Source organism: Bicyclus anynana, chromosome 26 (assembly GCF_947172395.1).
Source record: "Bicyclus anynana chromosome 26, ilBicAnyn1.1, whole genome shotgun sequence".
NCBI classification, from domain to species: domain Eukaryota; kingdom Metazoa; phylum Arthropoda; class Insecta; order Lepidoptera; family Nymphalidae; genus Bicyclus; species Bicyclus anynana.
This window is the reverse complement of record NC_069108.1, coordinates 4,582,171-4,653,021: the sequence shown is the minus strand read 5'-3', so window position 1 is coordinate 4,653,021 and position 70,851 is coordinate 4,582,171. Positions and strand designations below refer to the sequence as shown.

The 70,851-nt window shown below is 38.2% G+C and overlaps 10 protein-coding genes across 18 annotated transcripts in view; 4 read left to right on the top strand and 6 right to left on the bottom strand.

Moving 5' to 3' along the window:
* The window catches only part of LOC112054371 (EP300-interacting inhibitor of differentiation 3), a 33,906-nt gene extending 14,770 nt beyond the window's left edge, over positions 1–19,136 (top strand). For 2 of the 7 annotated variants that reach the window (XR_008252142.1, XR_008252146.1), the window contains 2 exons: positions 1–1,947; positions 4,758–6,351. The exon at positions 1–1,947 is cut by the window's left edge and continues 76 nt beyond it. Coding sequence is in view for 1 of the 7 variants with exons in the window: in XM_052889481.1 (XP_052745441.1) it covers positions 16,909–17,340; positions 18,104–18,922 (1,251 nt within the window). In the remaining 6 variants the exon portion in view is untranslated. Of the gene's footprint in view, positions 1,948–4,757; positions 6,352–15,767; positions 17,341–18,103 lie in introns of those variants that run through there. The other 5 variants (XR_008252144.1, XR_008252143.1, XR_008252145.1 and 2 more) reach the window with 5 other exon arrangements.
* Positions 17,355–19,623, bottom strand: LOC128199519 (leukocyte receptor cluster member 8 homolog). 2 transcript variants are annotated; one of them, XM_052889491.1, is made up of 3 exons: positions 19,125–19,623; positions 18,931–19,034; positions 17,355–18,070 (listed from the first exon to the last, which is right to left on the bottom strand). In XM_052889491.1, exons 1-3 carry the CDS (start codon positions 19,354–19,356, stop codon positions 17,453–17,455), a joined length of 954 nt encoding a protein of 317 aa, XP_052745451.1. In that variant the 5' UTR covers positions 19,357–19,623; the 3' UTR covers positions 17,355–17,452. The 2 variants fall into 2 exon arrangements, with proteins under 2 accessions (XP_052745451.1, XP_052745450.1); XM_052889490.1 differs by having other exon boundaries at positions 18,931–19,623.
* Positions 19,624–34,406: 14,783 nt separating this feature from the next.
* Positions 34,407–36,802, bottom strand: LOC128198016 (uncharacterized). The gene is made up of 2 exons (XM_052889867.1): positions 36,157–36,802; positions 34,407–35,191 (listed from the first exon to the last, which is right to left on the bottom strand). Exons 1-2 carry the CDS (start codon positions 36,350–36,352, stop codon positions 34,431–34,433), a joined length of 957 nt encoding a protein of 318 aa, XP_052745827.1. The 5' UTR covers positions 36,353–36,802; the 3' UTR covers positions 34,407–34,430.
* A 1,896-nt stretch (positions 36,803–38,698) lies between these two features.
* LOC128199520 (uncharacterized) lies at positions 38,699–42,486 on the bottom strand. The gene is made up of 2 exons (XM_052889493.1): positions 40,687–42,486; positions 38,699–39,642 (listed from the first exon to the last, which is right to left on the bottom strand). Exons 1-2 carry the CDS (start codon positions 40,794–40,796, stop codon positions 38,736–38,738), a joined length of 1,017 nt encoding a protein of 338 aa, XP_052745453.1. The 5' UTR covers positions 40,797–42,486; the 3' UTR covers positions 38,699–38,735.
* A 1,724-nt stretch (positions 42,487–44,210) lies between these two features.
* LOC128199523 (uncharacterized) lies at positions 44,211–54,353 on the top strand. The gene is made up of 2 exons (XM_052889497.1): positions 44,211–44,502; positions 45,753–54,353. The coding sequence occupies exons 1-2, from the start codon at positions 44,331–44,333 to the stop codon at positions 46,445–46,447; spliced, it is 867 nt and encodes a 288-aa protein (XP_052745457.1). The 5' UTR covers positions 44,211–44,330; the 3' UTR covers positions 46,448–54,353.
* LOC112049627 (uncharacterized) lies at positions 44,526–46,751 on the bottom strand. The gene is made up of 2 exons (XM_052889488.1): positions 46,462–46,751; positions 44,526–45,620 (listed from the first exon to the last, which is right to left on the bottom strand). The coding sequence occupies exons 1-2, from the start codon at positions 46,749–46,751 to the stop codon at positions 44,738–44,740; spliced, it is 1,173 nt and encodes a 390-aa protein (XP_052745448.1). The 3' UTR covers positions 44,526–44,737.
* On the bottom strand, positions 46,767–47,231 carry LOC128199629 (uncharacterized). The gene has a single exon (XM_052889866.1). The coding sequence runs from the start codon at positions 47,229–47,231 to the stop codon at positions 46,767–46,769; it is 465 nt and encodes a 154-aa protein (XP_052745826.1).
* On the top strand, positions 47,039–54,353 carry LOC128199516 (uncharacterized). Of its 2 annotated transcripts, none has more exons than XM_052889479.1 (2): positions 47,039–49,738; positions 50,141–54,353. In XM_052889479.1, the coding sequence occupies exon 2, from the start codon at positions 52,110–52,112 to the stop codon at positions 53,433–53,435; it is 1,326 nt and encodes a 441-aa protein (XP_052745439.1). In that variant the 5' UTR covers positions 47,039–49,738; positions 50,141–52,109; the 3' UTR covers positions 53,436–54,353. The 2 variants fall into 2 exon arrangements, with proteins under 2 accessions (XP_052745439.1, XP_052745438.1); XM_052889478.1 differs by having other exon boundaries at positions 47,039–50,312; positions 50,523–54,353.
* A 9,840-nt stretch (positions 54,354–64,193) lies between these two features.
* Positions 64,194–67,750, top strand: LOC128199518 (uncharacterized). The gene is made up of 2 exons (XM_052889489.1): positions 64,194–65,896; positions 66,766–67,750. The coding sequence occupies exons 1-2, from the start codon at positions 65,733–65,735 to the stop codon at positions 67,673–67,675; spliced, it is 1,074 nt and encodes a 357-aa protein (XP_052745449.1). The 5' UTR covers positions 64,194–65,732; the 3' UTR covers positions 67,676–67,750.
* On the bottom strand, positions 65,916–67,976 carry LOC128199522 (uncharacterized). Its single transcript, XM_052889495.1, has 2 exons — positions 67,746–67,976; positions 65,916–66,736 (listed from the first exon to the last, which is right to left on the bottom strand). Exons 1-2 carry the CDS (start codon positions 67,927–67,929, stop codon positions 66,000–66,002), a joined length of 921 nt encoding a protein of 306 aa, XP_052745455.1. The 5' UTR covers positions 67,930–67,976; the 3' UTR covers positions 65,916–65,999.
* Between the last annotated feature and the right edge of the window lie 2,875 nt (positions 67,977–70,851).

Below are 70,851 nucleotides of genomic sequence, written 5' to 3'. Positions count from 1 at the left end.
TTTAAGATCATCTGCATAAAGAAGAAAGTTACTATATTTGAAGCATTTATGAATATCGTTTATGAATAAACCTATTTACCCGAATGTATCATAAAAATCAAAATATACTAACCTAGTCATCATCCTCATCATGTTATAAGTTACGCAAACCCGAAACCGAAAGTTAGTGCAATATTACAGTACGGTTCAATCACTAGTCGACGCGACGCCCCGCGGTTTTACCCGTAGTTTCCATTCCCGTGAGAATATGAGAATAAAATATAGCCTATGACATTTAAATAATGTATCTTTCCAATGGTGAAAGAATTTTGTAAATCGGTTCTGTAGATTCAGAGATCCCAATTTCCCAAATAATACCATAAACTTTAGGCCTAGTTTGGACCATTTTAGTATTCTCTATATATATAAAAAATATTGATATTTATACCTATATATTATTATTATACTGGCTTCTAAGTCTATTTTATAAAGGCTCAAAAATCAAAAACTCACAGCCCTAAAGCCAGTTTTGACATATAAAAAATATTCTCTATTCCTTAGTCTACGTTAAAAGTTGGCTATGGCTTTGGTAGTTTGGTTTAGGAATGGGCAAGTAAATAAAATATATCGTATCGATATTTTTCAAACGTATCGATACATATTTTCTAAAAATATTGATATTTATACCTATATATTAAGCACTGGCTTCTAAGACATTCAGTCTTCGCTGCACAGATCACAAACGATTAGACTATAGATAATTTTCATTAGTACATAATAGTTCCATGACAATTTTTAACCGACTTCCAAAAAGGAGGAGGTTCTACGTTCGGCTGTATTTATGTTTTTTTTTCATGTATGTTCAGCGACAATTCCGCCATTTATGGACCGATTTTAAAAATTCTTTTTTGTTTTGAAGGGTTTGTTTCCAGGGTGGTCCCATTTTTTTTATGTCAGGATTTGATGATGGCATTCTGGAGAAATTGAGGGGAACTTTTAAAAATCGTAGAGACGCCTAGTGCTTTTGTTTGTGTTTCCATAAGGTATTTTAAACCACTACAGTTTTATGAAGGTCTGGAGTTGATCTGATGATGGAGTCGAAACACAGACGTTGGAACTCGTCAACGATTTACAGCAGTTACCTTTTGTTTGGGCTTGATTAATTTGTATTAAAACTTTCCACCTAGATGGGTTGTGACTGTATTAAGGGTCTGGTTATGCAGATGAAGGAGAGTTAAAGGAACTTCACGAAGGTTCACAGTAGCTACCTTGTGTTTGGACTTGATTAATATTATATTGATGAGAACTTTCCATCCATATGGATTGTGACTGCATAGGGGGTCTGATGATGAAGACGGAGGAGAGTTAAGACCACTTCTCATTAGTTATGATACCTTTCACGTTTTTCTGGATATTCATATTACGTGTGAATAAAGGGGGAGTGAAATTTTGTATATACAAAAAATAACATCTTGCCATGTGCTACCTTCTGATAAGTTTGAAGGCGGTGCCAATCCAGTTTCATGTTTTAATTATAGCCGTTTCTGAAAGAACCACAGAAATTTTGTAATTTATACGGCTCGATACTAGAAAATAAGTATCGAAAATCGATATATCGAAAAAAAAATCTGCGTTATATATCGATTATTATATTTTTTTTGCCCAAGCCTAGTTTGGTTTGACTTTCATTTGACATTGAATTGACTCGACAGTGACAGACAGACATTGAGTTTGACTGTGACTTGTCAATGTCATGGCTTGGCTTGTTTTGTTTGAAATTTTGAATCTTCTAATTTTGTTTGTCAAAAAAATAAAATGTATTAATTTTGACTTGTGAATTGTGATTATCAGAGTTAATTTATTTAGATTGGATGTGAACTATAAACGTTTATCGATTACGATATCTACTAATAAATCTAATTTATGAAAAAGAAGGAATTAAAATGTAATGTTCAATTTCGTACATTGGTAAGTTAAGCTAATTCATCCATCTTTATGCCGAACTTCTAAATTTATCGATTTTCAAAGGTACACGTAGATTCAAATTAGGTAGGAGCAAAATATGGGGTTTGTATTGTTTATTCGTGTCTGCACAGTCGTCTAAGCACACGAAATGTATCAAAAACATATCAGCGGCTATTAGAAACAACTATTCCGCCATTTTGACACGAAACAGAACTCGAAAACTTATAATTGAGAACTGCCGCACTTCAAAGTTCAAACTAAAATTGTTTCGTTGAGATTGGGTGTAGTGCAATGTAAATTAACTTAATTATTTCTAAATTGTTCAGTAGTAAAACTTTTATTGACGGCGCTTCATTTTTCTGCTGCCAGCAGTGATGTTAAATACTGTTAGATGTGTTACTAGATCATGAAAAATGAGGCGCTCAAAAGAGGAAATTTCCACACCTCCAATGTTAACAAGAAACATTATTTAAACAAATAATACCTAAATATCGTCTTCAATGTCGAGTTGTGTGTTCAGGAAGTGTTAAAACTATATATACCGTAAAACGGTGTTAGTAGGAACAATCTGGACATTCAAATCAATTTTAACAATATAAATTCCAAGATTATGATAAAAGTTGCTGTCATAGGGAGTCTTGTGCTATTTTATCGCTTTATTACTGTTAGAACTTTAAATTATTAGCTCATTAAGAGAAAAAACCAAAAAAGTGGCCAAATTCTATTTGCCTGTAAAACGGGGTCAATAGATACGACATATGGGGTTATAAGTGAAAAATGGCAGGGTTATCAAAATATTTTTGTGATTACGCAGCTATTTAGGTAAGTTTCTAGATAGATAAATAACAAGTTTAAACAGGTAGGTAGTACCCATATATTTAAAGGTGTTACATAAGTAAGTAGATAGGCAATTATAATAAAATGAAATGGCAATTTTCATTGGCCTGAAAAAGGCCACGTCTAACGGTTGGGTGAGGTGGGTCGAATTGGCTGGCAAAAATATAAAACTTATGTTTTCTTCGTGACACAGTTTAATCTTTGTGTCTTTTTAGGAATGAAGAAACAAAATCAGGCCCCGGCATGTTATTTTTGAACCTCTTTTCATTTACACCCAATTTATCTAGGTAAATCTTCACCAACATTCTTAGATCGTATGAATCCAAAGGATAGCCCCATTCAGCACATTTATTCACATACTTAATAAATTCTAACTCTGTTTCTTTTGTCAAAACTGTTTGACCTCTCTGACTTTTCACATGTCTTGTACAGTGCCTGTATAACACCAATCTGTGTATTTTATATTTATTCGCGACAGTGTCAAGTGAAAAACCACCCACAGAATATTCCCTGACGGCTTCTTCAAATATTTTAACGTCGTATTTTAAATATTTCTAGTATGTGGCATGTTGTACGTGGCATGTCATACCTGGTTAAGAATAAAAAAACAAATTATTAAACATGGTACAGATTTCTCTAACATAAAAGTTAATAATTACCTATTAAAAAATAAAAAATAGTTCCTACCTATTAAAATATAAAAAAAAACTTGGATTATAATTAAAGTGGCAACCCTAACAAGACGTTCCTAAAAACCCCTTTCATATTTCTTCCAAACCCTTTCTCATTTCTATCCACCCATTTGTTGTTTCTATTTACCCCCTGGTTGTCTCTGGTTTATATTCACCTCAAAATCAAATAATTGGTACGAGTTTTTGTTTAATTTACCATAATAATCGAATTAATTTAAAAAACTTACCTTTTCAATTTGAACAGGATCAAATTCACTATGAAATCAACTGAGTTTACAGTCAAAAACACGATATATTTAATAATTAGGACGAAGTTAGCAGGAGCACAAATCGTATGCAAAAACCCGTTGCAGTTCAATTGATTTTTTTTCTTATAAAATGTCAATTTCAAATGATAGAAGTGTTGTCAGACCAAAGTCAAATATGTTGCCAATGTAAAAAATACAATAAACTACTACTAGTGTTGTATTCTTTGACTCACAGGCGTTTAGACTTTTTCCCAAGAATATTTCTATTTACCCTGTGAATTCTATTCACCCTGTTTTACGGTATATATATAAATAATAATGGAATTAAAGATAAAATTGTGCATGTGTGCTCTCAGTTTTGTAGCCTATTAATCAGATCACTTTTTGCGGTGATTTTGTAGGGACGTAACCGATCTATATTATAATATTATCTTGGCTTGGCTGCCAGGTATTTTTTTATTTAGAATTGACTGGCTCTTGACTACAGTCATGCCTGGTGGAAAGTAATGATGAGGTCTAGGTTGGAGCTTCCCTTCCTAAGACATTTAGGAAGGGGACATTTACAATTCTTAGTTGGCCTATATAGTATCTACATATAGGAAAGAATATAATTTAGTATATCAAGCCTGATAGCCTAGTGGATATGACCTCTGCCTCCGAATCCGGAGAGCGTAGGTTCGAATCCGGTCTGGGGCATGCACCCTTTTTATTAAATATCACGTGTTTCAAACGGTGAAGGAAAACATTGTAAGGAAACCTGCACACCAGAGAATTTTCTTCTCTGTGCGTGTGAAGTCTGCCAATCTGCATTGGGCCAGCTTGGTGGACTATTGGCCTAGCCCCTCTCATTCTGAGACTCGGGCTCAGCAGTGAGCCGCATGAGGTTGATAATGATGATATCAAGCCTAAATAGATTAGCATGTAAGTAGGTTGGTTACCATATTATGATCTAGCGGACGCCTGTGACCCAACCAGTTTTATACAACCCAATTTTTAATACAATTTTTAAAACTAATTATATTTTTACTTGTTTCAGATATTGTCATATTTTAAGAAGCCAAGACACAATTTCAGATAAGCATAAATAATTTTGCCTGTACAGTGACTTTACTGGTCTAGATAACTGTGTGGATGTGACTTTGATTCCAGTTATAAGACAATGTGCAGTCATAATATGTAATCATGTGCAGGTTAAATTGTAAATGTAAGATAGTGAAAAATTGGCTATACATATTTGTTGTGGGGTTCTTCTAAGACCTACTTAGTTTATTGTAATAATTACCATCAAATAGAGAAGTATGTGTATAATTGTATATTAAATAAATAATGTTTTAATTTAAAATTTTACACCATCTGGTACATCTGTGATTATAATTATCAATTGCTATTCAATCTTATTTCAGGTTTTTATTTGTAAAAGAAATACAACTTGTAATGGCAGCATATGAGGGATTTAACTCCCCTATGTGTGCAGCTGTGTAACTGGAAATAATGAATAAAATATTAAAAATTAAAATATTCCAGGTGTTAGAATATTTCTCTGTTACTTGTAGGTAGCTAAAGTCTAGTTGCTAAGTCCTGTGATATTTGTATGTGGAATAATGGCAAGTCAGTATTCTCAATGGGGATGATGACTAGGTTTGAATATATTGATTTTTATGATATATTCGGGTAAATAGGGTCAATGTTAACTAATTTATACATAAAAAGCAAAGATTGTTTGGATATTTGCAAAATAAATGAGATTATAAAATTTCAAAAACTATTCAAAATATTTTATCGTAATTAGATGAAAATTAATACAGTTTTAGCTTCCTTACGTTAAATGTGACATTTTTTAATATATGAACTATAAGCATAAACGCACAAATAACAAAGATATTAGTATTTTTGTTTGAACGCGCATACAAATCTAACGATCGTTACATTGCCTATGACGTCATTATTTCGAGCCATTTTGTATGGGGCGTTTTTCAGGGATCCGCGGCAGCGCCGCAAATCTGACTCTTTAAATCCCTGTAGCTCCGAAAGTAATGATCGCAGATACCCTGTTCCTTTTACAAAATTGCTTTACTATTAGTATACTATTAATTTATATACAATTTAAAAAACTGTCATCATCCCTATTGTTTATTTTGTACTGTTTGTTGTATCTTTGTACAAAATATTTACAAGATTTCTTGTCCAGCAAAAGAGTTTGGTGAAGAATAAAAATAGCATGAATATTTTAGTATTAAATAATCATGCACTGCAGTTTTATTCTGTAAATGGGTCGCTAAAGTCTAGTCTCCAAGTCTTAACACGTTGACGGACAGTACTCTCTCACATGTTATGGTTGCTGAGACAGTACTATTTTTCATACATTGCCCATAGGCGTAGCGTCACAGCGCAACTATTATAATAACACATGATATGACAGAACGGATATAGACGTGAACGTCATAAGGCGTTCTGTCACTATGGCGATATGTATTTTTGTAGATATATGACAGTACGTTCTGAAGCGTAACCGTCTATATCCGTAGTGTCATATTTGATATGCCCTAAGTAAATGTTTTGTGCACTTACGCCCTCAGGCGTCAATGTCTATGTGATAGTAAAAAATAAAACAAAGCTTTAATCAGTCAAAATTAAGTTTTATTTATTAAAAATATCAAAACAATCACAGTTATTACAATGGCATACAATTTTTATAAACTAAATGTAATTAAATCTTCTCAAAAATCAACATAATTATATTTAAATCAGTCTTACATTTTGTACGTAAGGAACGTGAATCACAATCAGTTTCATAATCTAAAAATCAGTGTAATTATTCATTAATGTCAATACTATTATGGTAAGATTCAAAACATGATGGACACAACGGGGGTTTATCGGGGCATCCTTTACAGCGATAGCTCGTTTCCTTTCGAATATTTTTTTTTTGTACAAACTTTGCACTTTAGGAAAGCAAACTTTTTTGTTGTACCAGGTCTAGATAAAATTTGTTCTGGCCAATGACCAGTGGTATTATTTTCGGTACCAGAAATATTGACTGCCTGTGGAGCAGATGATGTGCTTGGTCGGAATCGTCTGTTATCATAAATGCTGCTTTGATTGACCATGTCTTTTGCTTTCATATTTCGATCATGAATCCCAATCATCACCTTGATCAGTTCTTCTCGATAGTTAATATAATGATACGAAGAGGCGTTGTTTTTCTTATATTTTTTATATAGAAAGTAAGCATTCCATACCGCAATATCTAGCAAGTGAAACAATACCTTTTTGTACCATCTTATAGTTTTTCGGGGGCACGAGTAATAAGATATCATTTGATCGGACCTATCAATGCCAGACATGTACCTGTTATAAAGTTCCACTTCTGCGGGTTTCTGTCTTCTCTTCCCAAATCTGTTACACACTTCCACAATCGAAGGATGTTGGCCAGTGGTAATCATCATTACTGGACGTTTATCTTTCCACTTTGAAACGTAAACTTTATTCTTACGTGCCCATACGTGCTCACCTCTCTTCAGCTTTTTCTTTACAATATATACAGGATTTTCTCTACGATTTGCCCGCAAGGTTCCAGTGCAGTGGGTCTTCAAATCAATCAGTTTCTGTGATAAATTCACAGAATTATAATAGTTATCCATAAAAAGATGATGACCATGTAGCAAATACGGACGCATTAATCGCAATACGAGTTTTTCTGTCTTAGACCCATTTTGACCCAAGTCTTGCTCAGGTGCTTCTTTACCTGAATACATTTTCATATTTAGCACATAGCCATCAGATGTGGTGAGTTCGTAAAATTTGATGCCATAGCGAGCCTTTTTCGACTTGATGTATTGACGAAATTGCAAACGACCTCGAAACAGTAGAAGCGACTCATCCAATGATAGTTCTTTTCCAGCATTGTAAATTTTACGAAAGTTTAGTGTCATCATATCAATAAATTTTACTACCTTATTTTCTCCTTTGGCTTCCAATTCCGATGCATAGAGGCAGCGTAGGATTTGCTCATATCTTCGTCCTGACATTATGAAACTAAATATGGGGTGATAATATAGTGGATCGGATAATGAATAAAGGTTTCTTTGTTTAGGACATTTTATATGACCTTTGAGTAGGCTAAGTCCAAGAAATTTCATAATATCTTCAGAAGTGACTTCACGGTATGCCATTTTGCGGCTATGTCTGGTGTGAGGTCTATTACTATTGCATAAAGCATTCCCATAACTATTAGTGCAGTTTACCAGGTATTCTATATAATTTTGCGGAAATGCAAGGTAGAAAAAATCAAGAACTCCGTTCATGTCATCAACATTTACGGTTATACCACATTGAGAGCTATCAAAATTGAAATCTGGTATTTCGGCAATTGTGTGAGACCATGATTCATCTGCAAGAGGTATATCTGATACCCTAGGACTCGTATTGGTAGGGTTCGGTGGATCAGAGGTGACTTGATCCACATTAGTGTTCTCTTCGTCATTTACAAACACACCAGGTACCAATGGAGCAGGTTCTTGGTTTACAGGGATCTCAGAACTTTGTATAACGTGATTACTAAGTTCATCATGGTCATCTGTATCACTAGATGAAGAGGATGTAGACTCACCAGAGGATACTGCAGCTGTTCTATGTTTTTTGTGTCTCGTTTGTGATGCCTGAGCTTCATCCTCGGAACTCGAAGATACTTCACCAGATGGTTGAAAATCGGCATCGGATCCGAATTCTCCATCATCTTCGAAGGGGTCATGACTCGATTCAGAAGTCAAAACAGCGTCAAATAGGTCCTGAATCCGCTTTTGTTCTTTTTCATATGAATTGCGAGAAAATGCCATCTGCAAAAATATTAGTTTACAATGTGTTACAACTAAATGGTATTGAAAACATACATTAGCAACATAAATCAGTTATTTGCATAAACAAATATACTAGTTTTAGTATTTTGTATTCATAAAACAATAAAATTACGTTGAAAACAAACAATACTTACGTTCGAAAAAATAATTGCGCGCGAAATCACGTAACGACCTGTCGGCGCACCGCCGTGGCGCAGTACTAAACAAAATGTATGAAAACACGACGGCTATGGGCGTAGTGTGTGTAAGGGTGGTGCCAATAAAATTTGGATGTGTGAGTGCAGGTACTTTCTTTGAACAGATTTTTTAACATTGTGTGGTGACAGTACAAAGTCTAAAATATATCTTCGGTGACAGTACAACATGCCCTTCCTTATGATTGCCGGTAAAATTTTACGTCGTATGGCGTACTGTGTTTAAACTAGTCAAAAGATCGAAGTCGAAGGGCGTACTGTCGTATTACTTCTGACTGGCTTGACGCCTACAGGCAGTACTGTCCGTCAACGTGTTAAATAATTGTTACTCAGTATTTAAAAAAAAAATAGCATGAATGTTGTAATATTGATACATATTCATGCTGTTTAATTTTACTTTGTTGATAGGTTGCTAAAGTCTCAATAGTGAGTCCATAGAGGTTGCCAAAGTCTTGGAACAGTTTCTTATTATTTTATATTGGTTTTCTGTCTTCATAAGCCAATTTGATAGATAGTATTTTCTTCTGAAAGAGCTTGGTAGTAATAAAATAATAATTCATACTGTTTTATTCATGTTTTTAAATATTTTTTAAATAGTCATTGGTCACTAAAATCGTTGAGTTCAGCAAATTATTCATGAATAGTATAAGTCTTCTTAATTGAATCTGAATATTTCCTGGGAAAATTAAAAATAGCAGGAATATGTTTATATTGTTAAATATTCATGCTATTTAATTTTGCCTAAAAGTCCAGTCGCTAGGATCTATCTTGAATCTTCAAAAATTCTTGGAGGAATCACGTGATTCATCTATTCACAAAAATTTTCATTAGTTGTCCTGGTAAAAACTTTAAACTTTTCAAGATAGCATGCTTCTATATGTCATTTGGGTGCTGTGCACTTCTCTAAAAATTGGGCAAAATATTGCGTTCTGATATTTTTCTTGACAATATATGGTTTGCAGAGCGTTATTTGTAAAAGGAGCAGTAGCATCTAAAGTCGGTTTTATTGTCGGTTTAATCATAATTTTGTATACATTCCAACGCCAATAGGTAATAAGTTCTGATGGAGCCAAATCTATCAATTTTCTAACAGCCGGATCTTGAGTGGATAACCAATCTTCGATTATTTCACTATTAGGTCTAATTGGTGAATTTTCAAATTCCTCAATCAACCATTCTTTGGAAGGATCGAGATATGAATTCCTAAATTGAGTCAATAATCTCTCTCCTAAACTACAAGGATCGACTAAACAATCCAATTCAGGTACAGCCATAATTCTCTTACTTAATTTTATTTAACTAAAAGGTTGCTAACGTAGCAATGGTGAGTCCAGCAAATATAGCAGGAATGGGGATGATGACTAGGTTTGAATATATTGATTTTTATGATACATTCGGGTAAATAGGGTCAATGTTAACTAATTTATACTTAAAAAGCAAAGATTGTCTGGATATGTGCAAAATAAATGAGATTATAAAATTTCAAAAACTATTAAAATTTTTTTATCGTAATTAGATGAAAATTCATACAGTTTTAGCTTTCTTACATTAAATGTGACATTTTTTAATATATGAACTATAAAGATAAACGCACAAATAACAAAGATATTAGTAATTTTGTTTGAACGCGCATACAAATCTAACGATCATTACATTGCCTATGACGTCATATTGTCGAGCCATTTTGTATGGGGCGTTTTTCAGGGATCCGCGGCAGCGCCACAAATCTGACTCTTTAAATCCCTGTTGCTCCGAAAGTAATGATCGCAGATACCCTGTTTCTTTTACAAAATTGCTTTACTATTAGTATACTCTTAATTTATATACAATTTAAAAAACTGTCATCATCCCTATTGTTTCATTGTTTTATATTAACATGTATTTATTTATTAAAACACAAAGGGTACAATTTAACTAAAATAGGCATACATTGAAATAAATCTAAATCTATAGAATTAAAAGAAATTAAAACTAATACTTACCTAAAAATACTTATCAAAATTGGTAGGGTGCCCATAACGCAGGCAGCATTCTCGCGTTGGAATGCGATGGAAACTCTTTAGTGCCAGAAAGCTGCTTTCCCGAGGGTCGCCTGTTGTGTCCCTGAGGCGTTTGCTGATCTCCTTGTGTAGTCTAGGCTAAAGATGTAAATAAACCGATTTAAATTGTTTTAAATAAAATTCTGCGGTTCTAAACCTTTTTAAACGGTTTCAAACTCGACTACGAAAATAATAATAAATGTGTTTTATACTTCATTGAAGGATAAAGGAAGGGTTTTAAACGGGATTTTTTGTTTTAAATGGAATGGTTTGATTTGTTTTAAACCGGCCTTGCAACTATAGTCTGGGCGCTCCTGCCCCACGGACCTAGTGTCTCGACGCCAAGTGGGGCGAATTCATGCTGGGCACCGAGACAACTGTAATTTGCAAATCCGCCCTGGCACGTCCTCTGGTCGACTGAAATGTGCATGGCACAAGGGACTTACAATTATTGGGTTGTTAACTTATGAATAAGCTAGAAACTAAATATTAATATGGAGAAATCTACAAGTACATAAAATAGTGCAGGAATAGTTTCTTATTGTTTTATATTGGTTTTGTGTCTTCATACACATAGTAAGACGCAGCTAATGCGTCGGCGCACGTGGCGTCCCACACCAGCGCACGACCCATTCTCCAGGGGATTAATGACGTCTGACGTCACGATCTGAGGCTCCAAAACGGCGGGAACGTTAGTACTGAGGAGCGCTTCTAAGGATGTCATTAAGCTCAGAGTGTAAGCGGGCTTCGCAAGATGTACAATTGTGTGTACAAGAGTGTAAGCGGACTTCGCAAGATGTACAAATGCAGCTCCAACCCGGAGAGCCGCTGCTCTCCGGGTTGGAGCTGCGTAGCACCGAATTGCCGCTGCAATTCGGGAAGATTCTGGGTCTTTTAAGAGTGCCAGTATTGAGTGAGGGATATGGATGGAGCCAGTGGCCTGATTCTGGTCTAGAGAATGGAAGGAGCCTCGCCCGGTTGTTGCCAGTCGTTTCCTCAAGGAAAGAATTCAGCGATGAAACTGACGTAATAGTGTCCCAAGCCCTTTGTATTTTTGGTCTGGTTGGGAAATTTTGACTTGGTCCAGTTAGCCAGGCATTCTTAGCCTCACTACCTGCGAGATCGGAAGTACTAAGGATTGAGGCTAAGAATGCTGGCAGAGCAATACTGGAATCTTTGCGAGTACCCAAACCACCTTAAACCTAATCGGTAGGGTGGCTTGGGTGTTTTTTTTTAATTTGTAACAAATCAGCTAAAACTGTTTTAATCACCACCCAAGGTGCCATCATCAAGGTACCATACATTTAATTTGGAATTTAGACTACGAATTTATTTGGAATTATTGAAATTATTGCCAAACTAAATATGGCTGCCAATAAATTCAATAATCCATGTCCATCCATCCAGATAATCCATCAAAACGTAAACCGAGGGGTTCACCTTGTTGACAACCTACTGCCAAAATGATTTCGTTGCTTTTGTATAATAATTTTGAAGGATGGTGATAACACTGCATTTAAAATTTTTAAATTTCAGGAGCCGTAATTTTAATTTCGTTTAGCTATGTAATTTTAGAAGTACCTCGCGTGAATCGCTTATCTAAAATGTGCGTACAGCATGCACAGCTGCGTCACAAACGCCGCGGGTGCCTAAACCGACTTGACTAGGTTCAAATATCATAAACTGTCACATGGAATGGAAAACTATATGGAACTTAAGCTAACTTATCCTTAATAACTATACAAATCATGCCCACGTGGAATGGTGGCAAGAATACTGGCTGCATTTCCGCGCTAGACAGCCAGGCTGGTCCTGATCCAATTTCCAGTAATGGTCTATGGTGGGCATAGGATTTAGACCCATGTACATTATAACACCAAAAAAAGTCTTCATCTCCTATCTCCTCTATTTGCGTTTTTCCATCGTTTCATCCTGCTGAATTGTCCACTACAAATTTGTTTTAGTAAATGAGCATAATTATTAGTGTGATTTATTTCTTCAATCAAGTCATCGGGTACAAAATATTCATAGATTTTAGTTAATGAAACTTGTCCATCGTCAATAATAGCGTCGATATTCTGTACCCCATAATTCCCAGTAAATGTTTCTCTATCTAACAGCAGAACCTCAGATTTCCATTCTGAAACCGGGGCGTCAGGTAAAGATGAAGTTCCTAGAGTCTGTGACGGTGGCAGTACTTCGCTTGAACTATTTGCTATAAAGTTAGCTATTACCTCATTACTCTCGCTGTCTTCATCATCACTACCATCGTCGGGTTGATATTCATCGTCACTACCATCGCTGAATGGCTCTTCGTCAGAATTCTCTAAAAAACCCACTATTTCTTCTGCGGTGTAATTTCGTCTCGACATTTTAGCAAATATGCTGAACAACCAAATGGAATAACCTCAAATAGTAATGGAACTATAAGGCCTATAAGTGTCAAATAATAATTAGTGACGTCTAGTGTCATGAAAGAGCGAATCAAACTCATTTGTCATTCAATTTATTGTCTATAGTAATGTGTGCACCCGTGACTCACTGGACGTGGGAGAGAAAATATTTTATTCCACGCCCATGAGTCATAATGAGTAAAATAAATTGAAAACAATTATTATTTGTATGAATTATTGTTTTTTAAGGCAATGTGAATATTCTTTAATCTAACGGAACAAGAAAAATGTTGGACGTGGGCAGTCAAATTTTTTTTTGTATGAGGACAGTGAAGTTGTTACTAAGGATTTGACACTTGACACATTTAATCAAAATACGACAATATTTAATGTCAAATCCCTAGGAAAACTGTCAGTTTGATAATCTGAACATTTGACATAATATTTTTTATTTATATGATTTTAATAATTTTATTTTAAATCTTGTTTTTTGTTCAAAATTAAATCTTGCCAAAATAAACGTACGTAACGTATTTCGTAATAATAATAAAAAAAACTAAAGGCAGACGTCATATCCACTAGGCTGTCACAGCTCTTATATCAAAATACTCTGTTACTATTCAGTTTCGGGGAATTTATTTAATAAAGGTAGTGTTTCGGCAACGATCATAACGTATCTTTCGCGCTGGTGTCCCTGGCAAGTAGGAACAGGTGGATCTTACGATCTCCAAGTTGTAGCAAATACTTCAATATCTTCAATTTCTGAAGATGATGGTATTATATTTACCGTTCCAATTGAAGGTATTTTACCATTCCAATTGGAGGTATTTTACTATTCCAATTGAAGGTATTTTACCATTCCAATGTAGAATAGTCCTTTCTTACATATTTATATGGCTGTCTTCACAGACGCAAACCTCCAGAGTCTCCGATAATTATACGTCCAGTACCATGCCAAGGCTCAGTAAGTCTTATTGTAGTTCCTGTAACAGCTCCTACTTCTCCCTGCCATTTTTTTTCTGTCATACAGGTCTTTCCTACATTCTGAGTATTCCTAGACCCTTTGCAGCTCAGTCAGTTGACACTGGCTTATAGGGTCAATCAAATTGTTGACATAGTTTGCAAAAGCAGTCAAACCTTGTAACTTGCCCGTCTTTTTACGAGATCTTTTTCTTCCCTCTCCGCCATTTGAGAAGCTAACGATAAGTCTAAACGTCGTAGGCTTGATCGCAGACGCAGGCTCGCCGTTTACTTTACCGCTGCTGTTCTTGGATTGAAATGGAAAACATTCACTTTTATTATAATTATTGCTAGACTGTTTTGATAATTCGTCTTGCGACTTGGCTATAAGTGAAAAATATAATGTTTCAAACTCATGTCTTTCTGTTAACTGCAGTGACATGTCACCAAGCACCCATTCGACAGAATGAGACCCATTGGATGAATATTCTATACACCCAGACACTGAAAAACACCCATGCTCATTACACAAATATTTTCCAGTTGTGGGAATCGTAAATGTGTACTGATCAAATAAAAATCTTTTTTTACGTGATGTGTTGATATTTTCATCATCGACATAGTACAATGATTATAACTTATAGGGTAGGTACTTTTAAAAAATATATTTAATCTCAGAAACCCATTTTAAGATGATGAAAAAGTTAGCGAGTTAATAGAGATCCCTCCGTAACGTTATCAAGACTAACTTCTTTCTAAAGGAATTCCGTTTTAATTCAATAAAATATAATTAAAAATACTAATAATGCACCTCAGATTGGGTAATGATTCTCCTTCGCTTAACAGGTAGACTCGTAGATTTAAATGCCAACAAAGGTATAGCTGCAGGCTATAATAAAAGGTCGCAAGCTAGAGATTTCACAAAAAGGGGAGAATATAGCCCAAAATTTGAATTCGCATGGAGATGTCAGATGGTGGTATAAAAGATTGTAAAGGATGGAGTAAAGTGAGTTAATAAATGTCTACAATATATTAAGATGCTTAACTTGTTTGATAAAACGAAATCTGTCTGAGAGCTCTACAGAGTCATTATCACTTACAAGTCCGCCAACCCATAGCAGAGTGGCTTGCTGGGTCATTGCTTAAAATCAAAACGATGATGTGGTGTATTATAGGTCCCGTGGGTTACCGGTTTTATTAATTCGTTAGCAACTAATTCAGTAGTTTCTCAAAGTATATTGGACTTGCCGATGGTGATATTGGAAGAAGAGCCTGGATCTGGACCATCATCATCTAGATTATCCTAAATCACACCCTTTACCTACATCACCTCCATTACCACTACCTACAACTCCCCCCAGGAGTAGCTCCCAGACCAGTTCCCATTAGCACTCCTAGACGCTCACCACGTCGCCGCAGACGCTGCGTGACCCCATTAACGCAAGATGCGATATCCGACAGAAGGGCAGAAATAGAAGAAGCCAACAGGGATATTTTGATGAAACTTTTAGAAGAAATAAGAGGAATAAAAGAAATGCTTTTGTCAAGGTGACTGTTTATAATTATGTATTTTTATATTAAAACTAGTGGACCCGGTCAAGCTTCGCCTTGACTTATGTGCACTTCTTCCCTATCCCTACTCTACACTACTCTACCCCTACCATACCCTTCCCCTTGACTCTTAAACGTTTGTATGGGAAATAGAAAAGGGTTGTCTTTATGGTTTTCCCGGCAATTATTCTAATTTTTCTCACCTTTTAAACCTTCCCTATACCTCCACGAACATTTCAAGACCAAGATAAGATAAATCCGTTCAGCCGTTTTCGAGTTTTAGCGAGACTAACGAACAGCAATTAATTTTTATATATATAGATGAAGTTTTTTTTTACTACATCACGAATTTTTCACCTTTATAGAAACTGTATGTAAAAATGTATATGTAATTAGGGAAAGAATTGTATTTCCTTCTCATCGCAGGGATATCAATGCACCTAGTAACCTCAGCTATGACTGCATTAACTGTTTGCTGTGCCATTGAATGAGCGGTAATGTCTCCTATTGGCCATTCATATGACCCTGTTGTGTAAAAAGACAATGCAGTCAAAACCTAAAAAAAACACCTTCAGATGTTGTTACAATTTTTCTTAATCGTACACTCTTGGCAGAGTGGTCATGGTTGCTGCGATGAGCGACGCCTTCTGTGCAATGCTCCTCCACTTTTAGCGATTGGCTGCGTTTTGAGTACACTCCGCCAAAGATGACTGTGTAGTAGCCTTAACTAAATCAGTTCAGCGGGTTGGAGATCGGCCTCTGGATCTTTTGCCGTGGACTTGCCCTTGCACTACCAACCGCTCTATTGAATCATGATTTCTGGAGATGTGACCAAAGAACTTCATTACAGTACCTATTTTTAATAATATTTTGTCTCTACATACTTTGTCTGACACAAAAAGCACAAGAACTTAGCCTACTTACGTAAATGAAGTCATTGAATACCAGTATACACTGCACTGGCCGCGTACTGACTGAGCGAGCAGCTTCGCGAGGCAGCCTCGGACGTTTGCCTCGCAACGTTTGCCGCGCGAGGCAGCCTCATTCTGTAATTTAATACACATGAGACTGCCGCGCGCGGCAAAGCCGAGCCAGACCGAGGCTGAGCAAAAGACTCGAACGCTCAGTAGTTACTCACAAGTCGAACAGAAGCCACGCGCGAGTAGCGCATATTCAGTTTAGATTAAGATTATCATGAGGCCGTGCGTTCGGAAGGCTATCGCCACCACTGCCTTTATACTGATTCATCAACTTGTACAAAAAAAGAAAAGAAAAAAATCTAAACATTTTTGGATAAAAACGTTATACAAAAACAGATTTCAAGCTGGAAACAGAATATTTGAAGAGCTGTGCTTTGATGACGCAGAAAGCAATTTCACTAGAATGAATAAAATTGAATTTGAACATCTGTACTCTCTTATAAACGCCAAAATAAGCAAGAAGGACACAAATTTTCGAGAAGCAATAACCGCAAGGGAAAGATTGTTGGTTACGTTAAGATTTTTGGCCACGGGAGATTCTTATACCAGTTTGCAGTATCTGTTTCGTATATCAAAACAAAGAATATCAGTAATCGTTCATGAAGTTTGTGATGCGTTAATCGATGTGCTAAGGGATTATGTTAAGGTAAAATAAAATAATTTTATTCCATTTTTCGTACATTTTTATTAATTATTACAACATGACAAATAGACAAAAAGACAATTAATATGAAACGCTTAATTAAACAAGTACTTATCTAACAATGAGGATGAGGAGGCGGAGGGGGCATCGGTGAGGTAGGAGGGATCGGTGGGGTAGGAGGCATCGGTGAGGTAGGAGGCATCGGTGAGGTAGGAGGCATCTGTGATTGAGGAGGCATCGGTGATTGAGGAGGCATCGGTGAGGAAGAAAGACAAGACGTATTATTGGAACTGTTTAGCCCACTGTATGATTGAGTATAATAACCAGTGTATGATGGGTATGCTCCCATGTCCGCTTCGAAAATAATTTTATTTATAGCATGCTTTACATGTGCTAAAGTAAAAGCGTCATATTTTCGCAACTCATTTGCGACATATTGCCCATAAACATCGTAGGAGTCATGTTTTTCCGAAGCAGCACTATCACTTGCACACTGTTGTAATAGTGTTAAGGCTTCTGATATAGCATTATCAGTTAAATCATTTGGCTCAGTTCTTTTAGTTCTCTTCTTTGCTCTCGTATATTCATTTCTGGTTTCTTTAACTGTATTTTCATTACCGACTTGATTTTGAGTTTCACTTTGACTGCCACTATTTTGAGTTTCATTTTCACTGCCATCATTTCGAGTTTTACTTTGACTTCCATCATTTTGAATTTCACTGTGACATGCATTCTGTAGGGTGAAAAATCATAATTTTAATTACAGATACCATCATCCGAAGAAGAGTGGCTTACTATAGCAAGAGAATTTGAGACAAAATGGAATTTTCCGCATGCTATTGCAGCAATGGATGGGAAACATGTTATATTACAATCGCCTATAAATAGTGGCAATGATTTCGATTGTTACAAATTGTTTCCCAGTATAGTCCTATTTGCTTTAGTTGACGCCAATTATAAATTCCTGTATGTAGATGTTGGTAGCAAAGGTCGTATATCAGATGGCGGTGTGTTTAAAAATACCAATTTATATAAAAAACTTGAAAGAAGGGAACTTAATATTCCTCCGCCAGAAATCTTACAAATACCTTATGAAACTGCAGTGCCGTATTTTATTTTGGCCGATAAAGCATTTGCATTGGATGAGTACACAATGAAACCTTATGAAGGTACTCCAAATCGAGGTTCAATGGAAAGGATCTTTAATTACCGACTGTCCAGAGCAAGGAGAGTTGTGGAAAATGCTTTTGGCATTTTAAGTTCTGTGTTCAGAGTATTGAGGAAGCCCATACTATTGGAACCAGAAAAAGCTACAAAAGTCGTGTTAACTACTATATACTTATATAACTACTTGCGAAGGGATCAAGAGGCCTCTCAAAGGTTTACTGCCCCGGGATCATTTGATGTCGAAGCTGAAGGAACAATAATACCCGGGCGATGGCGGCAGGATACAGAAATGTCATCAATGCTACCTATTCGAGCTATGCCACGGCGAGGGCCAACAGATTTAAAAGAAATACGTTCACATTTAGGGAGACATTTTATTACAAATGGAGCAATTGCTTGGCAGAATAATTATCAGTAAATACTCACGTCTTCAGGTAAAGTATCTTGAGTATTTCCTGGATGGTTTCTATCGCCCAGGAAGCTGAAAGCTTCATAGGCGTACCAATTTGATTTATATATGTCACCACGACCTGTAATAAATAATAAATTAATTAAATTTGTACGACTGACTATAAATATGTAATGACTGTACGAAAACATAATAATAAACATAAACATACCTGATCCTGTGATACGGCTTTTCTTTTCACGTGACCTTTCCCTCCTATAGGATCCTAGCAAAGACTCCATCTTTTTTTTTAAATCCATTATTGGAATGTTCATTTCACGATTTATGTTATTCCACGCATCTTCTCTTAGTCCTCTGTTGGTATAATTAGGACATTGCGCATCCCAAAGTAGTTTATATTCTCCATATAAATGTATTAATTTGAGACACTGTTCTCTATTCATGATAATATAATTATACTTATGTTCTCTATTCCGTATTCGTCGAACAAGCGAGGCAAAACACGACCGTCTTGAGTGCGCGCGGCAAACGTACTGAGGCGCCTTTGAGCATGGACAAAAACCGACAACGTTTGGCTCGGGTCGCGGCACGCTCGGGCGAGGCAGCGCGTGCGTTTGCCTCGGCCGAGGCGCGTCTTGACCGACCGAGGATTTGCCTCGCGCGGCTGCCTCGCGAGGCTGCTCGCTCAGTCAGTACGCGGCTATTTACCTTTGTTACTATCGACAAATCTGTCGATTTTGTCGGTTTTGTAATCATTGGCTGTAATTTGGAAACATATATTTATCACCAATTCCTTATAAAGACGATACATACTGCGGCATATAACAAACGAGTATCTAAAAAGGTTATATTAATTATTATATTGATGGTAAATAGAGTAACGGTTTTTTGATCTAGACAGACAAATATACTTTGCACTTTGTACACATACTCTTAGAACGACTAGCACACGATTCTATTGCAAAATCTAGGAGATGTTATGTTGTCGCCTATTGTAAAAATTGAAAGGTGATCAAAGCCGTCATGTCGTTTTGAAACTGAGGAAGTTGGCTCTGTTTAATTTTTTTGTCTCGTTGTTATGGAACTCTTCATCGCCTTCTGCTATTTCTAATCTAAAATTAAGTAATTCCATACTTTTACTTCGTTGAATATCTGCAGCGATACAAACGCCATGCATTTGCCAATTCAACAAAATGTATAATAACTTTTAGTATCCATTTTCTGGTCTTGATAAAAGGCACGATATTCCATTTGTTGATCTAAAATATTTTCATAAAACTATTGTAGTTACATATAACTTTGGGACATGACGCGTCTACATGACTGTGGTGAGGTGAGGCTACATGTGGTGAACTGAGGGCGTAGTGACAGTTTGAATCTGTTACTGTCACGTAACGTAAACGCGAATTTCTAAGGAATTGAAACAGCGCCATCTAGTGGCACTACTGCACAACTGTTTCAATTCCATATAAATTTGCGTTTACGTCAACGTGATAGTAACAGTATGAAAATATTGAAAACTCCTACTAGACACACTGGAGTCAATTAAACACACGTCTGACTGCGATCGAGTAACTTTATTGACTAACTTGCAAAATGACAATACGTTACGATATATACAATACCCTAGAAAATTCAAGTTCATTGACTATGATGTTTTGTGTTCGTTCATACGAGATGTCAATGGTGTCTGCAATCTCCCTGATGGTCAATCTCCGATTTGCCAATATCAGATCACAGATTTTCCCGATATTTTCTTCAGTCGTAGGCCGGAGCGAGGGTCATCTTCAATACTCTTTCGTCCGTGTTTAAATTTTTTTCACAGTCGTATACAATGGAGCAGACTTCCCCAATGTTGTTGACATATCTTCATAAATCTCTTTTGGAGTTGGTTCATTTTCTCCATTCTTTAAAAACGCTGCACTAACGCTCACGAAATTTTGTCTAATTTAAAAACAGATAATGCTAATGCGAATTTTACATTGTGACAACCAGAGAGTAAGCAGATCGAATGAGATCAGTTACATTTAAATAGTTCACGTATTTATGTTTTAGGTCGCGAATATTTCGATCGACGTAGTATATGTATTCTACCGCTAAACAGCGAGAGAAAATATGGCACGACTCGTTAGGATTATAAGACTCAAAAGGTGATTACAAATATAAGAAAACTAATGTCGAACAAAGGTTATGATTCACAACACTTGTCAGGACAACTTAATTAACAAATCAAACTGTAACCGAAATAAGACCCTCAGAATGGCAGAGAATGACCTTGAGTGGAGTCACGCACTTGTGAACGATGTGCGTAGGGTTCAAGGTACCTTTGACTGTCAACAAACACTCCCCTTTTCCACTCAAGTCACTCTCCTCGCCTATCCCAAGTAACCCATAAAGAATTACACAACAAGAGATGTGGACGGCTCGAACGCCACGAGCACACTGAAGCCAACACGAGATCGAGCGACGTCTACTATTTCCAACACTAAACGGCGATAACATTAGGATGAGCCATTTCGAGCAATAGCTATTATGGCACTAAAATTTGAAAGTTGAGAAGCTATTGAATATTATGTTTATTCTCGTTATTGCCGACGTGGTATAAGTGTGTTACGTTACGTTTCTTAATTCTTTATAGATATTGTAAGCAACAACGTAAGTAGGTTGCGTTTTATCTTCTACATCTGGATTGAAGTCGTATTTCCAAAATATTTTTTTTAGTTCAACTTCGTCCACGTTAAACGTTAAAAACGTCGGTTAAAAGAGCTTTATTAAATATAAAATATAACGGAGAAAGAGTTTCCGAGGTATTTGTAAAAAGCGTAACGGGTAATGATCCTTCGCTTAACGGATGGACTCGTAGGTTTAGTCGGGGGCGTTTCGGGTTCAGACTCCGATCCGTTCGAACTGACGGATTGTTCGGAATAGTTTCTTTTTGAGGCTTCGATGTTTGAATTCCTCGGTCTTGAAATTTGCTACTGCAGTGGGGGTTTCCATCCACAAACAGCAGCGGTAAAAAACTCATTTTATTAAGAGTTTCCATTGTAAAGAGTAAAGATTTCTATATTATAAATTAATCGCAGAAACCGCATTCACACAGACACAGTATGGTGTAAACTGGTGGTTTGATGGGTGTCCACAGCTGGACATAGGCCTCTTGCGTGGACTTCCAAACAAAACGGTCTCGAGTCGCGAGCATCCAGCGGCTCCCTGCAACCCGCTTGATGTCCTCGGTCCACCTAGTGGGGAGTCGACCAACACTGCGCTTTCCGGTGCGGGGTCACCATTCCAGCACCTTGGAACCCCAACGTCTATTGGGTCTTCGAACTCTGTGGCTTGCCCATTGTTCAGCTTCACGACTCGCTGAGCTAGAAGCTCGAGTAGCTGTTGAATATTATGGTTATTCTCGTTATCATAGATATTGTCAACGTGGTATAAGTGCTACGTTTAGTTTCTTAATTCTTGATAGATATTGTAAGCAACGACAACGGACATCGCATGTATATTATGTGTAACGTTGGATACATATTTAATGGATGTACACGTACGATTTTTATCGCACACTCGTAATGTTTCAAACATTTTTTTCTTTTCCATTCTTCGTAAGTAGATTGTGTTTTTTGTTCGATCTCCGGATTGAAGTCGTACTTCCAAAATATTTTTTTCAATTCTGTGGGGGCGATTCCCCCAGAGAATAAATTAATGTAATTTGGGAATATATAGGTGCTGGTTAGAAGAGTAGGTACGAATGTTTCCCCTATTCTTTTGGGCAGGTTTCTATCACCGAAATGAAAGCAATCCGAACAAACCACATACCTCTCGATGATATCCACTTGCCCAGCTGCTGGAGACCAGCTTCCAACAACACGTCGATGAATCGGCGTTCTATGCACACGCACACATACTTGGCCGTGGCCTAGTTCACCGTGTCTTTTTTTACCACAAAGTTGTGATAAAAACGCATTTTACTGCGTAAGTTTTGTGATATAACGAACAGCGCCCGTCTCGAATTAGACGGGCATCGAAATCGGCGACATTGACGCAACGGGCGTTTGTAGGAATGCCGCGAGCTTCTTTCCACATCTTTTTTATGTAAATTTTGCCCTTTGCTTGGGCCAAAAATGGTCACCGGTCAAACCACTGGGCATGTTGTGCCCAGGGCTGGTCCCCCCTCTTCCAGCCTTTTAGCAGCGGGCGTTTGTGGGAATGCCGCGAGCTTCTTTCCACATCTTTTTTATGTAAATTTTGCCCTTTGCTTGGGCCTAAAATGGGCACCGGTCAAACCACTGGGCATGTTGTGCCCAGGGCCCCCTCTTCCAGCCTTTTAGCAGCGGGCGTTTGTGGGAATGCCGCGAGCTTCTTTCCACATCTTTTTTATGTAAATTTTGCCTTTTGCTTGGGCCAAAAATGGGCACCGGTCAAACCACAGGGCATGTTGTGACCAGGGTTGGTCCCCGCTCTTCCAGCCTTTTAGCCCCCCGTTACAATAAAAACATAATACTTCGTCATCTTGACCAGTATAGAAAAACCCTGCCTCAGCAAGCTTTTTCGGCGTCTGGCACATGTTCTGCGGCCAGTCTACGAGGCTCCTGAGGCTCATTTTTAGACTGGTACTGAGAATATTTATGCGGGACCGAGGCGAGTCGACCGATAGCGCACTCGTCGCGCATCGCACGCACAATCTCCCTCCAGCTTTCTTTGCGGTGCATCTGAAAACAATTAAATAAAAATTCAATAAAACCCGGCATTAACGTACCTACACTAGCCGTCGCGAGAGACTAGCGTTTGTGGAAGTTCATGATCCGCGAACATTCACAAAAACAACAACACTGTTTCAGAGTGAAACGTACGTTGAGAGTATTTTGTCGGACGTGGGTGACATTGTCGCATGGGTTCATCGGCTTTTCGCGGATGTTAGAAAAATAAATAAATTATTATATATTCATGATGAACTTCCGCAAAGTAACGCCTGCTTCTATCCAACAACACAACTTACGTAATTAAGTAAAAGTATTGTACCCGCCGGTACACTCTCTATGTCTGGTACGATGGGCTTCGTGCCGAAGAGTGAGTTGAAGACAAACACTTGGAACGTAGATTTTTCTTTATTTCTTTCTTCTTATTCGGAAAACTACAAAAAGTGGGACTAGTATGTCTTCTCTCCGCAAGGCCCGGGAGGAAGCGTGACCAAGGTTGAGCCTTCTGCGCGTGGGATCACACGACAGCTATAAATATAGCTGCGTCCTTGGATATGGCTATTGTTATAACCATTTAAAAATATAGGGCCATAGAGGCTAGAAATAAGTTATTTTAAAAACTCCGCTGGGTTGATCCCGCTTGTGGGAGGCCCTGCGGTGGTGTTTTTGAGGTAACCCCAGGTTTAAGGCAAGGAAGACTCCCGGTTGCTAAGTGAAGTAGATGTTACCTATTTGCAGCTGAGTACAGCCGAAGTCGAGTCTCGGCTTTCCCGAACAGCTGCTAGCACCTCCTGTAGGATCTCGAGCGCTGTGATGACCACTTTGTCGGCAGTCTTTATCGTCGCGGCGCCTCGTTGGGGTGCTTCCGCGCTCGCAGTCTTTGAACGTCAACTCCTCGGCCACCCTGTACATGCGTGCTTGTTTATATAACGCCGGGAATACGGGCTTTAAATCCTCCCATTCCTCTACTCAACTACTGGCTGAATGTAAATCTTTTCATACATTCAGCCAATACTTATGTTTTCAACTGAATAACACATTCCATTGATGATGAATTTTTCGTTAGCTGCGATGTGAGACAATAGGGATGATGACAGTTTTTTAAATTGTATATAAATTAAGAGTATACTAATAGTAAAGCAATTTTGTAAAAGGAACAGGATGTCTGCGATCATTACTTTCGGAGCTACAGGGATTTAAAGAGTCAGATTTGCGGCGCTGCCGCGGATCCCTGAAAAACGCTCCATACAAAATGGCTCGAAAAAATGACGTCATAGGCAATGTAATGATCGTTAGATTTGTATGCGCGTTCAAACAAAATTACTAATATCTTTGTTATTTGTGCGTTTATCTTTATAGTTCATATATTAAAAAATGTCCCATTTAATGTAAGGAAGCTAAAACTGTATAAATTTTTATCTAATTACGATAAAAAAATTTTAATAGTTTTTGAAATTTTATAATCTCATTTATTTTGCAAATATCCAGACAATCTTTGCTTTTTATTTATAAATTAGTTAACATTGACCCTATTTATCCAAATGTATCATAAAAATCAATATATTCCAACCTAGTCATCATCCCCATTAGCCATGGGTATGATTTTGGATAAGGTAACGTAATTCTGGCCTGATGATTCTCTTGTAACAAATTCGAAAGATTGTAACAATGGTATCAACTGTTTCAATATTTTAATTTCTTGTCCAATCACCAATTCAGGACTGTCTATACTATAGACAGTCTCTCTGCACACTACTACTCGATGCTATAGACTCTATAGCATCGAGTAGTAGTGTGCAGAGATGTGATTTATTTGAAATACTTCTATTTGAAATGCAAATACAAAATGCAAAATACCTATTTTGTATTTTGTATTTAAATGCCTTTTAGTAAAAAGCATTTTGTATTTTATTTGAAATACCTTTCGAGATGTATTTTGCATTTTTAAATTTTCATTTCAAAATGCAAAATACTTTGTGATTAAGTTTAGCCAACATTAACAGTCAAACAAAACGAAATGATCGCATGACGCTTGTATTGCCGAATTTGACCAATAGAGGCGCCTGCTAGCCATTTTAGGGTTCCGTAGTCCACAAAGAACCCTTATAGTTTCGTTATGTCCGTCTGTCTGTCCGCGGCTTAGCGCAGTGACTATTATTACTACAAATCTGTAAATTAGCACGAGTATATTAAAATGTAAACAAAGTCATATAATAAAATCATAAAAAATATGTTTTTAGGTTGAAATTATTAATTAAAAATAAATTATGAGTTAATTAAAAAGGTAAAGCTGTAAATAAAATAAGATATCTCAGAGTCTGTTAAAACTAAAAAGCTGAAATTTGTTATGGATATGCATGTATATTAATTACGTCTATTAAGTAGTAAAAAAAATTTGAAAAAAAATGAGGATGATTTTTTTTATATTCTATCACATGGTGTGGGGCACTGTTATCGGTATTTTTGTGCATTGCATAAGGAATTAAACTGCTCATTTAATCTACGGAACTCTACAATGCACGTGGCCCGACACGCGCTTGGCTGGTTTTTTATTTTTTCTTCGTTGGTCAAAATCTTTAGTTTTGACGAGTGACAATGTCACGAAAATGACGAACATTATGACGATTTTGTACGGCTCGGCATTGTGTCTCTATTTCTCATGATAAATACAAATTATTATCTGTGATTTGGTCAAAAGGTATTTTATTTTGAAGAAGTATTTTGAAAATACCTATTTTGCATTTAGCATTTAAAATACAAAACGCAAACCTATTTGGTATTTTGCATTTGAAATAGTAAATCTCAAAAGTACTTTGCATTTTGTATTTAAATGCTTTTTAAAAACCATTTTGTACATCTCTGGTAGTGTGGCAGTGGGCTATGCCCGCCACAGGTAGGTGGTAGGTAGGTGAACAAATAAAACAGTTCAGGGTTCAGATCGTATACTTTTTCAAACGCGCCAACACACCGTTAGGTAACTTATAGTAAGCAGTCACTGGCCTGAACGTAGGTTGTAGACTGGTTCCCGCTCCAGGGTCCTTAAGAATCAAGCCCCGGCGTGCGCTGTGCGTGTGCGTGGGGTAAGGTTGCTCAAATACCCCCTAAGGAAATATCGCTGTAATATAACCTGCATTTAAAATAAAACTAAATGGTATGCGTCTACGAAATCAAGTAGTATGATTAAGTTATAGATTTTAAGTTTTTATTCAAACATTGTTATTAGGCTAAGTTTTTTGATCTGAATAAAGGCAATTATTATTATTATTATATATGTTATTTAATATTGTAACATGATTGTAACCAGTTTTGTGAACCAAAAAAAAATCCTGTTGCTCTATAACCACTCAGCGCTATATCCATACGGACTGATTTAGGGTATGCCTTACCAAGCAGTTCTGCAACGTTAGCTTGTTTTATAACACTACCAGGATGCGAGCGTAGCCACGAAGATGCGGCGTCATTGTAACCAATTTGACGGCCTCCGTGGCGCAGTGGTATGCGCGGTCGATTTACAAAAAGGAGGTCCTGGGTTCGATCCCCGGCTGGGCAGATTGAGATTTTCTTAATTTGCCCAGGTCTGGCTGGTGGGAGGCTTCGGCCGTGGCTAGTTACCACCCTACCGGCAAAGACGTACCGCCAAGCGATTTAGCGTTCCGGTACGATGCCGTGTAGAAACCGAAAGGGGTGTGGATTTTCATCCTCCTCCTAACAAGTTAGCCCGCTTCCATCCTAGACTGCATCATCACTTACCATCAGGTGAGATTGTAGTCAAGGGCTAACTTGTAAAGAATAAAAAAAAAAAAAAAAACAATTTTTAATGATTTAAACCAACAATAACAAACAAAAAAATTTAACAGTGACGTCCAAAGGGTTCCAGGGCACTAACCCACATTTTTTGAACCCATTTGTCAAAATTTCTGGCCGATACACATCCAATAAAAGTTGATTAAGTAAGGCGCAAAAATTACTTTTTGACACTTCACCACCGCTTAATCGATGTTGTAAAGCGAAGCTCCACGAAGCTTTCAGCGTATGAAATACGGAGACGTCCATCGGTTGCTGCCTCAGACTAATTAGATAAAGACCTGCCTCGCAAGACTTTATTTTTCTGTCAAAGGATATGATCAACGATCTTATGCGGTTATAAACACTGTCTCTATAGAATCGATGTTCCATAGTTTACAATCGTGTCCGTCGGTTAAAAACCTCCGTAAAAATACCATTTTGTGTAGTTAAATGGTGTAAAAAACGAACCAAAACTGCTAGTTTAGTATACGATATGTATGAAATCTTAGCTCGTTTTCCTTAGAGAATGGCAGAAAATTTTGTTCGTGAATTTGGGTGTGATACTAGTCCTTATGTATTTAGTCTGAGGTTGCAGCAAATGGGTGGCGTTGGGGTATAAGGCCAAAAACGATGTCATTTTGGCTGCAAAGCTGACTAACCCCCATAGATAGATGGGAGACGTGGCCATCGACAAAAAATTTTTTGCCTGTAAAGTCGGTATACGGGCGAAAGTTTTACGTGACAACGACTTTGAGTGGTAAAATAATTTTAATGTGAATATTCATAATTTGAACCGGTGTGTATGCCTATCTCCCTCACTCTCTCTCTCTCGCTCTTAGGCGGGCTAACTGTGCTCGAGTGGAAGGGACGCGTGCCTTTCACTTTTTATGTCTGTCTCTCTCGCTCTTAGGCGGGCTAACCATGCCCGAGTGGAAGGGACGCGTGCCTCTCGCTCGCCCTCATTGTGAGCGCATAACGTGAGCGGAGCGTAACGCAGTTTCTTGAAGTGTCATCCGGCAAACCAATTTATAAGACGTTGTCACGTCAATAGTACTGGCCACACTATCTTTTCTTTTTCCAGCCATGGAATGAACTGGTTTCCAATGTACTCATAAAAAATTGCGCAGGTCATCCATCCCTGCTCACTTTTTCCTATATTTGATGGGTTATGGTAAAAATGAAACTCACTTCTTTATAAATAAAGACTTATATTCAAATTGGGAGCACGAGTACAAAAAGAAAAGGATTTATTGAACTTAGAGAACGTTCGTTGTGTGTCGCTATGAGTAGGTACGCAGGCAAAATGACAGAGGTCAAGTACGGTTGCACAGAGTAGAACTACACTAGATGTTCTGTCAAATAGTACAGAGTAATGTGTAGACAGAGGCATTGTTTATACATTTCTAACAATATTGACATTTTTATTGACATTTATATTAACATTAATAATTTTCGAACTTTGTTTTATTTTTATTATTTGTAAATTTGTAATTTGTAAATTAATTTGTAAGATCTGTTAACTTTTGCACGCCAACTATGGCAGGATATGTGTTTAAATATAATATAAAAGACCTATGTAAATGTACCATATTCTGGCGAAATAAATTGATTGATTGATTACGTGTATAACGGAAGACTATCAAGGGTGGTGCAAGATCTCCATTAGCATTGCCCGTGAAGAGAACTGTAATGCACTCTTTCTCGTCATTACCAACCGCTTGATAAATATTTTTACAACCGCGTTCAGTCATAACTTTTCCGGCTTGTGGTTGCAAGAAAAATGGTGTCTCATCAGCGTTAAATACGCGTTTGGGGTCATCCAAGACGCTCGCCAATCCGTTTCCCCCTAAATACGTATCAGGCAGGTCATCTTCTCCCGGACAAAAATCCAGGTGGGGGTACGGGCCTCGAGGCTATGCCTCCTTGCCCGGGTAAGGCGCGGGGGATTTTGTTCCGGTCATGTTCTTCCAGCCCCTTTCGAGGCTGAGACCTTTTGGCCTAAGGGTAGTCGACGATGTCAATCATGTGCCCCGCGCGGACTGCAATTACTCGCTATCCTGAGGCGGTGTCAAGTCCGGTATGTGCGTCATCCATCTCGTCGCCATCTTCGTCGCCGTAAGCGTAAATACGTATAAACGTCATTCTAATTAATACAGGTTAACACCACTAGATGGCGCATTCCGTTAATAGTAACTGCAATATACTGTATAGTTAAACTTGCCTAAATAAGAAGATAAACACGTTGAAATAAAAATGTCACGATCACTGTTAGGTTGACTATAAACTGTGGTCCTTGGTGACCTGTATAGCAGTCGCTGAGTTATGTTTACTATATGCAAATTACAATGGGCAGGGGAAATCTAATGGTGTTTGGAATATGAACTAAATTAACTATTTCAGTTGTAAATCATTACTGAACTGAATTATGGATTTTTTTTAAATTTACATTGTGTTTTACACTAAGTGTGCTCTTGAGCATTGAATATCGGCTCCATAGCGTAGAAGGTTGTAGTTTGCTACACAGTCTATTAAAATATGTAAGAAATACACAATTTATATTTTTCTGTGCCACTTCATAAAATCATTTTAACTGTTTAAATATCTTTCTTTTGATAGAGATAAGTTTCCCGCCAATTTATGTCGACTTTTTAAATTTTAAATATGGCCGATTACACTGGCTATTTAGACATAGCATTTGCATTTTTTTTATTAGATTATTTTTTTATAGTATATTTAGATTAATGTTTTTTTAAGTAATTGTAACTACTTAGTGATACTAGCCTACTCGTTATCACATGAAAAAGGTATAGATCCCGAGAGATAGTGTCATTTTTTCTATAATTTAAAATGATATATTCCCATTTTTGGAGAAACAGGTTCAGAAGACTTGACTCTCCATCAAATTTTGGTATTAATTCTACTAATTCTCGGGGCACGATTTCAACTTTTTCCATTTTTATTTCGAGATAAAGAAAAATAAAATAAAATAACACAAAACGATTTTATTTAACACTCGTTTAACTTAGCCTTAACTTTAACTTAACGTTACACTAAGATAATAAAAGAAAATTAACGTAATAAAGAATTTCTTTTCTCTTATTTTTTCTTATATTAAAATAAGTTTAATCTTATTTATCAGTTAATCGATTTAACTTGATATAAGTAATAAATGATCTTTAATTATTACAATAATTAAATTTTAATTAATAAAATTAATAATTAAATAGTTAATTTATTTAACTTGATTTCATTAAAATCTTAATTGATCATTAATCATTACAATAATTTAATACTAAATCTTTCAAAGTTAAAATTTAATCTTTCGATTTAATCATATTAGAAAAAAATAATAAACAAAAGAAAAATAAAAAAAAATCAAAATCTCTACACAGGTGAGGGATGGGACGCACACAGGAAGTGAAAAGTTCTACTCACCCCTTATACGTCTTCATCCTCCCCGTTAAGCAGGTTTCTAGGGTTCTCTCTTCTTTGACTTATTTTTTTGGTTCGTCAGACTTTCGCCGGCCTCGCACAATCGTCTATTTTAGGATATTGCACGGCGTTTACGAAAATCCTACCGACTGCGCCAGTCAAATTTGGAGAAGCGAGTTGTTGAAATAAAGACTTTTCTTCGAAAGAAGATTTAATTAAAATAAGTGCTTCTACAATTGAAGCTTTAATATTAACTTAACTCTAGACTTATTATCATGGGCAGGCGCCAGACCTGCCTTTTGTCCAGACATAACTAGGTAGTGACTATTTATGTAAAAATAATAAATTAAAATAAATTAAAAAGCGCTATTTTTATCACCATCAGCAATGATGTTAAATACTGTTAGATGTGTTACTAGGTCATGAAAAATGAGGCGCTCAAAAGAGGAAATTTCCACATCTCAATGTTAGTTTTGGTCAAAAACGAACGTTATTTTTTTTTATTTTTTACAAGTTAGCCCTTGACTACAATCTCACCTGATGGTAAGTGATGATGCAGTCTAAGATAGAAGCGGTCTAACTTGTTAGGAGGAGGATGAAAATCCACACCCCTTTTCGGTTTCTACACGACATCGTACCGGAACGCTAAATCGCTTGGCGGTACGTCTTTGTCGGTAGGGTGGTAACTAGCCACGGCCGAAGCCTCCCACCAGCCAGACCTGGACCAATTAAGAAAATCTCAATCAGCCCAGCCGGGGATCGAACCCAGGACCTCCGTCTTGTAAATCCACCGCGCATACCACTGCGCCACGGAGACCGTCAAAAATGGATTGGGGAGGCAAAAAGGAAATACCTTTAAGTTATTGAGATGAATAAGCTTCTCCGTATAGGCTAATTGTTTTTACAAGTGCAGTAGATAACATAAGCAATTGCATTATAAAATGGTCTTTGATATATGTTTGAAGTTTTTTTTTAATCTCTATTTTAAGGAGCTGAGTCCATTTTGGACTATGCCGCTCCGTAAAGCCGCCTTTATAACAATACTAATCTTATAATTTAATTAATTTGCTTAATACTTTTTCTATAAAGCTGTTCCAGCGCCCTGGCCTCCTCTGACTGAGGATGTGCCAGTGCACGATTACAGCCGCCAACCTCTTTTAGTGCAGACAATCATAGCAGTACTTCCCGTCGCACTGCCTCTTTTCTAACACACTGCAACAACACGTGGTAGATGTCTTCTGGCCTGTCAAAGTCTGGGCAATTTGGTGACGGAACTTTTCCCATCAATTCAAAAGTGATTACAACAATAAGAAAACTAATGTCGAACAAAGGTTATGATTCACAACATTTCTCAGGACAACTTAATTGACAAATCAAAGTGTAACCAAAATAAGACCCTAGAATGGCAGAGAATGACCTTGAGTGAGGTCACGCACTTGTGAACGATGTGTGTAGGGTTAAAGGCGCTTTTGACAGATATCTAACACTACCCTTTCCACTCATTTCACTCTCCCCACCTATCCCATAACAATTTACACAACAAGTGATGTGGACGGCTCGAACGCCACGAGCACACTGAACCCGTCCGTACCGCAAGTCGTTGCAACGCGGCGATAAAATCAGGAAACCAAACGTGTTAGTTGGAGTCCTTTCGGCTAAGAAAGCAGTTGTTAATCCAGCTACTAATAGGTACTTGTTGGATGGTACGAAACCATATACCTTTATATTTATTTGTAAGTATTAAAGGTTTAAAATAAAAGACTTAAAAGAGTTTATCCTTTTATTATTAGTTAATCATTATGTAACCACACAATAATGCTTAACTTACTTTAATCTAAAAAACCTTTCATGAGTGATCCTTAGTCTGCAAGTAGGTATAAAACTCATGGGTTTCGTCGTACAGTGGAATTCATAATCGTTGTAGGAAAGGGACTCCGTTAGGAGTATTAAGTGTTCTGTGTTGTAATCCCTAAGATGATTCAGATGCTAAGTGTCGAATTCAACCCCTACGCGTTTCATAGACAAAAGAAACCCTCATTCGACAGAAGTTGGCGATGATGTTGAATCACCGTCAAACCAAACAGTCCTCTGGCATTTTTTTTTGTTGTTATTTGTTACTCGCCTAGTGAAAAGGGATTTGGAATGCGATTTAAGTTTTTTGAACAATATAACGACCGGGGGATTTACGGGGCGCTGTGCGGGCTGTCTTCGCCGTGAGCGCGACGGTGCCCGCCTTTTTATTCCGGGCCTCCCGGCGGTAGACCGGGCAGGCCGAGTAGTTTGCCGGGTGGGCTCCGCCGCAGTTTGCGCACGTGGCCGGCTCTTCGCGCGGCCGGGGGCAGTCTCTGGCGCTGTGCTCGTCACCGCATCGAACACAGGCTTGACGGCGGCTGCTTGCAGTTGAAGCTCGCGTGCCGAAAGCTCTGGCATTTGTAGCACTGAGAGGGGCCCTTCTTTCCACTCCACGGCTCTATCTTAATGCCAGTCATGTTGAGCATTTCTGTTATGGCCCAGATCTGCGATGTCGCATGCTGATTCCGTTTCAATACGGCCAGGAAGACGCAGCCCGGTCTGTCTCTCCTGGCGTTGATGGGCCTCGCGAAATCTACCTCAAATCCCCTGTCCTTGAGGTCTTCAGTGATTTCGTTCACTGAGGTGTCCACTTGGAGGCCACGTATTGCCACTTTGAGCCGGCGCTCTGCAGGGAGGCAATACGTGAACCACTGGATTCTCTCCTTTGCCTCTAACGCGGTCAACCCACCTTCTCCCATGGCCATTTCAACCTCTCGGTTATTTGGGCCGAATCGAGGGAGGGCGATACTTGCTCCCGGTACTTGCTCTGTGCGTGTTCTCGGGACGCCTTCTTGACTCCCTACAAGTTATTTCTCTTTTCGTTCCATGTCCCTTTTTCTTCACTCTCCCCCTTCTGGGGCTGGACGACACACGACGTTGAGATCCCTATGCCCGCCGCGGTCCACGCCTGATTCTGCATCACCTTCGACTATTGTGGTCCACGGTCCAGAGCGCTCCGCCTCGCGTGCCACCGATGCGCGAACTCCCGTAGCTTGCCGAAGTTGACCGCCGAGCTAACGAGATCCCGATAGTACACCGGTCCCGCCTCTTCTCTCACGATCCCTTCTAACGGCCCGTTCACACATGGGAGTCCGTTTTACTGGTACATTTTTAACGGATACGTCATAAATTTATGCTCTGTTCACACATAGGCACCGTATAACGTTCAACGGATCCGTCATTACTGGATGCGATGTGTGAACAGAAAACTCGCAGTATACCGCCGCTATTCTACAAGGATGGACGCTGTCGTGTTGTATTGGTACTATCGTCGGAGAAGGAAGATTCGACGTTATTGGCAGCATCCACTTATGGCCCAAAGATCTAAAGAGGGTGCTTACAGTTTACTTATGAGTCAGTTACGAGGTGATGAATCGAAATTTTTCAATTACTTTCGTATGTCGATGTCTACTTTTGATGAACTTCTTAAACTATTGGAAAAGGATTTAAAAAAGCAAGATACTCGTTGGAGGAAAAGTATCTGCCCAGAAGAAAAACTAGCGATATTTTTAAGGTACGTACTTTTATTTTTAAAACTCAGACAGATCTAACGTAGCATCACTGTATACAGATTGTAATGGCGATAGTGCACTATCAGTAGACTGTGGTCTGCTAGCATCACTGTATACAGGTTGTACTGGCGATAGTGCACTATCAGTAGGCTGTGGTCTGCTAAAATAGCCCTGGGATTGATAGTGACTAGCACCAGATGTTTGTGTATAGGCTGACCAGTCATAAGTTGACTGGCCAACTCTTCTACGTTTAATATTTTGTAATAGGTTTAACACCCCTGACTGGAATTCCAAAGTTTGGTCATCATCAAGCAAAGCCAAGGACGGCAAAATACCTTTGAAGAACGATAAATTGCGATCATCCTGCTCAATTTTCTTCGGTTTTATCTGATAGTCAATGTAGGACATCATTTTGGCATCAATTTCATTAAAATTTCTTTTGGCTGGTGCTCTGCGTTTTGGCGGGGGGGCTAGATTTTGTTTGTCCTTTTGACTGTCATTGTCAAGTTGTGTCATTGCAGTAACACTGTCATCTTCGTTTGTAGATTCATTCGATGTCGTGGTGTCATCTTCGATGTGTTCATTAGTTTGTTTAGCAGAGACGCTTTCGTGCGTTTCACCAGCAGCAACTACTTTTTTCAAAAACAGCATCTGATTATGGTATTTGTAGGGCTTCGTGTTTGAGACAGCGGAACCAGACGTCTTGCAATTCTTTTTATCTTTTAGTGTTCTCACCCAGGCATCTCTCATCTGTCTCCACTTTTTCATAACAAGTTTTCCTAAAACAAGTAATAAAACAATTAATTTTATTTTCAGGTATGCAGCATCCGGGTGTTCATTTAAAGATCTTCATTACACCTATCGCGTTGGTGTATCGACTGTTAGCAACATTATTAAAGAAGTTTCAAGATGCATATGGAACAATTTAAGTGTAAAATTTATGCGACTTCCTACATCCGTCGACGAATGGGAACAGATAGCAAGTGGATTTAACAAAAAAGCTAATTTTCCCCACTGTCTCGGAGCTGTCGACGGAAAACATATCCGACTTAAAAAACCACTAAATAGCGGTTCACTGTATATCAATTACAAGGATTTCTTTTCCATCATATTATTAGCGATCGTAGACTCCGACTATCGCTTTGTATACGTTGTACGTAGCTCGGATCTTATGGAAAAGAATGCGATTCATCAATATTCAAGGAGACAACATTTTGGAAAATGATGCTAGACGGCAGTCTACAAATACCAGCACCATGCCCATTAACAAGAGACTCAGAAACGCGAGTTCCTTATGTGGTCATTGGAGACGAAGGTTTCGGATTACACGAAAATTTACTAAGACCGTTTGGCGGGACGCATCTGGACAAAAATAAGCGAATATTCAACTATCGTTTGACTAGAGCTAGGAGATACGTTGAATGTGCCTTCGGTATCTTAGCTAATAAGTGGAGAATATTCCATCGGCCTCTAGACATCGATAAAACAACAGCTGTATGGACTGTTAAGGCATGTACTATTCTACACAACTTTATAAGGGACAAGGAGGGCTCAAACAGTGATAATAACGTATCTGAAGAATTTAGTTTCGAAAACCTACCCCATGAAGTAAGAACACGAGGTGGTAATACTGCTAATTTAGTTCGAACAGAATTCGTGAACTATTTCATGTCCAAAGCTGGATCAGTTCCATGGCAGGATGAAGCTATTTAGAATGTAATTAAATAATAAAACAGACACTTACCGAACTCTTGTCTTTGTCTTTGTTCCATAGCCTCAAAATCCTCCATTAGAATAATGCATATTTCTCGCCAACCTGCAATACTTGCAGTATTGTCTTTGTATTTATCCAGCGTCTTGTCCCAAAGGACTGGCCTATCTTCCACCAAACTAATTAACATTTCCTTGTCTATTAACTTTTCCCACTCCTTGGTTGACATGGTTGATCAGTGATTATAATAATTATTACACACAATGGACGCGCGCGTTCTCTAGGAATGTACAATGGAAAATAGTCAAACAACTCGCATCACTCCCCCTCCTACACCCCGCACACACCGCCCGCCACGCACACAGTATCAATCCGTTAAAATTCTACGTATCCGTATATTTTTACTGTTCCGGCGTCCAGTATTCGATGACAAAACGGAATGTCATTTTTTTACGGAACGATATTTTTTACTGTATACAGAATACTGTGCCATGTGTGAAGTCGCTCATACAACTACATACGCCATCGACGAAAAAAAAACGTACACGATAAACGGAACAGTAAAACGGAGACATGTGTGAACCGGCCGTAACATTGCACTCCGGAGGTCCTCGTACTCAGCACATTCCCACAGGACATGGTAGAGGTCTTCCTCCGCCAGCACACACGCGCAGTCACCAGACTCCCTGAGGCACATGTCACGCAGACGCTTCCGGAAGAAGCCGTGACCCGTCAGTATCTGCGAGGTCTCATAGTCCGGCGCGACCCAGGTCGCCCTGAGTCAGCCAGCCACGTCCGGGAAGAATCGACGAAGTTCGCTAAATTTAGTCTCATTCGCCCATCGCTCCTGCCACAAGCGGGTTATGCCCAACCCGATATCCTGCTTGCGCCGGCTCCACTCCCTTTTGGCCGTGGTACTACGCGCCGCATCCAGCCTGGCAGCACGGATCACCTCGAGGTCTGCCGGCAACACGCCCGCCAGAACGGCGAGCGCGGCGGCGCTGTTCGAGCGGTAGGCCTTGGTCAGAAGGACCAAGGCCGGCCTTTGGGCCCTGATAAGGGTCATCCGAACGGCGTAGAGCGTCGCACTCTCTGCCCAACACGCCGCAGCATACGTGACCGTCGCTACAAAGGTGCCGTAGTAGAGGATCCGCAGCGCAGGGTACCTAACACCCCAAGAGGTGGTAGATACACGCGAAATCTTGCCGAAGCAGTTCGCAGCGCGCTCACCAATCGATCGCGCATGCTCGGCGAAGAATTACCGAGCCGATAGATTGGAGCTCGTTGTTCACTCGGTCCAACAGCTCCAACTTTGAGCAGGTCATTAACGCCCGTTTCTTGGCCCCTTGCTCATCCTCCGAGTCAGAAGTCGGCTGCGACGGAGTTGCAGCGGTGATCTGGCGGCGCTGCATCTGCGGCGCCGGTGGCGGGGGCGCCTGCATACCAGGTCGGCACAAGCGCACCTTTTCAGTCGGCTGGTGATCCCCCGGCGACGTGAGTGGGCGCTTCAGGGCAGCAGTAGGCGGCTGAGGGCGACCCGAAGCAACGGTTGGCGTGATCGCCATGTCATCTTCTGGTCTGAGCGCTGCAAATCCTGAAGGCGGGGTCCGAGAGAGGGCGGCACGCGGGGTAAAGGGAGACCCCGCAGGCCCTCCGCGATCCTCCTCTTCACTATCCATAGCGCGCCTTCGTGCAGAGTCCAAGTGTTAGGCTGCGCAGAGTTCGTGTAACGAAACGGCCGAACCAGACGAAAGTTGGTCCGACTCAGTGTCTACCAGCTGCCAAAGTCAACTTCAACTTTAACGTCACTGTCACTGTCAACGTCAACGTCACCGCGACTGACAATGTCACTGCCAATGTCACTATAACCTAAAAACCACGTGCGAACATGTGCGTCGCACGTGGTGGCCTAAACTAAGCGCGAGCTCCATCGAGCGGCTGCGGGCGGGCGGGAGGGCGAGGCGCGCACTAGGGTTACCTTAGTACGCTTTTGCCCGGCGTCTAGGTCGTCATCCGAATCCTCGGACCGAAGCCTCCGTTGAGGTCTGTCCTCATTGGGCATGATCGCGGGCTGCTTCGGCGGCTTGACTATACCGTAAGGCCGGGTTCCCACTACGCCGGACCGGCAGATCTGCCGCGCCGGTAAATCTGCCGGAAGAGCTAGTGGCTGTACAATTTATATGAAGCTATTCACATTATCCCGGGTCCGGCATTTCTACCGAACGTTTTGTCACTACGAATTGCCGGTAGAACGACCGGGCCCGGAGTAATGTGAACGAGTTTGTGCCGGTATCTGTCCCCCGCTCGCCCCGCTCGTGCTCCCCTCGCCCCGCCCGTGGTCCACTCACGTCATTCGGCTCGCATGTTCTGGTTAAAGTAGACGTTTAGCATGGATATTCAAGCAGAAACTTTAATTACGCTTGTCCAAGAGAGACCTGTTCTGTGGGATAAGACCGAAGACGTTTATAAAGACAAAAACTTAAAGTTAGCAGCATGGCGTGAAGTATGTTTAATACTGAAACCAAACTTCGATGAACTGGATGAAAAAGAAAGAAAACAGTACGGTGAGTTTTTAATGTTTTATTGATAAAATGTAAATGCATTGACAAATTTTATTTTATAGCTGCTGCCTGCCACGGAACGGAACCAATATCTGAAACAAAATAATTAGTAAATAATGTCCGTATAGCGTTGGCATTAGGGCCACCTCGACTCGACACATTTCGATTCATGGGTGTAGTTTCTTGTTCTTGTCTATGTTCTATATTTTGGTAACTTTCAAAATTTATACCATCTTTTTCTCTTACAAAATTATGTAAGACTGCACAAGCTTTAATTACTTGAATTGCTGTGTCTACGTTGAGATCTATAGCTCGATGGATTATTCGCCACTTATTTGCCAGAATACCAAAAGCGCACTCAACATACCTTCTTGCTCGACTTAGTCTATAGTTAAAAATCTTTTTATCAGTATTCAAATGTGTACCTCCATATGGACGTAGGAGATTAGGTGTTAAAGCAAAGCCTTCATCGCCAACAAGTATAAACGGTAATTCTTCGTGCAAGTTTTCATGAAGCGGTCTAGGCTTTGGTACATTTAAAGTACCATCATTGATCTTTTGCCAAAATGTACTATCCTTTAATATACTAGAATCGCATTCCTTGCCAAATGAGCCCACACTAATAAAAATAAATCGGTACTCTGAATCGACAACTGCCATTAATACAAAAGAATAATACTCCTTGTAATTAAAGAACATAGAACCACTCTTGGCTGGTTTCAAAATTCTGATATGTTTGCCATCTACTGCTCCAAGACAGTGAGGAAAGTTGGCTTTTCTTTCGAATCCTGAAGCGATGTCCTCCCATTCTCTCTCAGTATCAGGCAGCTTAAGGAAATCTGTCTTTAGGTTTTCCCAAATGACGTGGGTCATTTCTTTTATTAGTTTACTTATTGTCGAAACGCCTACTCTGTATGAGTAATGTATTTCTTTGAATGAACATCCTGAAGCTAAATATCTGAAAAAAAAAGTATTTTTTGTTAATACATTATTACTTTATACGTCACCAAGAAACAAATTGTATTGTTTTATGATATTTTTTTATTGATTTCAGGAAAACAGGTTTCAACTAAATGGAATAATATACGAGATTCGTGGCTTAAGACAGTAAAGAAACAAAAAGATGAGTCTAAATCTGGATCTTCGACCAAAAAGACACGAAATTATGTATATCACGAGCAATTAATGTTTTTGAAAAAAGTCTCCGAACCTCGACCACCACATGAGTCAGTTTCAAAAAAAGCAAGAACCGAGACTGAAGTAGGCATGGAATCAGATTTTCGTTCACCTTTAATTAAAGATAAAAAAAAATGATAATAAAGAGATAAATGACAGGATGGTAAAGTTTTTGGACTCCAGAATAAACCCAGAAAAGGAAAACCATCATCTATCTTTCTTCAAAGGCATTATACCAATCTTGAACACTTTAACTATCGAAGAGACTTTAGAATTTCAAGCTAGCGTCATGACAATGTTGCAAAAAATTAAAAGTAGGAATTATGAGAGACCAAATTACGGACATTGGCGTGATTCATATAATCAGATAACCGGACCAGATCAGTATTCTGGATACTACACACATAATAGCGTCAATCAACAGCCAATACCTACGCAAGATCAACACTACCCTGGATACTCTACGCAATATAATAGTAGCAACCAACAGGCAACAACATCTATACCATCAACTTCATCTCAGACATCGAATCCGATTCCAGCTTCGCCATCAGCATCTAGTAATCGTTCCATACATTCCCAAGACTCAGATTACTTAGATTTTGAAGGGATTTAAGTTTGAGTACAAATAAATACTTAAATAATTGTTTGCATTTTTAATTCATAATGATTATCAAATACATACACCCTCCCACACACACACATTATATATATTCACATTCATGAAACAAACATACATAGCAAACATTCATTCATTCATACAGTCTTAAGTAGGTACCTACGTCAAAACTATTATTACGCAATCTAGTGCATAAAATAATCTTACCTTAGACATATGGCTAATCTTTGTTCTGGGCAAATACATTCTCTGAAACTTGTATCTCGTACTCTTATGTCTAGTCGTCCCAGTAAATCGTCAAAAGTGGTTGCTGTCATTCGAAAATAATTGAAGAACTTGATTCGTCTCTTCTGAGTTCACCCATTAATGTTTCAAATGTTCCAAGTGAAAATCTTTTCCGTAAAATAGGGTGTACCCAATGTTTTCTTTTATTTTGCCTTCTATTAAGATACCACCACAACACAACAATTTCGTCGTCCATTGTGCGCGCAGGTCCAAATTCAACTGAGGACTGTCCGAATTTCTTCCGGGATCCGATGTAATGTGAACACTCTGTCCGGTGTCCCATATATTCCCAGTCAGATATTGTGTTGGGTAATGTCATAAACTCCCCATGCAAATTGTTCCAAATAGCATTCGTTACTTCCTTAATAATGTTACTGATCGTAGACACTCCGACTCGGTAGGCGTAATGTAAATCCTTGTATGAACACCCAGAAGCCATATATCTGCAAGTAAAGGACATGGCCGAAAAGTGACATTGCGTTTACACGTACTTAGCAAGTGTATTTATATAATAAAAATAGAAAGATGAATTAACACATAATTCTTAACCTCTCTGAACTTCTCAGTTTTTATTTAAAAATAAAAAGATTGCAATATGAATTCGTCCACATCCAAGGCTTCTGTCCAAAGAATACTCGCGCTAATTTTAAGAACTACTGGTCCGATTTGAAAAATTCTTTCAGTGTTAGATAGCCCATTTATCGAGGAAGGTTATGGCATATATATAATCCCCGTATTCTTACGGGAACGGGAACCAGGCGGGTGAAACCGCGCGGCGTCAGCTAATAATCAAAATAAAATCCATACCATGCCTAAATGACTTAGGTGTAGTATCGTGTAAATAACTACATACACATCAATTTTTTTATATGTTTATACGTCTGGTTATATAGAGAGCAACCAACTCATGTTATTAATGAAGCACTATAAAACCTTTTAAAAAAATAATCTGATTTAAACAAGTTCATAGGTATTTTAGCACTGTACCACAGTAGATATACTGTACTGCTAAACATGTAACAATTATTTGTAGGTAGGCGTTATAGATAATAATAAACGAAGATGTACCTACCTTTTTTTTGCCACATAGAGATCTACAGGTAGGTAACGTACTACACCGCTAAATCGCTTGGGGATACGTCTCGTCGTCTCAATAATTAGCCACTACTAATACACCTATCTACCACCAGATCAGAACTTCAGGCCTATTTTGTATATACATTTTAGTGGTTTTAGTAGGTCACATTTTCAGCGTTGGATATTTTTCTCGGTGTACGATTCTGAATAATTCGATAAAAATGTGGCCTACTATTACTTAATCCATGTCAGGTTACCGTAATAATTCTCAACATCTGTATGATATTGTGAAGCGTCATAAGTGCTTTACTATCAGAAGAATTATTTATTTATACTATAAATAAATAATTATTCTTACTTATAAATCTTGCAATACCTAGAGCTCGTCATTATTTGGAAGACGAGCCTACGACGGTCAGCGGTCAGCGAGCCAGCGCGGTTCACCATTTTGCAATGCAACATAGTACATAGAAGCGGACGTTTCGCGCGAAATAAACATGACATGTTTAAGTCTAGTCTGTTGTAATGACAACTTCTGCGAGTTTAATATTTATAGTAATTTAATATACCAATTTTTAGCATCATAAAATACCAAATATCATTTGTGTAAATTGAAATTAGTAACTCATACAAAAATCGGCCATGTCCTTTAATTATATTTTTCAGCTAAATCGATCGTAAAGAAGTGGACTAATATTAGAGACAGCTGGATGAGGAGTATTAATGAGAAAAAGAAATCAAAAAAATCAGGATCGTCTGCGACATGTCCGAGAGCCTACGTTTATCATCGTCAAATGTTGTTCTTAAAAAAAATTGTGTCGCCAGCTGACACACATGATAGTGCAACTATTGTTACACCAAACCCAGCAGACGATAGTACAGCCGCTACAGTTACATCAGATGTTACCCATGACAGTGCGATGGCTCAGGACAATTTATTCGGTGAAGATGTCGCAAATAATCAAGATGCTACAGATGAAAGTCAACAAGAAATTGATAATGAAAATTTAGTAGGTGGTTCAAAAAGAAAAAAAAGCAAACCGTCGAGGCAGAATTTAAACGTGTTTGATAAGAAAATGAGTGAGTTTATAGATTATCAAATGGAATGCAACAAGAAGGAAGAAATGAAAGAAGACCGTAATTTGTTTTTCTTTAAAAGTCTACTTCCATCATTGGCAACGCTAAACGATAATCAAACATTAGAATTTCAATCAGGCGTCTTAAATTTATTGCAAAATATAAAGAACCGAAATGAATGGTCTCCTGCACACTCATCAACATACAACTATCAACCAAATGTGGCACAATCACAAGGCTATTTTACATCGCAGTACCAAGCATCACCAGAGTCTCAAAGTATTCAATCGAATGCTTCTGATTTACCAGACTTTCATAATATGTAGTTGGGAAACTTCAAACTGTGTACCTACCAAGCGATTGTCTATAATGTCTTAATCATATTTTTAATAAATTTAATTATAATAAAATACAGTATTTCAATATTACCTTATACATATCGCTAATTTTTCTTCTGGTCTAATGCTTTTCCTCATATTTGTATCACGCTTTTTCAAATCTTTTTCCACTTTTTTCAAAAGATTATCAAATGTAGGTATAGTCATTCTAAAGTAGTTAAAAAATTTTTGTGGATCATTTCTTAACTGCTGCATTAGAGTTGTAAAGGCACCAACTGTTGATCTTCTTTGTACTATTGGGTTTAACCACAATCTTTTTCTACGACGCTGACGGCGATAATACCAGTATAGTATAGCAAGACTGTTCACGTCCATCGCTTCCAAATCAACGTGAGGAACTGTGCGCGCTCTTGCTAATAAAAGCCGGATGGTGAGTTCACACGAGATCCCGATACGAGGCCGTCGGATACGGCCAAACAAGATGTGCTGTGTGAATACAACATTCGGTTTTTCCAGATCCGATGAAAATAAGATTCGGCAAATCGTGTCTCCGTGTGAACGTACCGTTATGCGTGAGAAGTAATTCTCGAGTTTCTCGATCGATGTCGCCTTCTGTTTCTTCTCTGGTTTTCCCAGAGAGTGATATCAGATTCTCTATAAATCCTTCCCTCTCTCTTTGGAAGGCTGGGGCCATCTCTGGGTTTGGGTGGGTTTGGAAGCATGTTTCTTCGTCCAACTCTTTACGGACATTCACATCCGCGCCGTCGTCTAGGCTAGGCATAGACCGGGCGGGACACGGTTCACTGCCACTTTCACTCGCTAACACTAAGTGGTAGTTCAGACACGGCGGATTCCGCGCGGTTTCAAACAGCGCGGTTGAACCGCGCGGATCCTAATTACATTAGCGCCTTATAAATCGTTCATACCTGTCCGCACGGATTGACAATCCGCGCGGCTCCCGCCACTCAACCGCTAGAAAATGAATTCGCGCGGTCGCCGCTCGGTTTTATTTACTTGACGTACCTAGAGGGCGTTCAGTTGCTCCGCGGAAGCCGCGCGTATCGGACGGTGACAATGGATCGCTTCGACACCGAGCTATTCATCGATGAGGTGGAAAAAAGACCTGCTTTGTGGAACATCCAATGTGCAGAATATTCTAACAAAACGATTAAAAACGGAGCTTGGCAGGAGCTGGTGGAGATTTTTGGAGAAAATGAGGATTCTTTGGAAAAGAAGGTTCTTTTTGGTCAGTAGACATTTAATTATACATTTTACCAGGGTAGTTTACATGTTTTGTAATAGACAGCCCACCCCAAATAACTGAAATGTGTATAACGTTGTTTGGCGGTACGTAACGAGCGCGGGAAAACTATCACGTTACCACAGTAACGTATAGCTATTAACTGTAATATGTACAACCCACCAACGCGACGCGCCATCTTGAGTTTAGTTATTTGGCGCGAACTGTAACAATTTTAATTTCATATTTTCGTGTCTTGCCATTCTACACGACCCTCATTCACAAAGTAATTAGCATATTTGTCTCTAATGTTTAATGATGATGGTGTACCCCTTCCTGCATGTAATGTAATAAGATTACTCATTGGCGCAGTATGTAAAGTATCTTCATACTGTATACCATCTCTAGTTCTAACAAAATTGTGTAGCACGCAACAGGCCTTTATTATGTCTTCGGCAAAGTCTATATTCACGTTTATAGGCCTATGAAAAATGCGCCACTTGTTTGCCAGAATTCCAAAAGTGCATTCAATAAAACGTCGAGCTCTTGATAACCTGTAATTAAATATTTTTTTTTCGTATGATAGCCCTTTACCTGCATAGGGTCGCATTACATTTTCGGATAAACCAAACGCTTCATCGCCAACTATGACGTATGGCAATGGTTTAGGATCTGTTTCAGATATTGGTTTAGGTTTTGGTATGTGTAATGACTTTTCTATTAACCTTTTATAAAATGCTGAATTTTTAAAAATTGCAGAATCACTACTTTTTCCGTAAGATCCGATATCTATGAAAGTAAAACAATAGTTACTATCACAAAGTGCCAACAGTACTATGGAAAAAAAAGTTTTGTAATTATAATACAAAGAACCCGAATCTTTGGGTTTTGTAATCCTTATATGCTTGCCATCTATGGCGCCTATGCAATTGGGAAAATTTGCATATTTTTCAAAATCTTTAGCTATTTTCTTCCATATATCTTCGCTGGGTTCAGGCATGACGTTTTTTGTGACTTTTTCCCACAGAGCTTCACATACTTCACGGACAATTCCTGTGATTGTAGATTTGCCAAGACGAAAGTTGTAATGTAGTTCTCCAAAGGAACAACCAGTACCCAGATATCTGAAAAATAAAATATTAATCTGTATCGTTTTGAAAGTCTGCCGGGTCCGCTAGTTAAAGCATAATGAGTGTCTTGAATTACCTAACCGCTACTGTATTTATATTTGTTAAAGATAGTGATTTCTGTTCCAGGTGTATCATTACAAAAAAAATGGAAGAACATTCGTGATGCTTATAATAAGGAATTCAAGAAAGGCAAATCAATTCCTTCTGGTTCTGGTGCATGTAAAGGTTCAAAATACATGTATTTCGACCGGCTTTCTTTTCTTCAGAAGACGATAGAAAACAAAGAAACTATCACAAACATAGATGAAGCCAAAAATGAAGAAATTCGGAACATTGACCAAAAGCTAGATAATTTTGTAAATGCACGTGAAATACAACCGGTACCCAATAAAAGGAAGAAAACTAAAATTACTTCAGAAGAGCGATTGGCTGACATATTAGAAAATAGTATTGAATCAAGAGATAAAATACAAAGACAAATACAAGAAAGTATGTCAAAGCAAGATGATGATGATAAACTTTTTTGCATGTCATTGTATAAAGAGTTAAAGAAAGTTCCAGAAAATAAACGATTGGCTACTAAAATTGAATTGCTCCAGGTAATACAGAAAGGGCAGAAATTACCATCGCCTATTCATATCACGAGCCAGCAAAACACGCCTAATGCAGTATTTTGGCAAAACCAACAATATTCAAACCCACAAGGATATTTCACTGGATATTCTACAATAGTACCAGGAGAGTCTCCATCGCCTTTATCATGCAATAGCACTGACGATTCACAGTCTTCTATAGTACAAAATATATATTCTGACGTATAAAATAAATATCTTACCTTAATGTGATCACGAGTTTTTCTTCTGGGGACACGCTTGACCTCATATGGGTATCATTAGATTCAATTTGTTTACTCATCATTTCTAATAATTCATCAAATGAATTTATCGACATTCTCAAATAATTGAAGAATTTTGGTTCAAAACTTCTTAATTTTGGATATAAAGTCTGAAACTGACCATGAGTAAACCGATCGCGTAATATTGGATGCACCCAATACTGCCGTTTCTTCTTTCTTTCTTTTTTACGGAGCAACAAGTACACACATATTGCTTCTTCGACTTCCATGATTGGACTGTCACCCTATGCGAATAACGGCACTCCGCATGTACATCCGCGCCTGTCTGAACACTTGCGTTTAGAACCGCGCGATTTGCATCCGCGCGGAATCCGCCATGTCTGAACTACCACTAACTCGCGGTCGGCGGGCGCGAAAGCGGAGCGTGCGCGGCGGTACGACGCGGCGGCGGGCGCAGCTTCCGACGGCGGCGCGGCGGCGGGCATTAGCGCCAGCGGAGGCGCTGTGCGCGGAACACTCGGATTTGAGTTCTCACGAGAGAACGGCGGCACGGGCGCAGGCACAAGCGGGCGGCTTGGCGGCGCGACTTGAGAGGCGTAGCTCGCGCGGGCGAGACGCGGCGTGTTCGCGGAGGAGGACGCGCGGCTCGGAGGCGCGTAGGCGGGCGCGCGGCTCGGTGGCGCGCGGGCCAAGAGGCGGGCGGCACCCGATGTCTCGCCCTGCCGCGTGGACGCAGCGGCGATCAACATTGGTTTCTGAAAGAGCTGCTTTTTTTCCAAATTAAGCACTGGCGGTTTTGTGTTTGGGCAATTTTCAGGTGGTAAATATCGTTTTATTAATTCTACTTGGACATCTTTAGGCAGCTCATTGGTTAAAATGTGCGTCCACCTCGACGCCACATCCTTCTGCAATTTTTCTCCAAAGGAGATTCACGCTCCATACATTTCTGGGCTCTTTTTTGAAGTGCCGGCCAACAAAAAAAAAATGGCCCGACTCGTTAGAATTAGCCATTTGGAGCAATAGCTAATATGGCATAAAAGTTGTAGGAGGGCTCTGAACCAAGTTATACAGGTTCGACGATTCGTTATTTCCATACATTTTGTCGATTTTCAAAAGTGCCCGCCAAGAAAAGAAACTCATACGTATCGTTAGAACTGGCCATTTGGAGCAATAGTTAGTACGGCACAAAGGTTGTATTTCTAGTTTTTTTTTTTTTTTTTAAAGTTGACAAAATGTATGGAAATAACGAATCATCGAACCCGTATAATTTGGTTCAGAGCCACCTGAAAACTTTTATGCCATTGTAACGCCGTAGATTTTTATTTTTAGTGGTTAAAGGGGAATGTCTATTCCCGGCCCAGACCTTTCGTCCCCGCCCCCCACTTTGCATAAAACTAGAAAATACTTGATAATTTTTGTTTAATAATGAATAAATTACTTTATCCATAGCGGTTTGCTATAACTTTCCCCAAAAAATAAGTTTCACAACGATATTTGACAATATTATAGTTGTTGTATGACATTTTTGAAGACACGAACATGAACAGTGTTGCCAGCTAAGTGATTTATTTGGTTTAATCAATATTTTAACCGAATAATAATAATCGATCTTTTTCTACAACAAAATCACCTGGAAAAGCAAAAGTTGTAATAGATTATAATGTTTTTGATAATAATATCTGCCTCACTCTTTAAAAACCATTGCATAGTCGACATTATAAAACGTTTCTTGATATCAAAGTACCTATTATATTTTTCGCAATAACCAACCACTAAGAACTCAACTGATTTTTTTAGTTTAATCGATATTTAAATGGATAATAATAATAATCGAGCATAACATTAGGAACCTAGGATCACTGCGTAGAAACATTACCAACTGCGCCATTTAAATACTATCTATACTAATATTATAAAGCTGGAGAGTTTGTTTGTTTGTTTTTGATTGAACGCGCTAATCTCAGACACTACTGGTCCGATTTGAAAAATTCTTTCAGTGTTAGATAACCCATTTATCGAGGAAGGCTATAAGCTATATATTATCTCCGCATTCCTACGGGAACGGGGATATATATAATATAAGTAGTAGCGCAAGCCCGTAACTTCGGCGCGTGCAATGCGGTTTTTCACGATCGGCCAACGCGCAAGCTACAGCTATACTAAGCTGATATAAATAAGTGGTCAAAGTGGTCTTAATAGTTGATATTCAATCCCTTTCTTCCGATAACTTTTTCCTTTCATCCGATCTAACTAAATCAAATTCTATATATTTCTATGTATGTATAAATAGTATACATATTGTAGATAATATATTATGTTTACATAATACATTGACATAAAATTGCAGGCGTCCGCAATTTTGTCCGGGTGAAAACGCAATATCATGACAAACTACTTGTATAAACCTTCTTCTTGAATCACTTTATTTATTATTGAAAACCAATAAAAAACCATTGCGTCGTGTAAAAGATGGTGAAAACAATGACGTGTTATTCTAGTAATAAAATTATTCAATTAGAAATCGATACGAAGTTATTCGATTTTTCGTGTTTCGTATGGCAACATCGATTTGACTTTTGGACAGATAATCTGTTGATGTCAATAATTGTCAATGTCATTCTCATTTTATTAATTAATTAGATAATGTCATTGAATTAATTTACTGATTTTGTCTGTTTTCTGTTTACCTTCAGTATTTTTTGAACCGAATTATAATTTTTCAAACCACAGCTATAATATAAATAAAACTTGCACGAAGTTAAATTCGAAATTCGAATAATGTTGACCCTGAACCGGAAAAATTGCAAGTTTATTTCAGCTCTCAGATGTAAATACAAGAGGACATTTACGCTGCATTAATCAATGTTAATATCAATATTAAAATTATTATAGTTGGCATCAATTGTCAATAAAATGTCACGAAAATACGAATACATTCTGTTTGAAACATGCTCGTAAACAAGTACACAGCAGGTGCAGGCAGCATAAATAATGTTTGATCCATTTTTAATGTGAAAAACGATTATTATTCATAAGAAATAATATGTATAACTTTAATAATTTTTGTCATGTTATTGTGTCAAGTCACAACAGAGTGTAGTTTCCCATATAAGTGTTGATGTGTCGCTCAGTGTATTTTTATGACTAACCAATATTACTGTATTTAAAAGTACATTTACTGTGTAATTACTGGCATAGAAGGCATAACATCTAGTCAGATGTAGGACAGCACATAGGTTTTCTTGCATTGTTGATGGTTTGTTCAAGCAATATTTAGTGCATAGAAGTATTATAGTATATTTATCCTACTTTCCTGATTAATATTAAATGTGAACTGTGAGTTTGTATGTCAGTTTGATACATTTTCACACCCTAAACCAATTTTAAAACAGTAATAAATTGTGCATACTAGAGAATTATCTTAATTCTCAGCGTGTGTGAAGTCTGCCAATCCGCATTGGGCCAGTGTGGTGGACTATTGGCCTAACCCCTATCATTCTGAGAGGAGACTCGAGCTCAGTAGTGAGCCGAATATAGGTTGATGATGACGACGAATAAATTGTGGAATAACATAACATTATTAAATCCACTAAGTAAACCAATTTTAAAACTCTGATTAAATTATTTGCTGGATTTTAATATTTTATTACTATTTCAGTTATCCAGCGTCATCCCAAGTTTGTCAAAATTGCTGGAAAACGACTGATAAAGCAGCATCTTGCTCAACTGAAGAACGGAAAATAATTATGTAATAGCGACAAACACTCCAAATCGATGTTGTTTTCCTCGCTGTAATAATTCCAACAGGCTAACTGTTATGAACTATATAGGTAGGTACATCTATTTTGTCAATTTAATTATTATGTGCCTCATTAGTATTGTTTTCTCTTACAATCAATATACAACACAATCTTGAACCATTTTACAAATTGAAGATTTTGCTTCATTATTAAAAATAATATGAGTATGTATAATAATCATTTAGATTAAGAAAATATTTAACAAACACCATACAGTTTATCTATATCTTGGCTTAACAGAAACATTTAAATTAAATTATAAAACACAAACAACAGCCGGGACAATTCATTTATTTACAGTGCTTGTAAACTAAGCCTTGGTTTTGCAAACAAGCACTTTTGAAATAATAAGGTTGACTATTTGTCCATCTCCAGACAGACAGACAGACCTCATCACCAGATAAGAAGACAAGTTCTGCTGAGGAGAGTCAGCAAGAAACTCAACAGTCACTCTTTTTTAGAAAAGTAATACAATATTATAATTTACAATTGTTAACATCATTACAATAATTTCTTCTAGTAGAAGCTGATCCAATGGCCTCCAAGTAGTGCCGTGCACTTCATACATGCATTAAAGTACTGCATATCCTAAGAGTTGTCTTCATTAGTAAATACAGATTTTTCCACTTTGCTTAATTTTATTACTAGTGCATACCCTGATCGACAACGATATGCACGCCACTGCCTGGTTGGTTGGTTGTTTCATTTATTGATTTATTTGTTAAGCTTGTTGGTTACATAAAACAATAAATCTATTCATGTACAGCTTTAATGTTACTTCATCTCCGGTGTACTTTTTGAGCAGTGAGAGTGATAAAATAAAATATTTTTTTTATGTCTAGCAAACTTTTATTAAAAAAATTATTTAACCAAATCCTTATTTATACATCATATTATCATCTCCATATACTTTTATGGGGGGGGCGTAACTGGGTTTCTTGGGCCAAAGTTGTATGGGCTGGTGGACATTCTCCTTTGGTTAGGTTTGTTTCGAAAGGCAGCGACATCAATGAATTTCGTAGAGATTACGAGGTCCGTCGCAAGATGGCGCTTATATTAAAGTGCTCAGACGAACAAATATGGGCAGTTAGTTGGAGTTTCATAATCTGTGTGCTGGGCTCAGACTAAAGAATATGGACAAGTAGTTGGAGCTTTATAATCTGTATATAGACTTAATATATGGTTAGAGGAATTCCATAAGTAACGAAAGGTATGTAATCCGAAACCGACTTAAAAAACAAATTTTACATATTATCTGTGCAGTTTGTTGGTTGTATTCTGGAAGGGGAATGAATCGGTAACTTTACATTAAAGAGTAAATTAATATAATGGGAAAAGAGAACCCTCTTGAGGATGATTTATGCAAACAAGAAAGATAGCGCCATCTGGTTTTTGGCCCAGTAAACTTACATGTATACATACATGCCTATACTTCTATACTTCGAATAAAACGTTACCGTAGTATTTAAAATACGAGATGCATAGTTAAAGTAACAAGTAAGTGTTACATGCCGCTCCGCTCGTCGCTCCGCCCGTATTGGACTCGCGGCCTTATTCAACACGTGTACGTAACTAGACCGCTGATTCGGCAAATCGCACGGGTGCATAGTGACATGGAAAATTACGACACTTCTTCACTTACGCTCGAAGACGTCGTTAGTTTAATTAATTTGTAATTTTTATATTAATAAATTCATTTTTAAGAACCAAGAACTCTTTCTTCTGGACACTCCTGCATCGGCGAACGTAAATTGGTGGAGGTATTGGTGAGTTGTTAGTGTGTATTGTATTAACACTCGTACAGATTTTGGGGTGACCGATTTTGGGATGGGGGCGGAATCGCCGGGGGACACCCCGGATGCAATGGATACGTCAGTGACCCAAGAGAGAAGTAGGAAAAGAAATGCTGAACCGATAAATCAAAATACAACCACAAAGCGAGTTATCACTAGCTCAGAGAATCTAGACAGAACGTATGGTCCCAACGACTTGGGTCCGTTCATTGTCCACATCACACGAATCGAACCTGATCCGGCAGCCGGATTATCTCTAAGACCTATCAAAATTGGACTTCTTCTCACTAAGAACAACATTGAGAACATTGTTCGTGATGGTGTTAAGTCAGTAGGTAGAAATAGAGTTTCAATCGAATTTAAACGAGGTGAAGATGCTAACACATTTCTACAGCATAAATGCCTAAATGGTTGTAAGCTTAAAGCTAGTATCCCTGCTTTCAATGTTACAAGAATGAGTCTCGTCAGAGGCGTTCCTAAGGAGTGGTCTATGGTGGAACTCGTAGAATCTCTGGAATTACCCGAGAATTGTGGTAAAGTCCTCAAAGCGAGGAGACTCAACCGCAAAATAATTAATGAAGGTACTCCATCTTGGGTACCTACTCAATCTGTTGTCCTCACATTTAGTCGTCAAGTTTTGCCAAAACATATATATGCATATTATACATCAATGGTTGTTGAAAAATATCTCTTACCCACAATACAGTGTCACAGCTGCTGTAGATTTGGCCATGTTAAATTACAATGCAGAAGTAAACCCAGATGTTTCAAATGTGGTCAGGAACATTTTGGAGAAAGCTGTCAGTTAACAGGAAATGCTTTGTCCTGTATCCTGTGCACAGGCAAACATCAGGCTACATATAAAGACTGCCCAGAACACCAATGCCAACGCAACATTAATATTAATGGTTTCAGACGCGGTTTATCTGTGGAATCCAACCTATCAAATTTTACCTCGGATCTCATAACTGAAGTGGATAAGGGGCAGCAGATCGATGCTATTTATACTGATTTTAGTAGCGCATTTGATAAGGTGGACCACCAAATACTCATACAAAAGCTTTCACAGTATGGATTCGGGAATCCTTTGATAATGTGGTTTAAATCATATCTGGATCAGAGGCCTCAGACTGTTGTGGTCAATGGTTATGAATCGGAAACATACAACGCTAGATCCGGGGTACCACAGGGTTCTCACTTAGGGCCCCTGTTATTCTTGGCATTTATAAATGACGTCACGATGGAGATAAAACATTGCAAATACTCCTTGTTTGCTGATGACCTAAAAATTTATAAAACAATAAACTCGGATGCTGATATTAGGCTAATACAGGATGATCTTGATAGAGTAACAACTTGATGCAACGTCAATAAAATGACTCTCAACGCTGATAAATGTTACCACGTAAAATACTCCAGGAAGAAAAAACCACTTGTCTCTAGTTACATGATCGGTAGTGTGGTACTAAAAGAGTTACAGGAAATTAGAGACCTGGGAGTTACTATTGACAGCAAGTTAACTTTTGTATCACACGTAAACAACATTGTTAAAATAGCCGCGAAAGTACTAGGGTTTATCAGGGGCAACACTAAAGGGTTCTCCCAGAAAACTAAAATTGTGCTTTACAATGCGTTTGTGAGAAGTTGTGTTGAGTTTGCCAGCGTCATCTGGAATCCATCATATAGTGTCCACTCTCAACGCATTGAATGCATTCAGCGTGCCTTCACTCGACACCTTGCGTTCCATGCTAGTGGTATTTCACACAGGCAACCATACAACCAACGACTTGCCAAGTTTAAAATGATGTCTCTTCGCAGTAGGCGAGAAATACGCGACCAATGTTTTTTACATAACATAGTACATTATGAGGTGAAGTGCAGCAACCTACTTGACCGGGTCTGTCTTTCGGTTCCGATTAGATATCCCCGTCATTGCAAGAAGCGTAAAACATTTCATATCCCTTTCGCTAGAACACATCTCGGAAACCAAGCCCCCGTTGCTCGTATATGCGCAAAATATAATGAACTATCACGTTCTATACCTGGCATCGACATATTTTCCAATTCTTAGTGTCTTTAAAAAAAAACTCACCGATCATCTGTCGGTGAGTTCTTCCCCATAATAATTAAGTTAAGTTATATCTGTTATTTTGTTCCTTGTGTGGTATTTGACTGTTTACATGTTTTTTAGTTTTTAGTGAATGTTGTGTGCACTTGTCATAGATGTACGTATAAGTCAATGTGAGCTAGTTATATATTATTTGTGTATGTCTCTATATGTATATTGTAAGTGTACGTAAATAAATAAATAAATAAATAAATAAACATTAAAATAATGATGTCAGAAAATAATATATCATATATTGAGGCCGCAAATATAGTTCCCCCAGTGCGCAAAGCTTACTCCTATGCTGACATCTCAGCCACAATGTTCGCCCCAGTGCAGGAGATTCCATTAAATAGGCCTCCTGTACTGAACCCCAGCAAATCCTATAGGAAAACTACTTTCTCTTCACCACGCCCCAGACCGCCTCCCTCCAAAGGCTTCAACAAACAAGCCCATAGCGCTATTGTTAATCCCCCCTCATTTTCCTCACCCAATGGAAGTGCTCTGCACAATCAAATTAAGTTCTCCACAGAGGACCTCATTGAAATAGTAACAAGCTTAATTAATAACTGTGTGCTGAAACCTCACACAAACATACCGAACAACGTTGCTCAAAAAATAGAAAAATTTACTTCCCACTTTAATGTTCATAATGGCTCAGATAGTCCAATGGAACAGCAGGAGTGTTAAAAATAAAAAAATCGAAATAACCTCACTCATAAAACACCACCATCCCGTCATAGTTGCCCTCTCTGAGACATGGCTGAGGCCTGAGTCTTCTTTCAGAATTCCGGGCTTCGCCTGTCTTCGGGATGACAGACATGATGGACATGGTGGTTGTGCATTACTCATTAAAAAATCCCTAGTATATTCTCAAATTCCCCTGTCTATAAATTCACAAAATATTAACATAGTTGCAGCTCGAATTTTAAATAAAACATTTGTTTCTATCTATATACCTTATCCTAATAATAATATCAAAGATGAATTAGTATCTCTGCTCCTTCAACTCCCTACACCTCTAATCTTATTGGGAGATTTTAACTGCCATCACATCTCTTGGGGCTGCTATTACAGTGGAAACTCTCTGTCGAGATGTCACTCTTACCTTTAAGTCATCGCCATGTACTCGTTTTTTTTTTCTCCAAATTATAAATTACATTATTTGTTGTATTTTATAAATCTATACTAATATTATAAAGAGGTAAAGTTTGTAAGTTTGTAAGTTTGTAAGTTTGTAACAATTTTTTGAAATGGGGTAATCTTCGGAACTACTGGACCGATTTTAAAAATTCTTTCACCAATAGAATGCTACGTTATCGGGGAGTGCTATAGGCTATATTTTATATTTATATCATATATAACTACTGAGATATCGCGGGTTTTCTCTTACAGGTCAGACCGAAAAACTTACTTATTCGCATGCGCTGCCTCAACCATTGCGTATAACTGAAATAAATGTATGGAGGCTTTTTGAACCTTTAAAAGTTCTACAAAAAAGTCCGCGACACCATATATCTATCTTTTATATTTTAGCAGATATAGTACCTTTAGTACTTTAATAAATTATTTAAATTTTAAACTAAGGTTTACGTCATTATTTACACAACTAAACTTAAATCCTTATCAAAATAAATTATTTAATAATCACAAAGATATTATAGAGATAAGATTTGCCCTTTACAGTATGTTAATTAGTTATATAGTTTCGGAGATAATACAAAATTTCTGAAAGTCGCAGAAATGCCGCTATTTGACGCCCCGCGGTTTCAATTACGTGGTTCCCGTTCCCGTATGAATATGAGGACCAAACATAGTCTATGACACTCGCAAATAATGTAGCTTTCTATTGGTAAAAGAATTTTCCAAATCGGTCCAGTAGATCCAGAGATTACCCCCGACAACCACACAAACTTTACCTCTTTATAGTATTAGCATAGAAGTCGCTTGGGAAATTATAGTCTTTTTGTCATTGCACCACGCACAAAAGGCTGGACCAATTTTGCTGAGGGTAGGGATAGGATAGAGGTAGGGAAGGGGTAGAATAGAGGTAGGGTAGGGGTAATTTAGGGAAAGTGTAGGGTAGGGTAGGGTAGGGTACGGATAAGGTAGGGGTAGTGTAGGGTAGGGGAAAGGTAGAGGTAGGGGAAGGATATGGAACGTATAGGGTAGGGGAGGAGTAGGATAGGGGTAGGGTAGGGTACGGGTAGGGTAGGGATAAGGTAGGGGTAGGGAAGGGTTAGGGTTAGCGGTAGGGTAGGAATAAGGTAGGGGTAGGGTAGGGGTAGATTAGGGGTAGGGTAGGATAGGGTATGGATAGGTTACGGGTAGGGTTAGGGTAGGGTAAGGTGGGGGGGAAGGAAGGGTTAGCGTTAGCGGTAGGGTAGGAGTAAGGTAGGGGTAGGGTAGGGTAGGGTTGGGTAGGTTTACGAGCAGGATAAGGTAGAGGTAGAGAAGTTTACATCAATTTTTACGCGGACGAAGTCGCGGGCGTCCGCTAGTGTTAAATATTATTACATAAATGTGATTCAAGCTCATGAAGAAGTTTTATTGTCTATCTGCCCCCGTGCCAAATTAGAGCATATTATACCTAATATTATTAAATTGCAACTGTACATTTTGATTACAGGTTGTTAGAGGACCAAATTTGGAAATTCTTGACATTGTTGCTCGTTGGCCTGGGCGAGAACATGATAGTCGAATCTTTTAACTCTAGATCTACAGTTACAATAAAATTAGTAGAAGGTTTGATACAAGGAGTTTTGTAGGCGATAGTGTTTATGCAAGTGAACCTTATTTATTAACCCTACTCCCAATTCTACTGATGAAAGATATAATAAAGCTCAGGTAAAAACTAGGAATTCTGTATAAAGGCTCTTTGGATAATGGAAAAAAGATTTCCTTGTCCGCACAAAATAGAATATGTGCCCACAATTATAGTAGCTTGTGCAGTTTTGTATAATTTTGCTATAAAATATAAAGATCCTGAGCCTCCAGTCAGTAATTCCTAAAAGAATAACGCCCCAACCAAATGAAACACAAAGTTCATATAGTGTTCCAGGATTTGCTGTAAGACGAGGAATTATTACAAGGCATTTTTCATATTTTTTTTACCATACCTTTAATTATATGTTTTTGGCCTCTCTAGAAGTGCAGCTAGTTCTATATTATGACGAATTTTTATATTAAGACGAAATGCGTATTTTCTTCATATGGGCCATATATCAGTAAATAGGCTCAATTATAATTGGGGTACAGATAAATTTTTTAATTTGCCTTTTAAACTATTCATGTCCCGGGACCGATTTCTGTTAATACTTCGAAATCTAACGTTTCCGATAGTAATTCATACAGTGACACTGAGCCTAATAGATATTGCAAACCAATAATAGATTTTTTCAATTCACTTACAAAAACTTTAGTCAATCCACCAAAAAATTTAACAATTGACGAGAGTGTTGTACTGTGGCGAGGACGATTAAGAATTAGACAACTTATTAAAGGCAAAAGGCATAAGTATGGAATTAAATTATATGTATTTACAGATACAAATGGCATAACGCAGAAAATGCATATGTATCGTGGATCAGATGATGCTTTACTTAAAGGCAAAGGCCATGCTGATAAAGTAGTAATGATGCTTTTTTTTATTTTTTATTCTTCACAAGTTAGCCCTTGACTACAATCTCACCTGATGGTAAGTGATGATGCAGTCTAAGATGGAAGCGGGCTAACTTGTTAGGAGGATGAAAATCCACACCCCTTTCGGTTTCTACACGGCATCGTACCGGAACGCTAAATCGCTTGGCGGTACGTCTTTGCCGGTAGGGTAGTAACTAGCCACGGCTGACGCCTCCCACCAGCCAGACCTGGACAAATTAAGAAAATCTCAATCTGCCCAGCCAGGGATCGAACCCAGGACCTCCGTTTTGTAAATCCACCGCGCATACCACTGCGCCACGGAGGCCGTCAAAAAGGAGGTGTTTATGGAAGATTACCTAAACACAGGGCGCTCTCTATACAGACAACTTTTACAACAGTGTGACACTAGCAGAAAAGTTGTTGCAACAACGTACATATTTAACAGGCACGCTTAGAGCTAATCGAGCAAGGAATCCAGTGATAACTAAGTCGAAGATCGCTAGAGGTACATTGCTTACTAGATATAATGCACGTGGTGTATGCGTCACCAATTATAGGGATAAAAGGAATGTATTGATGATTTCGACTGAACATCACTCTGATTTCGTTGAATCTAGTAACAGTCATGGTCAGGTTAAACTGAAACCAAAAGTTATAGTAGAATATAACAAATATATGAATGGTGTTGATCTAAAAGATCAAATGCTATCATATTATCAGTCATATAAAAAGTCAACCAGATCATATAAAAAAATAGTAATACACGTAATGGAAGTTATGAACTGTTTCAAGATGTTCAATGAAAAAAAGAAACGGTCAGGTTACAATAGTAGATCCATGTCATTTTTCGATTTCCGGCTAAATGTAGTAAAAATGTTATTAAAAAAGTTTGACACACCGACTGACAGACTAACTGAGACTGAGGTATCCAATAGACCTACTTCATCATCGCAACGCGTCCAATACAATAGCTTACTTGCCTAAAAATGATAAAAACAAAACCAAAAGAAAAGACTGTGCGCACTGCTTAAAAAAGTGAAATATTCGCAAAGCAACGTTATTTTATTGTCCCTTATGCATTAGAAAACCTGGGTTATGTATACCTTGCTTTCTCAAAGATTAGTTATGTATACCATGATTTCTCAAAGATCCCATGAAAGAAATGGGACCACCTCGGTAATACATGCAAACAAAAAAAAAATATTCAAATCGGTCCAGTAGTTTTCAAGTAAACGAGTTACATGCATAAAAAAAAAATTGATTTTGATTTTTTGACCTGATTTTGTGAAATCTGTTAAAAAAATGTCGGCAAGTTAGATAGTTCAACAATAAAAACTATTTGAAAAAAAAATAACAAAACAATCAAAAAAATATTTGAAACAAATGTATTTTCTTTCTAATTCCTATTGACTTTGTACACGGAGCATAAAAAATAGGTAAACCATACCGCTGCTGTACCTACCAATAAATTGCTCAGTAATACATTGTTATTGTTTACCTATTTTTACTGGAAAAATACTAAGTATTGCGCTATTGATTTTTTACACATTAGTTCCCGCCAGTTTGCCGACAAAAGGGCGGCAGCCGTCCGGGCTATGCCTTCAAATTGCCCCGTCGTAATATTACAACAAATATTTTTTCGTAATAATATGTTATATAATAGTTGGTGGCCTTGAAAATTCTCTGAAATGTTATATCCATGCTTTAATTTACGCAGTTAGTTACGATAGAACTTGAAGCCGCCACAAAAAAAAACAAATGTCTGTGGGTAGAATCTAATGTCAATGTCAATTGAAAAGTTTTATCATCTGTTGTGCCGTTTGCGATCTTTTCTTTCCCTGTCGGTGTCGACGAGCGACTGCGCAAATTTTGCAATGAGGTAAGTACATGTTTTATTGATTTATTCTTTTATCCATTTGACTCCTAAATGGACGACTTCACGTAACGGACGACGTCACGTAACGGATACAATCGTATCGTATCCGTTACGTGACATGTAAAAAATAAAACGCAATAGGCGAGTAGAGCACACATTATCATGCTCCGCGCGATAGAGGAATATAAAGATTTTTTAAATCGGTTCAGTACTTTCGGAGTCTATTCAATACATACAAACAATCAAACCTTCCCTCTTTATAATACGTATTAGTAAAGATAACAATATTTAATATTCCTTTTTTTTTAATATCAACCATACGAAATCGAGCTCTTCTCTCGTTGCAGAGGGAGGTGCAGTGCCGTGAGTGATATTATTTTTCTTTTTTCTCGAGGGACCACTTACTGGTCTCAGCTTTTTCTGTCATGGCCAAGTCAGTCAGTCAGTCAGTTGGCTTGACTAGCGCAAGAATATTTATGGTGGCAAGAGCCCAGTTTATTATATTACTTTTTCCAGTTATTAAACTGTGATGAATGTCATAAAATGTTATATTTTTTCAGTGAAGCATCGCAACCTAACACCACCACCCCGGTGGGGCAGAAACGCCCCGGATCCCCGGGGGATCAATCGGAGCCTAAAAGGCCAAAAAGGTATTCCATCTGTCAATTACTGATTCTGTAGTCACCTTTTATGCCGATCAATTAATAAACATTATGACTAATATTCACTTTTTATCACGGAAGGACATCTATAGACCGGGCACCGGAGCCTGAACCGACCCCGTCCACTTCCGCAGCTGCCGATACTGCAGATGCTGCTGCGGCAGCTATACAAGCAGGTACTTTTTTATTGAAAGAATATTTGCACTGTGATATTTGCACATCTAGACTGTGATAGGAGTGGGTATGAGAACCATCTCTAGGTGTTGAGTTTAGCCTCTGTACCACTGAGCTATTGAGGCTCAAGTTGTGAAAAATTATCATACCATTTTATGTTTTGAAGTCTTAAAATAAACATGCCCAAAATATAATGTTATCTCTATTATGTTTTGTTTCACAGATACAAACAGATCTATGGGTATCCAGCCCTGAGGCGAGTCCGGCGCCATCTACGGTGGCAATGGGCTAATCACCAAGGTCATGGGTTGATTCCCATGACCGTGTTGATGAGCCCATTAATAAACTCCTGAATAGAGTTCCCCTAAAACCAGGTCTTAATAGCCACCTATTCACATCCCTCCAGAAATTTAGCAGTGAAAATGATGAGTAAAATATGTGTATTTTAAGTTTTGATGAAATGTCAATAAGAAAGCATTTTTTTTTTATACCTTACAAGTTAGCCCTTGACTACAATCTCACCTGATGTAAGTGTAATAAGTGATGATGCAATCTAAGATGGAAGTGGGCTAACTTGTTAGGAGGAGGATGAAAATCCACACTTCTTTCGGTTTCTACACGACATCGTACCGGAACGCTAAATTCGCTTGTACGTCTTTGCCGGTAGGGTGGTAACTAGCCACGGCCGAAGCCTCCCACCAGCCAAAGGCCAAACATAAAGGCAAAGGCCATGCTGATAAAGTAGTAATAATGCTTATGGAAGATTACCTAAACACAGGGCGCTCTCTATACAGACAACTTTTACAACAGTGTGACACTAGCAGAACAGTTGTTGCAACAACGTACATATTTAACAGGCACGCTTAGAGCTAATCGAGCAAGGAATCCAGTGATAACTAAGTCGAAGAACGCTGAACATCACTCTGATTTCGTTGAATCTAGTAACAGTCATGGTCAGGTTAAACTGAAACCAAAAGTTATAGTAGAATATAACAAATATATGAATGGTGTTGATCTAAAAGATCAAATGCTATCATATTATCAGTCATATAAGAAGTCAACCAGATGGTATAAAAAAAATAGTAATACACGTAATGCAAGTTATGCTCCTGAACTGTTTCAAGATGTTCAATGAACAAAAGAAACGGTCAGGTGACAATAGTAGATCCATGTCATATTTCGATTTCCGGCTAAATGTAGTAAAAATGTTATTAAAAAAGTTTGACACACCGACTGACAGACTAACTGAGACTGAGGTATCCAATATAGACCTTCTACATCATCGCAACGCGTCCATACAATAGCTTACTTGCCTAAAAATGATAAAAACAAAACCAAAAGAAAAGACTGTGTGCGCACTGCTTAAAAAAGCGAAATATTCGCAAAGCAACGGTATTTTATTGTCCCTTATGCATTAAAAACCTGGGTTATGTATACCTTGCTTTCTCAAAGATTAGTTATGTATACCATGATTTCTCAAAGATCCCATGAAAGAAATGGGACCACCTCGGTAATACCCATGCAAACAAAAAAAAAATATTCAAATCGGTCCAGTAGTTTTCGAGTAAACGAGTTACATACATAAAAAAAAATGTTTTGATTTTGATTTTTTGACCTGATTTTGTGAAGTCTGTTAAAAAAAATGTCGGCAAGTTAGATAGTACAACAATAAAAACTATTTGAAAAAAAAAATAACAAAACAAACAAAAAATAACAAACTAAACAAAAAAATATTTGAAACAAATGTATTTTCTTTCTAATTCCTATTGACTTTGTACACGGAGCATAAAAAATAGGTAAACCATACCGCTGCTGTACCTACCAATAAATTGCTCAGTAATACATTGTTATTGTTTACCTATTTTTACTGGAAAAATACTAAGTATTACGCTATTCTTTTTTTACACATTAGTTCCCGCCAGTTTGCCGACAAAAGGGCGGCAGCCGTCCGGGCTATGCCTTCAAATTGCCCCGTCGTAATATTACAACAAATATTTTTTCGTAATAATATGTTATATAATAGTTGGTGGCCTTGAAAATTCTCTGAAATGTTATATCCATGCTTTAATTTACGCAGTTAGTTACGATAGAACTTGAAGCCGCCACAAAAAAAAACAAATGTCTGTGGGTAGAATCTAATGTCAATGTCAATTGAAAAATTTTATCATCTGTTGTGCCGTTTGCGATCTTTTCTTTCCCTGTCGGTGTCGACGAGCGACTGCGCAAATTTTGCAATGAGGTAAGTACATGTTTTATTGATTAATTATTTTATACATTTGACTCCTAAATGGACGACTTCACGTAACGGACGACGTCACGTAACGGATACAATCGTATCGTATCCGTTACGTGACATGTAAAAAAATAAAACGCAATAGGCGAGCAGAGCACACATTATCATGCTCCGCGCGATAGAGGAATATAAAGATTTTTTAAATCGGTTCAGTACTTTCGGAGTCTATTCAATACATACAAACAATCAAACCTTCCCTTTTTATAATACGTATTAGTAAAGATAACAATATTTAATATTCCTTTTTTTTTAATATCAACCATACGAAATCGAGCTCTTCTCTCGTTGCAGAGGGAGGTGCAGTGCCGTGAGTGATATTATTTTTCTTTTTTCTCGAGGGACCACTTACTGGTCTCAGCTTTTTCTGTCATGGCCAAGTCAGTCAGTCAGTCAGTTGGCTTGACTAGCGCAAGAATATTTATGGTGGCAAGAGCCCAGTTTATTATATTACTTTTTCCAGTTATTAAACTGTGATGAATGTCATAAAATGTTATATTTTTTCAGTGAAGCATCGCAACAGAAAACCACCACCCCGGTGGGGTAGAAACGCCCCGGATCCCCGGGGGATCAATCGGAGCCTAAAAGGCCAAAAAGGTATTCCATCTGTCAATTACTGATTCTGTAGTCACCTTTTATGCCTATCAATTAATAAACATTATGACTAATTTTCACTTTTTATCACGGAAGGACATCTATAGACCGGGCACCGGAGCCTGAACCGACCCCGTCCACTTCCGCAGCTGCCGATACTGCAGATGCTGCAGATGCTGCTGCGGCAGCTATACAAGCAGGTACTTTTTTTATTGAAAGAATATTTGCACTGTGATATTTGCACATCTAGACTGTGATAGGAGTGGGTATGAGAACCATCTCTAGGTGTTGAGTTTAGCCTCTGTACCACTGAGCTATTGAGGCTCAAGTTGTGAAAAATTATCATACCATTTTATGTTTTGAAGTGTTAAAATAAACATGCCCAAAATATAATGTTATCTCTATTGTGTTTTGTTTCACAGATACAAACAGATCTATGGGTATCCAGCCCTGAGGCGAGTCCGGCGCCATCTACGGTGGCAATGGGTTGATTCCCATGACCGTGTTGATGAGCCCATTAATAAATTCCTGAATAGAGTTCCCCTAAAACCAGGTCTTAATAGCCACCTATTCACATCCCTCCAGAAATTTAGCAGTGAACAAAATGATGAGTAAAATATGTGTATTTTAAGTTTTGATGAAATGTCAATAAGAAAGCATTTTTTTTTTTATTCTTTACAAGTTAGCCCTTGACTACAATCTCACCTGCTGGTAAGTGATGATGCAGTCTAAGATGGAAGTGGGCTAACTTGTTAGGAGGAGGATGAAAATCCACACTCCTTTCGGTTTCTACACGACATCGTACCGGAACGCTAACGGTACGTTCACACGGAGACACGATTTGCCGAATCTTATTTTCATCGGATCTGGAAAAACCGAATGTTGTATTCACACAGCACATCTTGTTTGGCCGTATCCGACGGCCTCGTATCGGGATCTCGTGTGAACTCACCATCCGGCTTTTATTAGCAAGAGCGCGCACAGTTCCTCACGTTGATTTGGAAGCGATGGACGTGAACAGTCTTGCTATACTATACTGCATACCTACCATCAACTGTAATAGCGACTCAACTGCAGACCTAAACTGAACTGCTTCGAATTTTCGTACCACGAAGTCCTATATCCGACCAATTGACGCTGTAGCGAAAAATAACCTAAACTGAGTCGCTAACGGAATCCATTCATACGGTTTCTCGTACTATGAAGTCATCTTGTAACCTAAACTGTATCGTTAAGCTGTCAAACTGAGCCGACCAAATAAAGTTACTTATAATGTGGCTGGAACTGAATCGTTTTCACGTATTTTACTTATAATTGTTTAAAAATGAATAAGTTAGTATTAGTATTGGTAAATAAATAATTTCTGGAAGCTTGTAGTGATGTTTGATGAACAATACGATGAACTTTTCGATTTTATGAAAAACGATAGTGAAATAAGTACGCGTAAACAAAGACGACGCTTCATTTGGGAACAAAAGGATCCTTTGTTTGATTTATAGTGGATGTTTATAGAAATGGTGCTAATTTTATATGCCGTATGTGCTAATGTTTTAAAAACAAAATCGACAGATTTGTCGCTAAACCAAGAAGTGCGTAATGTGGTGCAGTGTATTTGCAATGCGTGCAGTAGGTAAGTGCAGTGTATTAATAAAAAATAGGTACGTTGTGCTTTCTGTGCCAGATTAAAGTTTCATAAATTAATATATTTAAACAACTTTTTGACGAAATATTAGGGTCATTTAAAGCCAAATGTTCTGGCTTGAGAAGTGTAAATATAGATCTAACCTGTAGACCTCTATGTCTCGTGTTTCTCTGTAAAAAATACCACTTAAAATTCTTGTATTGAAGTGGTAGGTAGGTACTTATGTCAGTCCACCTACACTGCGTATTAATTCGTAACTGATATTATACTAACAGCATACATTATTTGTTAAGTAATTTAACTATAATACTTAAGGTAAACTAACAATTTAAAGTTAAAACCAAAATAAATTCAAAGTTCGTGCTTTTTTTTTGACTTTTTGTAGCGTTGTCTCTCTCAAACATATTGCTATTCAACCGCAGATCAGAGACAAATGTCGATCATTCATTCACAATAGACGATTCAAATGCTATTCAGTTTAGGAGATGTCATGGTACGAATTAAAAGCGATTCAATATAGGCACCGAAGTTGAATAGCGTCGGATTTGGATCGCTAGGTTAAAGTTGATAGTAGCCCTCCTGGTATTATCGCCGTCAGCGTCGTAGAAAAAGATTGTGGTTAAACCCAATAGTACAAAGAAGATCAACAGTTGGTGCCTTTACAACTCTAATGCAGCAGTTAAGAAATGATCCACAAAAATTTTTTAACTACTTTAGAATGACTATACCTACATTTGATAATCTTTTGAAAAAAGTGGAAAAAGATTTGAAAAAGCGTGATACAAATATGAGGAAAAGCATTAGACCAGAAGAAAAATTAGCGATATGTATAAGGTAATATTGAAATACTGTATTTTATTATAATTAAATTTATTAAAAATATGATTAAGACATTATAGACAATCGCTTGGTAGGTACACAGTTTGAAGTTTCCCAACTACATATTATGAAAGTCTGGTAAATCAGAAGCATTCGATTGAATACTTTGAGACTCTGGTGATGCTTGGTACTGCGATGTAAAATAGCCTTGTGATTGTGCCACATTTGGTTGATAGTTGTATGTTGATGAGTGTGCAGGAGACCATTCATTTCGGTTCTTTATATTTTGCAATAAATTTAAGACGCCTGATTGAAATTCTAATGTTTGATTATCGTTTAGCGTTGCCAATGATGGAAGTAGACTTTTAAAGAAAAACAAATTACGGTCTTCTTTCATTTCTTCCTTCTTGTTGCATTCCATTTGATAATCTATAAACTCACTCATTTTCTTATCAAACACGTTTAAATTCTGCCTCGATGGTTTGCTTTTTTTTCTTTTTGAACCACCTACTAAATTTTCATTATCAATTTCTTGTTGACTTTCATCTGTAGCATCTTGATTATTTGCAAAATCTTCACCGAATAAATTGTCCTGAGCCATCGCACTGTCATGGGTAACATCTGATGTAACTGTAGCGGCTGTACTATCGTCTGCTGGGTTTGGTGTAACAATAGTTGCACTATCATGTGTGTCAGCTGGCGACACAATTTTTTTTAAGAACAACATTTGACGATGATAAACGTAGGCTCTCGGACATGTCGCAGACGATCCTGATTTTTTTGATTTCTTTTTCTCATTAATACTCCTCATCCAGCTGTCTCTAATATTAGTCCACTTCTTTACGATCGATTTAGCTGAAAAATATAATTAAATTTACTTGCAGATATATGGCTTCTGGGTGTTCATACAAGGATTTACATTACGCCTACCGAGTCGGAGTGTCTACGATCAGTAACATTATTAAGGAAGTAACGAATGCTATTTGGAACAATTTGCATGGGGAGTTTATGACATTACCCAACACAATATCTGACTGGGAATATATCGCCAATGGATTTAATACTAGAGCAAACTTTCCCCATTGCATTGGTGCAGTGGACGGTAAACATATTAGGATAAAAAAGCCAAACAACAGTGGTTCCATGTTTATGAATTACAAAGATTTCTTTTCCATCGTATTATTAGCAGTGGTTGATTCATATTATAAATTTACATACATCTGTGTGGGCTCGTATGGAAAAGAATGCGATTCGACAATATTCAAGGAGTGTACTTTTTGGAAAAAACTAATAGATGGTGATTTGCAATTACCGGCAGCATGTCCACTGACAAACGATTCCGATTTATCGATTCCGTTTGTAGTAATAGGCGATGAAGGTTTTGGCTTGCATCAACATTTGATGAGACCTTACGGCGGAAACCATTTGGATAGAAACAAAAGAATATATAACTACAGATTAACCAGAGCTCGACGCTATGTTGAGTGCGCCTTTGGGATATTAGCTAACAAGTGGCGAATATTTCATCGTCCACTGGATGTTGATACCAGCACAGCAATATCGATTGTAAAGGCTTGCACTGTACTTCATAATTTTATAATAGATATGGAAGGTGTACAGTCGAACATAGAAACAACAAGCAATGTATCATCAGTGGTTAACGTGTTCACAGATGCACCCAATGAACAAAATAGTACACGAGGTGGACGATGTGCTAATGTTATACGATCTGAATTCACAAATTATTTTATTTCTACAGCAGGAGCTGTGCCTTGGCAAGATGAATCAATCTAACGTTAATTTTGTAACACACTGCTAATGTACAAATACTTAACCTGTTTACTTTAAAAAATTACAAACTTACCATAATCCTGCCTGTTTTTCTCCTCCATTTCTTCAAAATCTTCATTTAAATTTATACATATTTCTCGCCAGCCAGCAGTTCTCAAGTTTTTATCCTTGTATATTTCGAGAGTTTTGTCCCATAAAACTGGCCGATTTTGGACAAGAGAAATTAAATTTTCAACGTTTATATTTTTCGTCGTCATAGCGAGCGGTCAGTCAAAGCGGGCGAAAAGAACTGGCGACTGGCAAGCGCACGTGCAGTGTGTCCCTCCCGCCCACCCCTCCTTCCCAGCTTGTGCGACGCATTCGGTTTCAAGATCCGACAAAAAACCGAATCTACCCCTGCGTGTATCGTATGAACGCATCTATTGAATGCCCTATACCACTGTATCGGATCTGCATTTTGCAGTATCGCCGGATCGGTTTGTAGTCGCAAAATCGGATGTCAACTTCAGCAAGATTCGGCTTTTTTGTCGTGTCTTGAAACCGAATGCATGTGTGAACTCCTTCATTGAAATACTTATGCCACTAAACCGAATCCTGCAAAAAACCGATTCGGTAGCACGCCGTGTGAACGTGGCGTAAATTCGCTTGTACGTCTTTGCCGGTAGGGTGGTAACTAGCCACGGCTGACGCCTCCCACCAGCCAGACCTGGACAAATTAAGAAAATCTCAATCTGCCCAGCCAGGGATCGAACCCAGGACCTCCGTTTTGTAAATCCACCGCGCATACCACTGCGCCACGGAGGCCGTCAAAAAGGAGGTGCTTATGGAAGATTACCTAAACACAGGGCGCTCTCTCTATACAGACAACTTTAACAATAGTGTGACACTAGCAGAAAAGTTGTTGCAACAACGTACATATTTAACAGGCACGCTTAGAGCTAATCGAGCAAGGAATCCAGTGATAACTAAGTCGAAGATCGCTAGAGGTACATTGCTTACTAGATATAATGCACGTGGTGTATATGGTCACCAATTATAGGGATAAAAGGAATGTATTGATGATTTCGACTGAACATCACTCTGATTTCGTTGAATCTAGTAACAGTCATGGTCAGGTTAAACTGAAACCAAAAGTTATAGTAGAATATAACAAATATATGAATGGTGTCGATCTAAAAGATCAAATGCTATCATATTATCAGTCATATAAGAAGTCAACCAGATGGTATAAAAAAATAGTAATACACGTAATGCAAGTTATGCTCCTGAACTGTTTCAAGATGTTCAATGAACAAAAGAAACGGTCAGGTGACAATAGTAGATCCACGTCATTTTTCGATTTCCGGCTAAATGTAGTAAAAATGTTATTAAAAAAGTTTGACACACCGACTGACAGACTAACTGAGACTGAGGTATCCAATAGACCTTCTACATCATCGCAACGCGTCCAATACAATAGCTTACTTGCCTAAAAATGATAAAAACAAATCCAAAAGAAAAGACTGTGCGTACTGCTTAAAAAAGCGAAATTCGCAAAGCAACGATATTTTATTGTCCCTTATGCATTAAAAAACCTGAGTTATGTATACCTTGCTTTCTCAAAGATTAGTTATGTATACCATGATTTGTCAAAGATCCCATGAAAAAAATGGGACCACCTCGGTAATACCCATGCAAACAAAAAAAAAATATTCAAATCGGTCCAGTAGTTTTCGAGAAAACGAGTTACATACATAAAAAATCATTTTTTGATTTTTTGACCTGATTTTGTGAAGTCTGTTAAAAAAATGTCGGCAAGTTAGATAGTTCAACAATAAAAACTATTTGAAAAAAAAAAATATTTGAAACAAATGTATTTTCTTTCTAATTCCTATTGACTTTGTACACGGAGCATAAAAAATAGGTAAACCATACCGCTGCTGTACCTACCAATAAACTGCTCAGTAATAAATTGTTATTGTTTACCTATTTTTACTGGAAAAATACTAAGTATTGCGCTATTGTTTTTTTTACACATTAGTTGCCGCCAGTTTGCCGACAAAAGGGCGGCAGCCGTCCGGGCTATGCCTTCAAATTGCCCCGTCGTAATATTACAACAAATATTTTTTCGTAATAATATGTTATATAATAGTTGGTGGCCTTGAAAATTCTCTGAAATGTTATATCCATGCTTTAATTTACGCAGTTAGTTACGATAGAACTTGAAGCCGCCACAAAAAAAAACAAATGTCTGTGGGTAGAATCTAATGTCAATGTCAATTGAAAAATTTTATCATCTGTTGTGCCGTTTGCGATATTTTCTTTCCCTGTCGGTGTCGACGAGCGACTGCGCAAATTTTGCAATGAGGTAAGTACATGTTTTATTGATTAATTATTTTATCCATTTCACTCCTAAATGGACAATACGCGACCGGTTGCGGTCGCGTATCGTATCCGTTACGTGACATGTAAAAAAATAAAACGCAATAGGCGAGCAGAGCACACATTATCATGCTCCGCGCGATAGAGGAATATAAAGATTTTTTAAATCGGTTCAGTACTTTCGGAGTATATTCAATACATACAAACAATCAAACCTTCCCTCTTTATAATACGTATTAGTAAAGATAACAATATTTAATATTTCTTTTTTTTAATATCAACCATACGAAATCGAGCTCTTCTCTCGTTGCAGAGGGAGGTGCAGTGCCGTGAGTGATATTATTTTTCTTTTTTCTCGAGGGACCACCTTACTGGTCTCAGCTTTTTCTGTCATGGCCAAGTCAGTCAGTCAGTCGGTCAGTTGGCTTGACTAGCGCAAGAATATTTATGGTGGCATGAGCCCAGTTTATTATATTACTTTTTCCAGTTATTAAACTGTGATGAATGTCATAAAATGTTATATTTTTTAAGTGAAGCATCGCAACCTACCACCACCACCCCGGTGGGGCAGAAACGCCCCGGATCCCCGGGGGATCAATCTGAGGCTAAAAGGCCAAAAAGGTATTCCATCTGTCAATTACTGATTCTGTAGTCACCTTTTATGCCGATCAATTAATAAACATTATGACTAATTTTCACTTTTTATCACGGAAGGACATCTATAGACCGGGCACCGGAGCCTGAACCGACCCCGTCCACTTCCGCAGCTGCCGATGCTGCAGATGCTGCAGATGCTGCTGCGGCAGCTATACAAGCAG

Bases quoted from the DNA above. Each gene is read 5' to 3' on its own strand.
- LOC128199519 (XM_052889490.1), bottom strand. From the start codon at position 19,356: ATGAATAGAGAACAGTGTCTCAAATTAATACATTTATATGGAGAATAT. The intron at 18,071-18,930 runs GTGAGTATTTAC...TTCACCCTACAG, and splicing joins AAGATACTTTACCTGAAGAC to AATGCATGTCACAGTGAAAT.
- LOC128198016 (XM_052889867.1), bottom strand. From the start codon at position 36,352: ATGTCAACCAAGGAGTGGGAAAAGTTAATAGACAAGGAAATGTTAATT. The intron at 35,192-36,156 runs GTAAGTGTCTGT...TACTTGTTTTAG, and splicing joins AAGACAAAGACAAGAGTTCG to GAAAACTTGTTATGAAAAAG.
- LOC128199520 (XM_052889493.1), bottom strand. From the start codon at position 40,796: ATGACAGCAACCACTTTTGACGATTTACTGGGACGACTAGACATAAGA. The intron at 39,643-40,686 runs GTAAGATTATTT...TTTTTTTTTCAG, and splicing joins AGATTAGCCATATGTCTAAG to ATATTTAGCTTCAGGATGTT.
- LOC128199523 (XM_052889497.1), top strand. From the start codon at position 44,331: ATGGATCGCTTCGACACCGAGCTATTCATCGATGAGGTGGAAAAAAGA. The intron at 44,503-45,752 runs GTCAGTAGACAT...TTTCTGTTCCAG, and splicing joins GGAAAAGAAGGTTCTTTTTG to GTGTATCATTACAAAAAAAA.
- LOC112049627 (XM_052889488.1), bottom strand. From the start codon at position 46,751: ATGGAAGTCGAAGAAGCAATATGTGTGTACTTGTTGCTCCGTAAAAAA. The intron at 45,621-46,461 runs GTAAGATATTTA...TTTATTTTTCAG, and splicing joins AAACTCGTGATCACATTAAG to ATATCTGGGTACTGGTTGTT.
- LOC128199629 (XM_052889866.1), bottom strand. From the start codon at position 47,231: ATGTTGATCGCCGCTGCGTCCACGCGGCAGGGCGAGACATCGGGTGCC.
- LOC128199516 (XM_052889479.1), top strand. From the start codon at position 52,110: ATGGGGGCGGAATCGCCGGGGGACACCCCGGATGCAATGGATACGTCA.
- LOC128199518 (XM_052889489.1), top strand. From the start codon at position 65,733: ATGCAGCAGTTAAGAAATGATCCACAAAAATTTTTTAACTACTTTAGA. The intron at 65,897-66,765 runs GTAATATTGAAA...ATTTACTTGCAG, and splicing joins AAATTAGCGATATGTATAAG to ATATATGGCTTCTGGGTGTT.
- LOC128199522 (XM_052889495.1), bottom strand. From the start codon at position 67,929: ATGACGACGAAAAATATAAACGTTGAAAATTTAATTTCTCTTGTCCAA. The intron at 66,737-67,745 runs GTAAGTTTGTAA...TATATTTTTCAG, and splicing joins GAAAAACAGGCAGGATTATG to CTAAATCGATCGTAAAGAAG.